The 72089-nt window shown below is 43.2% G+C and overlaps 1 long non-coding RNA gene across 2 annotated transcripts; it reads right to left on the reverse strand.

Annotated features, from left to right (window-relative positions):
* Positions 1–22217: 22217 nt before the first annotated feature.
* LOC137847218 (uncharacterized) lies at positions 22218–39112 on the reverse strand. 2 transcript variants are annotated; one of them, XR_011090871.1, is made up of 5 exons: positions 38974–39109; positions 37469–38160; positions 30572–31624; positions 28134–28302; positions 22218–25762 (listed from the first exon to the last, which is right to left on the reverse strand). It is a non-coding gene; the product is annotated as an uncharacterized lncRNA (long non-coding RNA). The 2 variants fall into 2 exon arrangements; XR_011090870.1 differs by having other exon boundaries at positions 22218–28302; positions 38974–39112.
* Between the last annotated feature and the right edge of the window lie 32977 nt (positions 39113–72089).

Below are 72089 nucleotides of genomic sequence, written 5' to 3' on the forward strand. Positions count from 1 at the left end.
TACACTTTAGCGAAGCACATATGCAGAGGATGTACCATATGTCAAAAGGTATATAAAAAGGTCTTCTGTAACCCATCTAGAGGGGGACGGGAGCCAGGGCTTTGACCTTTCCAAAGTATACAGGTAGACTTTACTGAGTTACTTGTTTGTCCTAATTGACCACGTGACTGGATGGGTGTAAAGCTTTACTGCAAGGGTTAAAGCAGGCCTTAGAGACTGAGTCGGATTTTCACAGCCCCTGGCACCCCTCCTCTTCTGGGAAGGTGGAGCGAATGAACCAGGCATTAAAGAAGCAATTAACTAAACTAGTGTTAGAAACCCAACTTCCTTGGGTAAAATGCTTACTCCTACAGGTTCAAACAGCACCAATAAAGGATATAGGAATTTCACCATATGAGATGCTGTTCGGATTGCCCTATCTGGGCAGAAGGGATGAGATACCATAATTCAAAACAAGAGAGTTTTCTTAAGAACTGTATTCTGGGGTTGTCCTCTTCTTTGTCATCTCTCAGGACCTGTGGGTTGTCGGCTCAAACCCCACCTTTGGAATTCCCCATTCACCACCGTCACCCAGGAAACTGGGTCCTGATTCGGACTTGGAAAGAGTCAACTCCGGCCTGAATGGGAAGGACAATTACTGACCACTGAAACAGCCGTAAGAACTGCGGAAAAAGGTTGGACTCACTATACTCGAGTGAAAGCATCTACCGACCCTAGCGCCTGGGAAGTTGTTCCTATAGAAGACTTGTTGAACGTTAAAATCAAAAAGAAAAATCTCATAATATACTCTGAGCAGGATAAAAGCTTACAGTTGTAAACTAACCCTTTATTTTCACAGTTAACTAAAAAGGACAGACCTATAACAAATTGAAGTGCTCCCAAGAGGAGTTTATTATAGTAGTAGTGTACATCTTACTCTTTGTATTAATAATTATTTGGAAGCCTAAGGTTTAAAAACGATGATAGGGAAAAATCAATTATTAATTTTGTTTCTGGTAATTATAGGCCTCAGAGGAGGCCTTGGTCAAGTGGAAACTTGGAAAAGATTTGACCAGATGATAGCAAAGACAGGGTATCCTGTCAAATTATGGGTGAATGTGACAGAGAGTTATGAACCACAATCTGTCACGTTTGATGCTTGTGAGGTGTTAACTTGTGGAGATTTAAATGCTCAACGACGATTAAGCAAAGAACACAAATATCTCTGCCCTGAACCTAAGACTAGCAGTATGTTTGAAGGACCCCCTTGCCCAGAATGGGCTGATGTATGGTGGACGACCAATCATAAAGGATGGTCATATACACCCATCTCATCTGTCTACTTTATGAGATTAAAGAAACAAATTAACATATTTAAAGGAACGGTTCAGCCCAACTGTCAGCATCTACAATGTAATCCAATAACTATAACAGTTAATCAGGCTGACTACCTTACAAACCGTACTTATGGTCTTGGAGCAGATGTAACTGGGCGAGACCCAACAGCCAGACTGAGGATAGCTGTAAGGGAACGATACTCTCTTGCCATCAGAGAAAGAGAGAAACTCAAGGAGAAACTCAAGGAGAAAGCAGGAGAGAAAACAGGAGAACCTCTTTGAAATATGGCAGTTGTCACATCAGATAGATTGTGAACCTGGATTACCTACTCAGTGGGGAAACAGGGGAGGGTCCTGTCATCAAAAAGCGTATAAACTGTGTTTTGGAACTAGTAGATGTGCTCTCCTGCTTGTGGGGCTTCCGCCATTGCAATCGCGAATAAATTACTACTTCACTGAGATCCTCGCCTGAGCCTAAGTTATTGGCTACAGAGTGTTTCTCACACTGTTAAGTCATGGAACTTAAAGGATTGTTTGTTACCTTTTCTGATTGTACGTACGTATAGGCATACTTGGGTTTAGTATGCAAAGCAATGTTCTATATATTTACAATGTTTGATGTTCGTGTGTGCATGTTGGTGGAGCGTAGACTCCCCACACACCCAGCGCTGTTTACTTGCTTTTTATACCTTTTATAACCTTTTATACCTTTTATAAGTATAAATATTACTAAATTCAGATTGAGTTGAGACTTCATTTATAACCCAATCATCATGTAGAAATCATCATAGGTATCATAAGTTTGCAGTGTACATGCAATAATTTTTATTTTTCCTTTTCACAGCAGACCTAATGATACTGATTAATGATACTGATACTGATTGCAGAAAACCTGAAAGGGCATATTTATTGTATCAGATATAGTAAACCCCATTTGATCCATTAGCATTTATCCATTTTATGCAAATTTAGTGAGAAAATAAATAATGTATATGATTTAATATGCATCACTGATAACTCATAGCATCCTTATAAGAGGAAAGAAGTTAAAAAATTTGAAAACTAGACTAGTGTTCCTACGTGGTTAAACATCATTAAAGCATTTTTCAGTGTTTTGTTTACACTAGTGTTCTTATCATGACAACATAGAGGAGAAAACATTCAACTTAAAATGTCTGCTAACACATATCACTAGATTTGTATGTCATTAAATGGATGAGCATGTATTTGAATACCAACTGTTTAATTAGCACTTTAACTAGCCATACATAGAAAATACTTCATTTACATGCATCATGCTTAGTGATTACGCCAATAAAAAGCTACCAATATTTTGTTTAATATATGTAGCATTCTAGTGTGCCATCATAAGAAAATCAAAATACGTTATTATTTTAAAAACCTTGATATTCAGAAATTTAATTAAAACATGCAAAGTCTTTATATTTCTCTTAGTGATTTATTTTAATTATGCTGTTTAACCTTAAGGTTGCCATAAAAGCTGGATACTAATAATTAAGAACCTCAAAGGGCAACAGAAATCCTCTAACAGTCCTCATTTTAATTAAAAGATATTATTACAAACCTCTTTAACTTACAGTTACAATTACTGACAAATGGTGTGACCTGTAAATGGTGCATTTGAAAGATACTACTCTTATTCTAAAAACTGTTGATAGATAATGCTGAAATAAAAACTCCCCCAGTGAAATAGTATATTCTGAACATAAATGGAACACATTTGTGAAGCATTTTGCTTAGAAATATTAATTAGCTTTGTTCATGCCGCTCAACATTTGCACAGAAAAGAATATCATTGAAGGAAAAAAGTGAATGCCAATTAATGTAAAAGAAATTCAGCCATTTGAGCACATTTTGCTAATAATGTACAGTATAAAGACAAACATGCTTGCTATACACATGATAAACATAAGATACAATATTTAACACATGTTGAATTTGTTACATTTAGTTTATAATATTATTCCACACTGATCTAAGAAAAACTTAGCTTTGGTGTATTTAACTAGTGTTTTTACAAACAATATACACTAAAGTATCCATAGGAATGTGGTCCAACATGACTGCCAAATCAAAAGACATTACTTATGTATAGAGCCCAATCCCGTAAACTCCCAGTTTTTCAGGTAGTCATTATTTACATGAAGTGTTTCCCTGGTTTAAATATGGCTGCTCCTATAAATAAGAACTACTAAAACAAATAGAGGCCTAATTTGGACCTATCATACAGCAAATTAAAATTGCTCATTCATGGATATAAGTTTGTATGCTGCATTTTCAAACTGCTTTTGACATTTTCTTTCTGTATCTTCATCCCTGTGGTTTTGTTACTTCAAATCAAGCCCAAGCCTGTATTTAACTATCCATTAATTGCACAGAATGTTAAAGACCAGACGATATTTGAAGTCTCAGGTGTAATATGACCAGTTCACCTAAAACTGAACAAATATATATCCAATTTTAATGTTCTAATATATTTACAAATGAACAATATCATTTTTTTTTTCCAAAAATGCTTGTATAATTATACACACTAATGATTTTAGGGGAGTTTTTTTAGGGGAGTTTTTTTATTTGTTTAAAAAAAATCTAAAAAATCTAAGATAAAACAGGTTAGTAATATTTTCTGTGAATCAAAATGTAAGATTCATATCATATTTATTGTGACGGGCAAAACAGACTCAGACTAGGGAGATAGTAAGATAGAAATAGATGCTAAGTAATAGCAAGAGACCTAAGGGTGAAAGTGGGCAGAAAATTAGATACAAGGTTAAACATGATTTGTTAAAAAAAGTAGCAGCAATAGTTTGTATGAAGGCACCATACTGGGAATTGATAATCTCTATATGACATTACATGACAATATATACATGACAATACCAAGAATACAGCATGTAGTTCAAAAATCTGTAATGAGTCTAATGGATGAGATTCAAAGGTGTACTGGGTATATGTGGCAAGGTGGTGAAGGGATGTCCTCTGTGGGAAGTGGTCGGGGCTGTCCTGTGCCAAATACAGATGATTCCAGCGGACTTAGCAATGAACCCACCACAAACTAAAGCTGAGACAATTTGATAAAATGTTTTCTAAAGATAAATCTTGATAATTCATTTGCACACTGGTTTTGAGAAACATATATGATAGAGACCTATTGTGATAGTACTTGATGCCCAGGTATCATGATGGAAGTAATAGGAATACAAACATTGGCTTGAAATATAAATTTAAAAGTCAGAAATTAAAATGGTTGGCTCATGATACACAGACTTATGCTGAAGATCCCAAAGTTATAATTATATAAAGGCACACAGGTTCCATTTATTTGACAGAGAGATATCTAATGCCTTTGCCTTTTTCATCATTTCTTGTCAGACAGTAACTGAATTAGACTTTTCTGTAAACAGGTTGTGGTGGGCTCAGGGGTTGAGATAAGGACAGTTATCATCATGGGCAAAACAGACTCGGCAGAGGGAGATTTATATAATTTATTACTTATTACTACCAAGCAAGTGCAGGGAGAAACTCAAAACACCTTCCCCCTCCTCCTCCCTCTTCTACATCCTCCCCCTGAGCAGTGCAGGGAAATGGGGAATGGGGGCTGCAGTAAGTCCATAATGCTCCTTCATGGTTGGACCTGTAGCCAGTGGAGTAGAGACCACACTGGAGCAGGTGACCTGGCAGGAGCTGCTGCCCATGGGGACCCAGCTTGGAGCAGTTTGCTCCTGAGGGATAGACCCTGTGGTACGGACCCATATCTGGAGCAGTTCTGGAAGAGCTGCTGCCTGTAGGTGGATGGGGGGAAGGCGTTTTTGGTGTTTTTCCTTTGTTTCTCACTTCTCTAGCTTGTTAGTAATAGGCAATAAATCTTACTATCTCCCTAGTCTGAGTCTGTTTTGCCCGTCACAATAATTGTTGAGCGATTTCCCCATCCTTATCTCAACCTTGAGCCCTTTTCATCATATTTTCTCCCCCTTTCCCTTTGAGGAGGGGAAGTGAGAGAGCAGCCGTGGTGGAACTCGGCTTCCCACCCTAGTAAAACCACCACATATATTTAAATAATCAGTGTTTAGGATGAGTGAATAAATTACCTTCATCATTACCTTCCAATGTTACATGCCTCAGATTTTCATAAAAGCTCAAGGAAATGAAAAAGATGCACAACAGACAAGAAACCACCTATATCTGGATGAATAACCTCGATCTTGCCCTGAACTCTATGCATCCCATGATTATTTCTACATTAAATATGTTTACCATTCTATTATAAATTATTTTACAAATACCTCTATTTACCTCTGTCTCCCATAACATCCTCATAGGCAAGCTCAGGAAGTGTGAGGTGGATAAACTGACAGTGAGGTGGATTGAGAACTGGTTGCATGGCAGAGCTCAGAGGGTTGTGCTTAGTAGTGTGGAATCTAGTTGGTGGCCTGTAGCTAGCAGTGTCCCCCAGGGGTCAGTACTGGGTCCAGTCTTGTTCAATTTATTCATCAACAATCTGGATGATGGAATGGAGTGCACCCTCAGCAACTTTACAGATGACAGAAAACTGTGAGGAGTGGCTGGTACCCCAGAGGGCTGTGCTGCCATTCAGAAAGACCTCGACAGGCTGGAGGGTTGGGCAGTGAGAAACCTCATGAAACTCAACAAAGGCAAATGCACAGTCTTGCACCTAGGGTGGAATAACCCCATGCACCAGGACAGGTTGGGAGTTGACCTGCTGGAAAGCAGTCCTGTAGAGAAGGACCTGGGAGTCCTGGTGGACAGCAGGCTGACCATGAGTCAGCAATGTGCCCTTGTGTCCAAGAAGGCCAACGGTATCCTGGGGTGCATTTGGAAGAGTGTTGCCAGCAGATCAAGGGAGGTGATCCTGCCCCTCTACTCAGCCTTGGTGAGGCCTCACCTGGAGTACTGTGTCCAGTTCTGGGCTCCCCAGTACAAGAGGGATATGGAGTTCCTGAAGCGAGTTCAGAGGGAGGCTATGAAGATGATTAGGGGGCTGGAGCATCTCTCACATGAGGAGAGGCTGAGAGAGCTGGGCCTGTTTAGCCTGGAGAAGAAAAAACTGAGAGGGGATCTTATCAACGTATACAAATATCTGAAGGGAAGGTGTCAAGAGGATGGGGCTGGATTCTTTTTGGTGGTGCCCGGAGACAGGACAAGAGGCAAGGGGCACAAACTGAAACACGGAAAGTTCCGGCTGCATACGAGGAAACATTACTGTAAGGGTGACAGAGCACTGGAAAATGTTGCCCAGAGAGGTTGTAGAATCTCCTTCTTTGGAGATATTCAAAACATGCCTGGATACAATCCTGTGCAATGCACACTAGGTGACTCTGGTTGGGAGGGGGGTTGGACTAGATGATCTTCAGAGGTCCATTCCAACCTCAACTATTCTGTGATTCTGTGATTAGATGTAGATTTAAAAAGAAAAAAAAAAAAAAAGTTCAAAGGCAAGAGGTTAAAATATAAAATTGAACAACGTTACAAAGTGTTGGGGTAGCAAAAAGTTGCTTTCAAAAATGCTACTTCTTATAAGATGCTGGAAGTCTACTGTTGATGCAGTGAAGGACCAGCAGCATTTACATTGTATCAAATATTGCTGCAGAGTTAATTAAAGTGAAACACTAGCACAGAAAAATTAACCCTCACTATCAGCCTATCACAGAACCCTTAAAAAAGAACAATTCTGAAACCTGTTGGAACTGCTGCTGTTTTTATCTATGAAAGAAAAAACATAGCAGTGTCTTGATCCTGGGGATCAATGATCTTGATCCTTGCTCTGTGCAGGCAAGAAGGCAGGTGGCTGTGTGGCATACAAAGGTGGATTTAGCTCCACCTTAAAGAGTTAATGAGTTAAGATGGTATCATTAGCTGGGCACAGCATGATTTCTCTCTTATCCTTTCTGGAACTTACAAGTTTAAATGTCCATGCATGATGTTATTAACTAGCTTTAGTAAGCACTCGAGACCCTTAAAAAAAAATAATAATAATAATGAAGCAACCTCTAGACACCTTATTTCTACTGAGAGGGACTTGCTCAGTCTTTTTACAACACACTGGTCAGGAAGCAGCTCTCCACAGCCCAGGAGGCTCCCATGAGGTGCGAGAGTGGGAGGAGGGCTCCTAGCCCCCCCACCCACGCAGTGATGATGCAAACTTTTACAAAGGCACACCAGAGCAATTAACAGTCTTTAGTGTCTCCCTTGGCACACTGTTCTCAAGGTCTTCGTGGATGGGTTTTCACTTCATCCACAGAAGGAGTTTTAAACGTGCAAATGACAAGCACTGACATTACTACTGACAAATCAGTAGTAATAATTGCTCAATTACTTTGCAATATGATACCTGATATAAGGGGGCTTGCTGCTTTTATAGGTTGTTCATGTGAGCTGGCAGACACAATGACTACCTCTTAGTAATAGAAGTGCTAATTAATAATCACTTATAATTAATAGTTGTAATTAATGATGCACAGTTTGTAGCCCAACAGATGGAGGAACCTACATGATTAATTGCAAGAGTATATAAAGTATATAAGCTAAATATATATGCATGTAACTATATAGAAGACTATGGCAGGAAGATGTTTTGCAGCCATGGGGGTGTGAGGAAAGCCCCAGCACAACTAATATGGCCCAGCAGCACCTGAGAGGGCCTGGCTGTGACCACAAGTCTCCCAGGAAACGCTAATCAGCACCCTGTCTGTGGGTGGTGCGCCACGCTCCAGCTCCACCAGTAGCGGTCTGCCATCTCAGTAGAGCAGCAGAGCTTGGCAGTGAGAGGTCGTAGGGTTGTCTTTGGTCCTGGGTGAGTGCTTCCCACATGTCTCTTGCCACAGGCAGAGGTGACCAGGGTGACAAGTGAGTTACAGTGATGCAGCTTCAGCTCGTTTCTGGTTTAATTCAGCTGGTAAAGCTGTTAAGGATGAGGTGCCCCATCCCTGGATGGCCTGCAGCCTGGGTAACCCTCAAACTCACTGAGGGTGGCTGGGCCCCATGTGGCCCGCAGATTCCTCATTTTTTAGAAGGGAACTCTCACACATAGACTCTACAGGGCCAAAGCACAGGGCTTTTCCTTCATTAGGATCCCAAAGAAGCTTTCTTGTCTCCTGCTCCATGTGTTTGTCTACTGCGGACAACAGATTGGGGGGACAGGTCTAGAGCCCCTTCCTTGGCAAGCTACACCTTAATAATAGATTTCTCCAATTAAAATTGTCAAATATGACACAAGATCAAGACCCAAATCTATAAAGACTAATTATAGTTATTTTATTGACCTGTTCTCCTTCTGTTCCAAAGATCAAATCACACTGTCTTCAACAGAAACAGGAGTGGACAACCACAAGTCCAAGCTTTCTTTCAGTGGCAGTTCTATGATCAAAAACTGAAAGATTTAGCTCATTAATAGCTTAGTTTTACTCATATCAAATTGGGGGGGGGGGGAATTGCATTAGTTTTAATGACAGACTGACCACCTCACTCCCCTCCCTTTCTCCTACTATATGTACATGCATTTCCATTTATACAACCAGCAATGCAACAGCCCCATTTTCTTTCTACCTGTCATGAATAGAATTTAAATGTGTCCTCATGTCATTCTGCTCTTTGTACTTCAAGCTTGGATTATTCTAATTGCTATTATTGTTCTTAATTTACAAGTTGCTACATAAGAAATTAAGAAAATACATTTTTTCTAACATTAGCTTTTCACAAGACACTCTGAGTGGTCTCTCTGTCAGTATTACAAAATAAAATTACTAATGTGAAATGTTGCACATAACATTCCTCCTTAGAAATATACCAGGTAATGTGGTTGGCACAGATGTATTATTCAACAGAAGAGTACTCTTTTTTTTTTTTTCAGTTTCATGCTAAGAACTGTATGACACTTTACGAAACACTAACAAAATCACAATTAAATTTAAAACAGACATTCTACTAAAATATAAAACTAACTCCTTGTAATGTATTTGGACTGTTTCTTTTTCTTAGTCTGCATTGTGTACACTGCCAATTGATATATGAATGCTAGAGGACTAAATTGAAACGCATTTATAATATAAACTATTATGAAGTTAAAAAGAAAAGGTAATAAAAACTGAGAGAACTGGAAACATTTCTGGTACCTGGGTCTACACTGAGATGTATTATAGATTTCACAAACACCTGGAGAAATATATTTCCCACTTCATTTTGTTTATCGGCTTCAGCCTGATTTCTTCTGAATATTCAAAGAGAGATCTTTCCCTAGGCTCAACACAAAAGCAACCCACATAATATGGAGTATGCTTATTAACGTTTTATCAGTCTCAAGCTAGAGAGTTGTAATAGTTGCAGGATACAAGCTTGCTTACACAGTTTATTTTCTTAATCACGTAAGAAGGTTTGTAACTTGAACTTCTCAGGAAATGATTAGCCAGTTTTATATGCTGAATTCAAGTTCCCATAAGAAAATTAAAATGTTTATCTGACTAAAATAACTTTTAAATGAACTAATTTTTATCTGAATCTTTTATCTGTATTTTGAGCATTGTATACCCTAGCAATGATATTAGTTCTAGTGTGGGAAAATATTATAATTGAGGTCTGGTAAGTTATTTGCAGATTTCAAGTTTTTCTTTACACTGTGCTGACATTTACTACAGCCCCAGTGAGGAAAACAATACTGCCATTCATGGCTCTAGACATAGATTTCAATTGACTTAAGCAGGCACAATGAAACTTGGTCATTCACTGATTACTCATACTGTGTTCTCAAATTTTCTCTCGGCAAAAGTATAATGACTCAGTATCGTATGGTTGCATAGACAAGGGCTCAGAACAAGAGACAATAGTTTTGTCTGATGGTGTGAGAAAGTTGTGAAGGGATCTTTTCTTCCCGATGGTGTTAAATTCAGCTGCCTTTTTAACATTGGCCTTGCACAGCAATCTGCTGCTCCCTTTTCACAAAGAATAAGCCTGGATTCCTACTAGTTAACATGCATGCTCACGCAACCTGCAACTTCACTCCAGCTGTTTTACAATGGAGTGGTATGCTAAATAAACTTGATCTCATCTCTCCCAGTGCTAAAACTAGCCTTCAAAGGACTGTTCAACTGATATTTACACTTCTTTTTACTTAAAGCTATATATTGTTTTATTTTTTTCAAGTTTTAAGGAAACAGCATCTATCTTACAGGTCGATAATTTCATAGAAAATTATTTTTGGTATGTGAGTCTCTTAAAGCATAAACTCGGAGGACATGCTACTACATTTTAACATACTCTCTTTTCCCAAGCCATATGTACAGGACAAAAGGGGGAAGAAATAGGAAATTTTGCTTCTAAGCTATGAAGGAATAATAATAACATAAAATGTATTTCATTGATTGATAGCCATGTAACATCGGTTATTATTATATTATTGATATATTTCTTCGGTGTTTTTCTTAACAAATTTGCATAAAAGACCAAGACACGAGCAAAAGTTTAAGTAAATTGTCTCCATTGAATGCCGAAGTAAACAATAGGTTTCCCCAGAAAACAGCTTATTGCCTTAATTGAAGGTCTTCGAGAAAGAAAACCACAAACTTTGTAATGTAAATGTTAATTGTAGTAAACACTGTCGCTAGGTAAATAGCACTCCTGGACACGCAGTAAATGAAAGGCATGCAGGCACTCAACAATGAAAGACTGGTCGCACGGTGGTTCAAATGTAAATAAATAAGGGTCTTCTCATCGGTCACTACAGTAGTAAAACTTTGGCACGTGTACAGCAGACAAAGTGGAAATTTATGTAAATGCAGTTTGGCTGGGGTACTAGATGAATCTCAGTAAAAAGCCAAAAGTAAAGTAAGCCCTTTAGACTGAAAATTCTGTACAATATTTTGCAACTACGTGGAAGATGAGATGACTTTGGAAGCTAATTCTTTATTTTAAATCAACAACGCTTGTGCTGTTTCTAGGACCTGTTTGCTGGTTCTCTGCTCCCTTCCTCTCAAAGTATGTAACACAAAGGTAAATATTTCCATTATAAACCTCCAAACAATATTTTGTGAGCCGTCCAATTCCGAAGTTAAAATCTAATATTAAAAAAATAAAAATCAGCCTGTACAAGGTTAGCCCCTCAATTTATGAAGAACGCTGAGAACTGTTCCTTTATCTCTGATCTTATTTTAATCTACCTTGGAAATGTTCGATTTCTAAGATAGTATTTCGATTCGATTTCTAAGATAGTATTATACACTAGTGTGCCTCTTAGGTCAAGTCCAAAGGAAAATGTTACCCTTAAAAAGTAATCCTGCTCAATTTCACTGTAAAAGGTGCCTAAACTGCAATCATTATAAACATGGACAACACCTAAAAAAGTGTTTATTAAAAAACGTGAAATGTTTGCAAGGCCAAAACATAATGTCTGCTATTTTTTTTCCATCAGGTAGGAGATGTACAGTCTCTATAGCTGCATCTCCCCTCTGTCTCGCCTCTCCTAAATCATCTGCGAGACTTGAGTCGCGGAAAAAATAAATAAATAAATAAATAAATAAATAAATAAATAAAAGACGAAACTTGCTCCCGGGGAGCTTGCAGAATTAACAGAAAGCGACAGTGTGCAGCCAGAGCAGTTGGTGTTCTCATTTAGGAGATGGCTGTGGGTGGAAAACGCCTCCACTTACGAAGGCAATGAATACGGTTATGGTGTAGTGCACTTGATGTTTTTTTTTTCATCCTCCAGCCCCCAGCAGGACTGTCTGTCATGGGCTGCCGGGGCATGGCATTGCCAATTGCCCCGAGCGTGGGAATGGGAGCGCCCAGCCGTTCACATGTCCTGCAAGCTGTTTAACGGAATCAATTAGGCAAGACAGACCGTCAGCATCCCCACCCCCTTTCCATTTCTGTCAGGTCTATATACGTCCTAATTATTTCAGTTTGGGAAGCCAAAGCTGTTTCCTGGATAGATCTGATCATCCTTAAACAAAAAGAGAGGAGGCGCACACGTGGATTTGGAGTAAATGTCACTTTCATTTCCAATGCTATGTGCAGAGTAAGACAAAACATTGTTAACACCTTGACAAGGGGGGAAGCGATCTCGTCTCCATCACGTCTTTCTGCTTCAATAGCTTCCTCAAGGAAACCTTCTCGGAACGGAGAAGCATCTGTGCTCGCGTTTTCAATAGAAGAATAAAAATTAACCATCATTTTATTTTCATCTTTGTGCAGCTCCACCGAGTTCTCAGTAGATATTAATTGTTAAGCTTGCCTACACTTCAGTGTAAACTTTTTTTTTTGAAATACTATCTTCGTATTGTTTGAAATACCACCAAGCTTTTCTAAGATGAACACAGACTGATTTTTTTTTCAGTTCAGTCCACACTGTATCATCATTACCACCACCATCAACCATCATTTTCATCATAACCAAATAAGAAATTTATTTTTAAGGCCATTTCATTGCAATGAAACATTTTGCAAAATGAAACAGCGTTTCAAAATAGGTTTCCAAAAATCGTCTAAGCCTGGTTACACATTAAGTGATCTGGGTTTCTCTTTATTTATTTAACAGTAATAGTCGCACATGTATCGTTTATCATCAGAACCATTTCCTAATTGCAACATTTAGCTATTCATTCTGTGGTATCTGATAACTTCATATTTTATAATAAGTATGTCATTTAATTCCCTCCACTCCCACCTTTACCTGTAAAAAACTGTAGATTTAATAAGCTTTTTTCTGACCTTTCTCGTTTTTCACTTTCTCTTGTAGCAGTCTTTCATTATCACACGCTGTACGATGATCTTGAAGGAGTTTTTACTTTCGGTTATCTAGCTTTATGAAGACCAAAACACTCATACAGCTAGATAACCAAAGATAACAACTCGCTTCGGTCAAAGCTGTTTCTTTTTTGCTTGCTAGAATCCAGATTTTTCTGATAAACAGACTTGTAGTGTCCTTCAAGAGTATTAGTACTGCTTTAAAATATTCATCCTTTTATGTAATTGTAATCTGATTTGTGTGTGCGCGCACAGCTAATAACATCAAAAAGAGATCTGTTGCCTTCAAAGTTTATTCCGAACTTTTTCTTTCAGCCAGTAATTTCCGGCAGCGATAGCCAACAATTCATCTGTTAATATAAGAAAATAAAATCAGCATTAAGGTGCATCAAGCTGCGATGACTGAAAAGAATCCACCCCTTCACAAGCTTCCATTTGCATTGTAAATTGCTTCATTCTCACGAAAGACTCTTTAGACTACATATTTGTAAAGCCATCGACAATTTCTAGTGTAGTATAAGGAGGGAAAAAAAATATCCATTTCAGCAGAAAGTCACATGATTCGAGGATCCGATTCTTGATTCTTTTAGATTATGCATGGTATAGAGCTTTTTACCAAATGGTGGCAGCTTGACTGCAAATATTTTGCATGTGTGTGTGTTTTAGGGGGAAGATGCTCGATTTCTCAGTGCCGAGAAGAAGCGTTGGTCTGTCTAGCCTGTTGCTGCCTCCGGTCTGAAAGAAGACGAAAAAGGCGATCATTGGAGGGCTTTCAATACCAAAATGTGGACCAGCCCGGCAAGGTCAGAGGTCCTGGACTGCGGGAAGATGATGATGTCATGAGAAATTTCAAGTACGCACGGTTATTAATATGCATGAGCGATCTGCCTCTGCCGCCAGCCCAGGACCAAGCCCAATATTGCTTCCAACATCACTTCCTCTAGCACTCCTGGCTGCAGGAAAATCCCCCCGTCGCCTACCTTCTTGATAGTACAGATGGCTCTAATATCCAAAGACTGGAAGAAATATCTCTCTAAGGATAAATAAAAAGTCTGGGGAATGTCTTTGCCTGCATTTCTCTTTTGGCAGATTGCTCATGCAATGAGATGTGAGACACTTTGCTGTATCTTAAACCCGGGTTTTACTTTCTGAGACTGAGAATCAGGTGCGTGATATGCAGTGAGTCGATGTGCAATTATACTGACAATTTGCTCTGCTGTGATGTTCTTAATGGCTTCGCATCTAGGTCACGTTCAGTGTCTATAGTGATTTACAGGTATTTACACCGGGAGGATTGTGCACTTTCCTATATATGTTTATTCGGAATGCTGCAATCAGCAGGCTCTGGCTTGGCTCCAATGTATTTTATGGCACCTATGCTTTCTCCCCCCCCCCCGTTCCCTCCTTTTTTCCCAGCGTGGGTGGGGTGGAGTTTGTGTGTTAGAATGCAACGTAGGTGAGTAAACACCGCAACAAATGGCTAAATGCTTTAATAAACATATTAATGTATTATTTTTTATTAACTTCGTAGTTACAGTGAAAAAATACATGCTTACATTAATCAAGAAATGGATGAAAGTGAGTCTTTCTAAATTGTTACCATGCATTGTGTACAGTTTTAAGATTTAAGTCTTTCAATTCCCCCTCCCCCACATTATACTATAAATTATTTTAAAACTGATTTGTATAGAATTTTTCTAACTCTGAGGTGTAAACAATAAAGGTCTCTCGACTATATGTGATACAACGAATCTTCAGAGTGAGATATACAATATTTATTGTTGAAATTAATAAATACACTTCAGCAGTTCATACACACTGTGGTTGGTATAAGATGCATATTAAAAAAATCAGCACAGAAATGGACTGCTCTGCACTTCTAAAGGAATTATGACTGAATATATCATGCTTTATGTTCCTATACAGTTATAGGGAATACATCTCACTGCATTTAAATATATTTGTTTGTAAATTTACACTGTTTGCATATAGTAATATTTAAGGGGAAATATTTAAATGTATGGAGTTAAATTGAAATTATTTTTGTTCTATGCTGACTATATAGCCTGCTCCCATAATAAAGCATACGTGTGCTTGTGTGTACATAGGGGAACCATGTATATATGTGTAGGTCTAGAGTTGTGTGTGTAGATATTTGCATTTCATTATATATATGGTTACACTGTAAAATTGCAACTATATAAACCAGTCAATTTTTTATAAGTTACTATTACAAAAGTATAAAACTGTGAAAGTAATATCACTTACTAGAGAAGGCCCAAAATTAATACTGCCACCAAGAAGTACCACAAACATGACCCATGTGCCAAACTCTGAATTCAGTAGTGATATTATTAATGAGGTCAATCATTTGTGCTTTCAGCTTATCAGCCTCTGAAATTGCCATTTTAATTTTTTAATGCATGTTAGATACTTCTGGTATAAGGAAACACTGCAGTTTCCTACCAGTGCTTGGTATATGAGACATACGAGCTACTTGTGCCAGTGCTCTTTGCGGATTATACAGACTCTCATAAAATGGTTAGAATTCTTATAACACTATTATTAGTAACTATACTTCTTCATTACCTCTCAGGATTTTCAAACACAACAGGGATGACAAATGGTCATCTGATACATTTAAATGCACATGACAATTTTAGTATTATGTCAAATTCTACTGACCATCTCTGAACTGGCAGATAGGAAGATTTTTTTTCTTGCAATAACTAGAGGCAGCAGTAGTAGTGGTTAGGCATGTGTTACATACAACAGGACTGTGAGCTTATGCATTACATTCAAAGGCATGAAAATTCAGATATTCCTTGTGTATGTGTGTAGGTCTATAGTTATCTATACAATACAAACACAGACATAGGCATGGGTGTATGCAGGTAAAGCATGTTGTATTAAAGAATTTGTAATTAAAGCAAGGCATTTTATTGTAAATTATTATGTTTCAAAAATCCCAAGTATGCCTTTAAAACATCAAGCTTTGTTTTTAAGACCATCTTACTTACAGACTGGCTTAAGAAGTAACTGCAATACACTTGTCACATTTTGTGGATTAATCATTAGAGCACCAGAAAGTCAAGAGCCAATGTGACAATTATAATCTAGCTGTTCATTAGCCATATTACCAATTTATTTTTACAACTGTCATCTAGTAGGGCCTTGAAACAAGCAGGTATCCAGTAAGACTACACAAATATATTTTCTTATTGTGAATATCACAAAAAAAATATATATATGCATCAGTTGTAATATATATTTCCAGGACTTTAGTGTTGTCTGGCATGTGAAAAGTTAAAACAATGTGTACGGAAAAGATACATAATCCAAACATTTATTCTTTCATCCTAACTCCCTAATGAGTTCATATTAATGGCCTTTAAATTAGTATATGTAGATAATGTAAATTATTAATGTATTAGATAATGTAAATTATCCTCCCTTTAAAAGAGGAATGCTTATGATTGTATAATTACTACAGAGACTTGTTCTAGTACCAGTATCCCTATCTTTTGTATGAAATACACACAGGAACCTTATTTAAACTACTATGAAATGTATAGTATAAAATTATATGAATCCTCTTTTCATACTAAATTAGAATAGAATTTGCATAGATGTAAAACATGTAATGGCAATACAATCCAAGCAAGTATTTCCTGCATAATATCAATTTCTTTACAGCCAGGTAAGTCATTTGATTGGCTTGCCTTATAATAAAGGTGTTATTTCTGTTGTAGCTACAATTTAATTTTAATTTTACAGGCAACTGAAGATTATAGTTCAATGTTGAACATATGGTATACAAAAGGTTATCTAATAGAAATCCAAATTACTAAATAAGTAAAGGCAGACTATTGAGTGTTGAATATCTTGAGGAGGGGAGGGAAAAAAAAGAAAACAGTAATTTCGCATGGAAGCACTGTGTGCTGTTAAAGAAAATATTCTATTATCTGGCTTTTATTATTAAACAAAAGTAAATAAAAAAATTACCATTTCTTGTCATGATTGTAATTTCCCGTGGTATTCTTGCATTGACTGAAGCTGAAAAATAGCCACAAAAAAAGCAAAGCATGATAATTTAAACTTTCACTGTTTTATTTCTGTTACTATGTGAGTATATAAATGTATGTATTCAGAAGCTCCTGTGTATATGGACATTTAAAGTATATTCAATAAATTAATAAAATTATGTATTCCAGGGAAATAACTAGCCTCATTTCTTGCATGTGATCTAATGATATAAACCACATATGAGTGTTATATTCCAGCAGCTGCAGGGTTAAATGTGGTAATTAATACTTACAGAACATAATATGAATACTAAAAAACAAATTCCATAATTACTTCTGGAGATTTATGATAAAAACTAAAAATATTTAAGGATGCTGAATAGAGAGTCAGAAAGCTAGAGGCAGATGTAACGTTTGCATACTATAAACCGCAATTTACCTAATAAAGGATGGAGGCTCTACCTAGTATTCAGTGCAATACTTGTAAAACGTTAAGATAGTATTTGCCCGATAGAATTTCTGAGTCTTTCAAATCACACATGTTCTGAAATTAGGAAGACATGGCCTATATTTACAAAGCTGTTACTATATAAAGAATTGTATGTGAAAATAAATATAATCTACTCACTTTCTTTGCATCACATCGATTATATCAGCATTAGTTAAAAAGCATACTATCTCTTACAAAGTAACTGTGTTCTACTGTATAAGTTATTTCTCCCATTTCACGAATCCTGGGCTAAAGTCTCTCTTGTAGAGAACTACAAGAGTACGCTACTTATTAGGTGGGTGAGTGAGAGAGAAGACTACAATATAAGCATTATTGCATAAATCCCTCGCTTCAATTATGCTTTCTGTCTACCGGCACCCTGGAGGGGCAGGCTCGTGCTAGGGATAGAGATAGCCCCCGCGGCGACCAAGACTATGCCATGCCGCGCCGCAGCGACCCTTTCCGGGTTCCGGAGGCAGCAACACCTAGAGTCGCGGCGTGGCGTAGCCCTCCCCCGCCAATAAATAAATAAATAAATAAATAAATAATAATAATAATAAAACTGCATTTGAGTCGGGCTGAGCCTACGCCAGATACATCGCAACTGCCCCTGCCGCCTCAGCCAAGATGAGAATAATTACAAATTATGAAACGTATAAAACACCCCTACCCAAAGGGATATCTATCTGCATTTTTCACAATCCAAGAAATGATGGTTGTTTGCTTGAAGTGACCCACTAAGCAAAAAGACAGATTTATTAACCGCGGCGTATAAACGTTGTCGATCTCAAAGAGAAAAAAAAAAAAAAAAAAAAGAAAAGAAGAAAAAGCTTGGCTTTTTCCTTTCCTTTCCTTTCCTTTCCTTTCCTTTCCTTTCCTTTCCTTTCCTTTCCTTTCCTTTCCTCGAAAATGTAGAGTCAAGAGGAGTTAGTTTCATATGATAATTTAAAACCAGGTGAAAACCGTTGTTTCTATGTCTATATGGGTACCTAGGCACCGATAAATTTTCCTCTCTGCGTACTTAAACGTTATCACTGCTTTTACGTAATAAATAAATAAATAAATCTGCGTAATTAACAGTTCCCACGCCTAACCACCCGCAAGACTAAGAAGTTTAGCATCAGACATACAAAATCATCTAACAGTATAAGCCGCCGTGTTAAGTCATAAAACCTTGCCTTATCAATCAAATTGCGGTCTCCTGTGGAAGTTCTTGGAACCCTACCAAGACAACCTGTTCTGGCTGACACGGCGAGGCAGCCCCTACTCCTGAATCTGACACAGAGCCTCTAACTGAACTCAGATTCACACGCACCCACTCTCTCAATCAGAAAACACAAACGAGCAATGAAGTTCAGCTCTCTCCTTTTTATAAGGACTTCAGGTTCTGTATATGCTCCTCGAGATACTTACATTTATTCTTTATATAAAGATACATTTGCCCACAAATCTAAATGTTTAGATGAATCTCCAGTAGAAAACAGATTCCCCGACACGGTCAAGCCCCCTTTAAAGCACAGAAAGTGAGTTTTTTCATATCTTCAAAAATTCAAATCTTTTCTTTCGTCATCTCTATTTTAAAGTGCCGCTTAGTTCTATGGTGTAATTATTGTACGATTGGTTTTAAAATAGAAGGAAAGTTTCCACCACCACCCACAAAAGGCGGGGGGGGGGGGGGGGGTTGAAGAGAGACAAAATGGTGCCTTTAAAAAGAAAAAAAACTTTTTCCATATTGCATGCTAAGCCCCAGAGTAGAAAACGAAGTGTTGTATGTGAGGCTTTGCAAGTGTTTTTTTTTTTTTTTTTTTTTTTCTTAAACGGGGTGTTGGTCAAGGTCTAGTCCAACCCTCTCTGCTGAGGAGGACGTGCTCTGAAATTCAACCAATTTTTCCAGTGCTTTTATTGCTGAGGAACTGAAGCTTTATTGTTCATCCATTGCCACGAGCTTTTTCAGTTTCTACTATACAATATGCGTTGCTAGAGATAATGATTTTGCGCCAAAACCTCTTAGTTCCATTTTGACAGACAGAACAAATAGAAATGCCTAGTGTAAAGAGCATTGACTGCATTTTCATAGAGAAGGAAAGCGCTCATTTCTTTGGAAACTTAGAAATGCACCAGGTTGTTGAATTTTTTAAGCTGTTTTCCTTCAGCTAACTTCTGAAGGAGAGTTTCTTCTGATTCCTCCTTTTGGGAGGCACTACCATTTTGTGTACATTTTGTCAAAATTAATCAACCGGTTAACAACATCAATAATAATACTGATAAAAAGAATCTCTTCCAATTTCTGTTATCATGCAGACTCAGCGCGACTTCTCATCAACAGTGATCGCTGGTTTTCTTAAAGCTTGGTAGCGTCCTTCTTTTCCTTATTCAACACTTCAGGTTCAAAAACAGTGGCACAGAAACATTTCATCCATGACGACGCTAGCTCGTTTTATTTAGGGCGCAGGAATCGGGAATAATTTCATGGAGCGTTTGGGTGTGTGCCTGGGCACGGGGGGGAGGTGGTTCACGGCAAGGTAGGGAGGCAGGACGGCTCTTTGATATGTGCCCTTGCCCGAGAGGACGCAGCAGATGGGGGGGATCGCTGTTTGGGGTGGCTGCAGGGAAGCAGCGCCAGCGGATGAGCCCCGGAGGTGGTTCGGTTAGGGGGTCTGCCAGCCATCCTGCCCCTGTCTGGGGCGACTTTGCACGACGTCCGCACATGGTGTTTTCCATAGGGTGCTATGTGGGCAAGTATCAAGGAGTATATGTGTGAAGCGTGTCAGGAGAGAGGGGGGGTTGCGAAGACTGTAAACGGGTGTTATTATACATAATAAAAAAAATGTATATCTATATATGTAATATTTGTATGCCGCATATATATATATATGTCATCTGGATGGCCCGTTCGGAGTACGGATCAAGGGAGAGGGGAAGCAGTCTGCAGTGGCACGGATTGCCCGCCAACGACTACTGGGAACAATGGTCCGGCCACCCCATCCCGGCCGCGGCCCTTCACAGGGCCCCGTCGCAGCGCACAGCGTCCATGGGTCCCCCTGCTAACGCAGCCCTTGACAGACAGAGAGAAGTCTATAAGAATAACAATGTAATCTCTAAACTAACGAAAGTCAGGAAAACCCCGGCTACACAAAACTGCTGAAAGGATTTATAAAAGTCCGGATCAGTTTTTCAAACAGAAATACGCTTGTTTTTCCATTTCCTGGTTTGGCTATTTAAGTTTAGCTAAGATGTTTGACTAGAGAATCAGTGCGCATGTGTAGCTGTAGCTTGCAGCTGGTTTGCTCTAAGAGAGACACGTTCTAGAACGTATCAAAACAGACAAGCACGAGAAAAAAGAAAAACTTACATCCTAATAAAGAATACCCTTCATTTTCAAAATATCGATTGAGTTTAATTCTACAGCCTCACCAGTAAAATCCCCCTAGCGCTAAAAGTTCTCCAAATATAATTATAAACTGAAATGTTTCTAAAGGGAGAAAGGGTACAGGGAAAGATATAAAGGAGACAACTTTAGAAAACTGCTCACATTTACCCTTTTCTACCTCGGTACCAACAATGAAATACATCTTTCCGCAATCACATATCCGAGAACCCTTTAATACTGCTTTACTTTCCAAATGGGAGAAATCAGTACAAAGACAGGAGTGGTTTTGAGCTGCAGATCAGAGCAGCTGGAGGAACGACCAGCTGGGTTTGTAAGGTTTTCGACTACAGCCTAGTGATTTTTCCATTCTCTGCCTTTACTTCCTCAAACCGGCATTTTTTTTCTTCAAACCAGCGAATCCTTTATATCAAACCTCTAACACTGGATCGATAGAGTCATTTGAAATGATGATTTACCTGCATTTGGCGGGAGTGAGTGGACTTTGTTTTGCCGCCCTGAAGGGAGAGAGGGCGGGTGAACAGCGTTAATGTTTATTTTATTGGGCATAAAACAGCCAACACAGGTGTGGACGGTGCCTGCCGGCGGTCTGGCCCAGCTCGGTGCAGAGTGGCTCCGGCGCTGCGCCTCCGTGTCCCCCATCCTCGCTTCACGTTAAAAGTTTAACAACGAGGTCACGTCCATTGACGTCAGCTCGAGGTTTACTGTACGTCCAACTGTATTTACATACATCAAGGAAATGAGGGCATTTAAAAATATGCAAATATTGGAGAAAAGATTGTAAATTCCTGGAACGATCGCCCCTATTATTGAAGATTGTAATTAATGGAACAAATACTCCGGCCTCCCCCCAGCATTAACAATAACAACAACAAAGTAAAAAAAAACAAAAAAAAACAACACACCACGAAATAATAAATATCAGTTAGGCACGGTAAGTCTGCGGCGAACCGGCTCTGCGTCGGCTGTGACGCGGCATGGAAAAGAACCCGACTCAGAGCAGGCTTCCTACGCATAATCAGAGCTTCACCGCTGCGCCATTCTTCTCTATTCCTCCTCTTCCTGTTGGTTCCACCATGTGTTATTTTTAATATTGATGCATATGTAAAGCTATATTTGCGTTTTTAAATTTACTGAAAGTTAGAAGCTATCGCATTTTCTCTGATCTTTCCTTCCTTTACCCCCCCCCCCCCTTTTCTCCCCGCCCCGCCCCTTTTGGCAAGACTATGCTGTATATGTGTTTTGCATAGTTTCCTCATTGCTTCTATTTGTATAAGGTTACCAAATATGCACAGTGCTAATAATACAAATAAAGGTGCACAACATGCTTATTGGTTCTTAAGAGGAGAGGCGTATACATCATTGCCATATTCAGTTCTAATACCAATAAGTTGAAACTAGAAATTTGGTCTCTTAATTACCTTAATTTTAGGAAAAAAATATCGTTTTAAGGTATAAGGCAACATAGGTGATGCGTGTAATAGGGACTGTTCCAAAGGATTTATATTTCATTGCAGAATTACGACCTTACAAATGCACTTATAATTCTATTGACTTCAGGAATCTTTTATTTCATAATATTCTCTCAAAATGCATAGACCCAGGTATGGAGAGCTTTCTTTAAGGAAGACATTTTGTAGGTTCTCTCTTAACTGCTACATTATAAAATGTATTAAATTTCATTTTAAGTTGTAATTTTAAATTGACTACCCAATTCTTTACTGAAAAGGCATTTTAGAGGTTATTTAAAACAATGCCGTTATCAATGCAGTTACTTTATCTAAAAATCCATAGACCTAAATTACATGAAAAGCAATGTTAGCTTATTTCGATTTACCTTAACGGGGAAATTCTTATACAAGAAAGAGTAGTTACAATCTGATTAAAAATAGACGATTATTCACTTTCTATATTCTAGAAATATAATATTTTAAAACTAGTAATGTTATTCCACAAAAACAATACCCACACATACACATTTTTTCTTAAAATGTGGAGAAACGCACAGAGGTGAGTACCTAGACCAGTTTCGGGTGTGTGCGCAAGTTAGCAGACGGCACAGAGGGAGTGATGTATGTGAGTATCGTAGGTGTTGGTGAACAGGGGTATATGAATGTGTTATATAATGCCCCTCTCCCCGCGGCACACCACACGTGTCTGTCTCTCGTGGCAGCGTAGACCTAACCGCACCTCCTGTCCACCGGCCGCCTTCCTGCCCCCGGCTCCCTCGGTGGCGCAGGGCGATGACCCCACGCCCCTCCCCTCCCTGTGCTGCTGCTGCTTACCCCCACCGCTGCCTCGCTGCGCACCGCCGCTATCCCCAACAGCACCGCACCCGGCGGGAGAGCACCCGACGGGACAGGAAGTGCCGCTGCTGGTGCGCTCTGCCCCAGCTGGGCTGCCTCAGGAACAGTTCCTGAGCACCCCCCCAGCTCCCCTCTGCCTCTTCCCCCGCCGCCACAGCCATGCACCTGCCTACTCGCTCTGTATTACCATACGGAGGCCGAGTCCTCGCAAATCACAGCGGCAGCGGGCGGCATTTGAATAAACCTCGCAGCCGGCATTAGCACCGGCTCCTGCAGTGGCAATGCTCTGCTCGGACCGCTTCCGAAGACCGCCCGCCCGCCCGCCCCTCCCCCGCTCTGTGCTGCAAGCAGCGTAGGGACAGTTGTCTTATCTCAATTACTTCAACACTAACTTGCCGAATAGAATATTAACAATAAATACCTCCCCACCTCTCCAAACTCATTACTTAATACTCAGCCTTTTAAAGCTAAAATACAGGCGCGTATATCTCGCTGCACATCTGCACAGCTCACGTGTTTTTAAAATTCCACTGAAGTCACGATTTCACGGATTTTTTTTTTTAAAAAAAAAAAGCAAAACACATTAATAATACTTAGATTCGGGGTAATCGTTACAACCAGGGAAATAAGATAGGGCGTCGGGTTGAAAATAAATACAGGAAATAGATCCCCTCCCTCGTGTATTTTTTTTCCTAACGCTTTTAATAGAATCATCTAAGTATTCAACATGTTACACTTAGATTTTTCCCTCTTTATCTACGATTTAATCAAGCCATAAATAATCAGATCTGCACCGATATTCTCTAGCGTGAACATAAATGTTTTGGCATTACATACTATTTTAGAAGAAGGAAGATTCAGGTACAGAAAAAACGTTTTTTTTTCCCCCCGCAAGACTTAAACCCTTGAACGAAACCATATATTTTTAGGTAGAATAACTGAAACTTGAAATAAGAAATATATATATATATATATATATATATATATTTGTAAGGAAAAGGCTGAATTTAGTGGTTTTTGCCTTCACAAAAATCATATTTTGGACTTCCTTAAACAACAGTTTCCAGTGTAAATACACCTCATAATGCACATTCTTTGAGGAAAAAAAAATCGAAGGCACACCAATCCCTGATTAATAATGTCTACACTGATTCGAGGTATAAATGTAGAAACTTAGAGGAGCATCGGGGGCTAGAATTTTAATATTCAGGAATTTGAAAAATATTTAAAATAATTGCTAAATTATTTCTAGGTAGGAGAACGAGGGGGTAATGCACTCTGATAGAAACGTTTTAGTGAGCATTCAATACATCATATTCAGCATCAGTGTAGTTATCCTACACTAGTAGCCAGTGCCGTTGAGTTTCCATACAAGAGACATTTATGGCTTTTAGCACTGACGGAAATAGCCAAATTATCCCGATGACTTTTCTGCTGTTTTGTTTTCATAAACAAATTGTACCTTAGCATAAAATAACCTATCAGTAAACTGAGGCTTGAAACGAACCGCTATTATGCTGGTTTCCATAATGCTGGCTCACGGGGAGGACTAAATCTGTCGTTTTTTCTGTTTGGATTATTTTTACCCTTTACATTAGCTTGGCTCTCCAGAGCCCACTCCTGATCTCCTGGAGATCAAATGGATCAAATAGAAAAGGTTGGCAGGGCATGGGCGTCCTTTAGCTCCATGACTCCTCGAAAGGGTGTTTCCGACCCAAAGTGCCCCCTTGGTACTGTTCTGTGGCGGCTCCACGGAAGCTTTGCGCGACGGTGAGATCAGGGTAGTGGTGCCGCCGCTCGAGGTCGACAGCCTGCTGTCCAAGCGGCCTGAACCTGGCCAGGGTGCCCCCGACGTCGCAGTGTTCCAACTTCTGCGGTGCTCGCGTCCGGCAGAGAGACAGCGTCACCTACCGGTGTCCCGTATGGTCCCGGCGGGCGATCGGCGGGGCTAGGGCGCGAGGAAGGGCCGCACTGTGCTTCGCTGTCCCGAATTAGCAAAATTCCTCTCAAAACCAAGTGCGATTTTTACTCATTGCAACACACCTTCCGAAATAAGTGGGACTGATGTCCTTGCCACCTCATTGGGACGATAGTCCCCAGCTACAGAGACCGAAATCCTGCTCTCCCCCACCCCGCCAGGTACGCACACGCTCTCGCCTTCAGATCTGGGCTGTATTTCACAAAAATTAGAGACATGACCACAATAATGATAAACGCCTCACTGCGGACAAAGTTTTCCCAAATAAACTGGTGAAGGATACGCTTTGCGCTGAGAGCAAAGAGCAGCACCTGTGCACTTTCTCTGTCGCTGGCGTCTCACCCCAGATTCTCTACCCTTAGCTGTATTGTCTTATACACCAGGAGGCAATATTCCATACACGCATTTCAGCAGGAACAATTGCCTCATCCTCCGCGCTTTGCATTTTAATCGCCGGAATTAAAATACGGGTTCACTTTGTGGATTCCTGATTGAAGAAAAGAATGGTTTACAAATAATGGAAGGGAGGACGACAATAACATCGTAAGCACTAAGTATAATTTTAATATTTGTCCCTACAGAATGGCTCCCTTCTTTATTTAATTTTGTATTGATACTGTGTGGAAAGAACTTTTTCTTCAGAACACTTCCGAGCTGATCTTATTACTCTTTAACTTATCCCTATTCTCCTTTCCTCTTTTTAATTTCTATTTTTATTTATCACTGAAATGAAAGGGCCAGATTTATGTTACAGAAAGGCGGTTTTTAAAAGTACAAATGGCAGCGAATAGAATTAATGTTAAATTTTTAGGAGGAAGACAACCAAATTGGAGGCTTCATTTGATTGGATTAACCACCACTTTCTGTTGTTGTTATTTTAGTAGTTTATTATCCAGGTGTGCTTTGATAATCGATTTCTGAAAATGAATGAGTTCATCACTAATAGCATCACAAGTCCAAGATTCCTTCTTAGAAAATGCACGTCTATTAAAAGAAGACAATATAACATCTGAACAACGATCTCGCTTAGAGTGAAGGAAAAAAAAAGTATTTAAAAATTAAAAATCAGCTTGCATCCTCAAGTACTGAAATGTTCTCTGAAGTACTGGTTAATCACACCTAGTCCAATATCGAGAATAAGACACAGCACTAACATTTTCTGTCTCATTTTCTTTGAAAGGTATTGTTCTTTTGTTTTAGTAACTCCAGGACTTGGTGATGATGATTTTGACATTAAAATAATAGTAATAGGTCTCTCGTTTTTCCCTTGACACGCCGATGTCCTCCCATTCCATCCCACCCCGCCGCATCTCCAAACGCTAGAGATAGCAGTGGGCCGAGCTAGCAGACGCACACCTCCGTGCCGTGCCGGCAGGACATAGGGGCGGCCCTGTAGCTGACTAACACTGCTACTTAGACACGTTCTTACGCTCTAGGAGAATCACTTGAGAGAGAATTGCAGGACCTTCATTAAACCCTTGTCATTTTGTTGAGACCCATGCACATACCTATTTGGCAAAAAGTTTCAGACATCTCCTAATATATTTCTCTCTTGTGTCTGCTAACACAAAGACTACTTATTTAACAAAACACCACAGGGCATTAGACAGCCCAAATGCACAAAATCATTATAGTCCCTTGACCTCCAAAGCCCCCCCCCCCCCCCCCCCCCCGCCGCCCCGTTTTCTTTCCCAGCTTTTCAGTAACAATTAATGAATTAAGAACTAGAGCTACTGATAGATAGAACAGCATATTCAAATAAGAAAGAATCAGAATCAGGACATGCAAACCTATCGTCTTCGATCGTCAAGTTGTGCTGGCTGAAACAGCAGCCCACAGCAGTAGGCATACTGAAGAAATCCTGGGAATGGCTAACAAAGGAGTGCAGTTTGTAGCCAACTAATAGACTCATAGAGTGGGATAAAGGAAGGTCACTTACCTTTCCAGGGCGTGCCCCCAAATTAAACTCAGCAAGAATAGAAAGAAGTACATCTATGGATTTTAAAACCTGCATATTCAATATAAAATACTTTCTGAAGCTAACCTACCCTGCCAACCTAACTAAACAGGTCTTTTATTTATTTCCTTCTACCTGCCTCCCTCACATGGACTGTACTATTTGCCCAATAGCATTTCCATGTTTTCTAACTATGGGACAGAAAAACAATTGTCAGTCTTATACACCCAGAACAATCAACAAAACAAACCCTCATCCTAACCAGCAGCAAGCCCTAATTTATTTTGATTTTTTGTCGAAAGACACACAGCTGGGAACTTGACAATATGCTCGCATCCGATTGCTTGCTCGCTCACTCTCTCACACGCACACAAATGTGATGTGGAGCGAATGTGTGTGTACATATTGCTGTACCAGCTCTGCTTGAATCGACGTGAATACAAATTTCCCTACAGATGTTGCTGCTTCTTGCTCAATGAAGCCCCCGATAGATGTGTGTTTAACAAATCAATAGGTAAATCTCTATCAGATGATCAGGCTTGCAAATCAATAAGTTTTTGTTCGGTTAAATAAAATATGTCATTAACAGTAAAAAAAAAAAAAAAAAGGGGGGGGGGGGCAGGCAGGCCGGCAAAAGCTAGGGGGGGAAATCCCCTTCTTGCTCCGGAGACATGGTCTCGTCAGTTTGCTCTGCTGCCGTTTGAAGTTACTGCGCCCGTCGAAACCTACTCGGCTGAGCACTAAACTTTCGGGAGACTAAAGTGCCGTAAGAAGTCAACGAGGGATCCGAGGAATCATAAGGCAGCAGCCGGATGTAAGAAAGGTGGGAGGGGAGCTGTGCCTGCTGAGCTGCACCGTGGCTTCCCCTTTGCTTTCGTCCTGGCATTTTCCACCTACTTACCTCCTTCCTCCCGCTCAAAATAAGAAAGCCGCAGGGGGGGACATCGACACGTCGGCTTCACGCTGACCGCTGGGGCTCCGGCGGGAGCGCTTCTTCCGCACCGGGGAGCCGGTGCTGCCCCTTGATCTTGCCGCAGCGCCCCGAGGACTTTGCCTGTGAGATGCAGCACCTAGGGGAAAAAAGAGGGAGGAAAGGACTGGAGAGACCTCGAGATCGAGGAATCCGCCCAACTGTGGGTCCCACGCCACACTTCAGGCGTGCAGAGCCCCCTGTTTCGAGGCTACTGCCCAGAACACAAGTAGGCTGCCGGCTCCGATGGACACCGCCTTCCCTCCTTCCTGTCGTTGTTATTCATATAATTATTATTCCTAATGATACTAATAATTAATTTAAAACGTCTTTGCAAATGCAAACTGAAAGTAGGTGCTGAGGAGCAAGAGTAGCAGTTTTAAACAATAGATTAAGACACTAGAAAGTGTCTTCACAGGGAATGGAGACTTTTCACTTCGTCAAAAGTAGGCTTTGCACGACAAAAGCCCGCTCTAATAATTTGGTGGAGCCGCTTAAAAGGCTGTCTGCTTACCAACACAGTGACTCCGTCAGTTCCCGTATAAATACAATAACGCAGGGCCTCATGGTTAATTATGCAGGAAGGTTTATGAATTGTTTTCCCTCCCTCTTTCACAGACATACTTGCAGCACGCCTATGTCTACTTAGTCAGAAGTTTCAATATTGCAGACATATTTGTCTTGCCGATTTCTTTTGTAAAAGATTTATTTGTCGAATTGCATATTTTCCCAAAAGATTCATCGACACAGGAAAACGTGTTTGTATTTATATCTGCCGGAGATGATGCAGCTTAAAAATTCCTGAGTATACATCGTCTGAAATCAAATCCCAGCATTTGTATTTTTTACATATACCACAACTGGTTAGCAATTTGCACACCAGAGATGACATAGTTTTAAGCTTCCTTTCTTATGTAATGTAAATGATGGCAAAATATGATTTGCCATATAACTAGTCGGAGCAGAGTAAAGTAATATCCTAAAAACCAAAATATTTTAATGAGAGACCATGTTAATGGTATTGAAGTAAAATGAATAAGTAAGAATTAAATTATATTTTTAAAATGGATTGCACTAAAATAAACATGTCTTTGATGCTTTAGGATAAACAGCCTCCTCCCCCAAATATATTGTAAAAATCCTGTATTTTGTTTAGAAACATAAAGTTATCTTTAATGTTGTATCAATTTTTGGTGTTATATAAAATGATTAATAAAATAAATAGAAACAGTTGTGTCAAACTAAGTAGACAGTTGTTATTTAAATTATCAAAATAAAATCAATGTTTTCCATTCTACTGGGCATGGAAATATTTCTAATTTATTTATTTTCAAGATGCATTAAAACATGTAACTGATTTCCTTTCAAATCAGAATACTTAATATTAGAGCAATTGTCTGCATAATTCTTCTATAACATGGCATTACCTGAAACACATAAATACAAATACGCAAGTTCTGGAATTTGCATTTTGTTTTCTTATACTGTCTATAAACATTGCTACATGATTACATGTACTCACTTTCTTGTATGGACCATCCATTATGTGGTGTCTACATCTTTCAGAGTGTAATCACACTCAGGTTTGTTCTTCTTTAAAGCAGTTACTAGATATATGATAACAGAATCACAGAATCATCTAGGTTGGAAGAGACCTCAAAGATCACCTATTCCAACCTCTGACCTAACACTAAGTCCTCCACTAAACCATATCACTAAGCTCTACATCTAAACGTCTTTTAAAGACCTCCAGGGATGGTGACTCAACCATACATAATGTCAACATACATATAACTTACACAAAAATTGCTTTCGACTTTCAAAAAACAACTTTGGGCAAGTGAGTTCTAGTGATATTAGGCAGGATTTGCTGTCAAGCTCTAATAATTCAAGCGGGAAAAATGTATTAAAAAGTATGGAATAATCACCAAATTGGTTCTAAAGCCATTGAAATCAGTGGAATTGATTTCCAAGAAGCAGGATTTGGCCCAGTTGATCAGGTTATAAGGGTTTATGGCTATTGGTATAAAAATGTAGTTTTCAAGTCCATCTCTTGTTAAACTTACAGGCTTTATATATAAAGGTGAAGGCAAACTATTCAGTAGAGTTTTCACAGGAATTTAAGGAGAGAAAAATGCTGAATTTAAATTTGTTTACTCCTCAAATTCATTGGACTGTATAGCATCAACCTCTTGGCAATACTTTTTCTTCTGAATATTTTATACAATTTCTACTACTGGAAAAACAAATGGAGATTAAACAAATTAAATACTGTTTAATTATTCTGGCAATGTGTAATGCTTTAATGCCATTTCTATCTTTTCTTTATTGACTTTCTCTCCTTAGAACTCTCCCTGCAAATAATATACCTGAATTTGTGAGCAGAAAGTAGGCCACACTGAAAATAATCTGGCCAAACAGCGAAAGTACCAAACCCAGAATCACAGTCCTCAGTCAGTACATGCCTTGCCACAGGAACAACGTGTCTTCAGGACTCCCTATGGAAGCCACTGGAGAATTCAGCTTAAAGAAAAAAAAAAAAAAAAAGACACAATTTTCCATCTCTTCATAAGACTAAACCACTTGAAGTACTTGAAGCATAAGATATATTGTTTAAGAATTAGTTATTTGAAAAAAATAAGAAAGACTTCAGCCCTGCAATTCATACTCACAAGAAATAGAATAGTCTCAAAAACCAAGATAGAAAGTTTAGCATGTTCTTCGGAGGTGTTTTTTTTTTCTTTTTTCTTAAGTTTGAACGTGACATTATTATTAAAAAGGTATTTAAGTAATAAAATAAGATCTTTTGAGCATGCCTTGACTGTACATGTTTGATTTTCTTAAACTCTACAAAATTAAGTAAGTTAAGATTCGGTTGCCACTGATGTAAAATGCAAAATCCTATTGTTTTCCGTGATAGTAAGAAGGACACTTAAATTGCTTTTGTTTATACACAGACACAATTTGGATATCATCTGCGTATCTCTCCAAGTCACACCTGAAAGCCAGGACTCTGATATGTGTACTGAGTCATGTGGGATCTCCACAGCAGAAAGGATGAAAGGATGTTATCTTTTTTTTTTTTTTTTTGTATGAACGAAGAAGTAATGAGCTTGACTAGCTTCAAAAATTAGCGTGTTTTTCCAACTAAAATTGTATCAAAAAATTGATTCTAATAAAAAATGCAAGAAGAATCAAACGATTATTTCATGAGCTTCATCACTGTCTTATTTTAGCCGAGATTGTTATTCATATAGGAGGAAAACGAACAGTTATATGAAGTTAGTTTTTTTTTTTTTTTCCAGGGTGTACTGGAACATGCCTTTCCAGGCATGTATAAAGGGGATTGTTTTCCCCAAGTGGTGCAGAAACGACAGGATTAATTTTCAAAAGATAGCCTGCTGTTTTCCTACTTTTTTTTTCTTCCCTGTCCTGGTTTCAGTTAGAACAGAATTAATTTTCTTCCTAGTAGCTGGTGGAATGCTGTGTTTTGGCTTAGGATGAGAAGAGTGCTGATAACACCCCGATGTTTTAATTGTTGCAGAGCAGTGCTTATACTAAGCCAAGGACATCTCAGCTTCTTGCTCTGTCCTGCCAATGGGCAGGCTAGGGGTGTAGTAAGAGCTGGGAGGGGACAGACCCGGGACAGGTGACCCAAACTAGCCAAAGGGGTATTCCATACCATCTGACGTCATGCTAAACAATATATAGGGGTGGCTAGCCAGGGGAGGGGGGCCGGACTGCTCGGGGTTAGGCTGGGCATCGGTCAGCGGGTGGTGAGCAATTGCATTGTGCATCACTTCTTTGTACACATTATTATTAGTAGTACTATTATCATCATTGTATTATTATTATTATTGTTATTATTATTGTTATTTTCCTGTCTTATTAAACTGTCTTTATCTCAACTCACGGGCTTCACTTTCCATTTCTCTCCCCCATCCCAGAGAGGGAGGGGGGAGGGTGAGCGAACGGCTGCGTGGTGTTTAGCTGCTGGCCGGGTTAAACCATGGCAGCCTTTTTGGCACCCAACATGGGGCTCGAAAGGTTGAGATAACGGCAGATCTGACCAGAGTGTGTTAAACTAAAATTGGTATAAGTATTAGACCTGCTTAATAGTCACTTGTCATAATGCTGATTGCTTTAATCTCAACTCTGCTGCGCCTGTTTTCCAAATTGAGTATTATAGCACATTATTTTCCGTATGTGCTCTCTGTCATGTTGTTTATCCTCTCCGGGCCCTGGTTTCAGACCATTATGGTACTGTGTGTTGTGACAGTGGCTTATGAGACAATGAAATATCTGGCCATGATTCTAACTTGGTATTTGTATTCAGTAACATCGTTGACTCTATACTTTGGAAACCATATCTTGGAAACTATTAGCAATTATACCTGTTGCCTTTTTTCATTAGGGAGTCAATCTCTGGAGGGGAAAGGGGAAGATATTTTTTCTTACTTGATCACTCTCCCTTTCTCCTTCACCACCCTCTTATCCTCCGAGCTTGTTACAATAGCTCTCCAAGATACTGAATATCCTTGGGATACTCAGACCAGCATAGTCTTGTTGTTCTGCCTCCTGAATGTGCTTCAGGTTTTGCTTAAAGTTAAACAACTACTTAGGAAGTTCATCCAGAGATTTGCCCGGAGGCAGTATAGTTGTGGGTGGCAGGGAGTATGGGAGGATATGGGCAGGCATCTAGAGCAGTTGGCACCCCCAGTGTTTTGGAAATTCACCCCTGAACAACTGCAAAATCCTCAAAAACTGGCAGAATGCTTGAAAAAAAGGTGTCATGATTCTGGCAGTTCCAAAGTGACACAAATCATTGTAACGTGCTTGGGCCTGGCTCATGCCTATCGAGCTGCAATTGATACTGCTATCAACTTAGTGACAGACCCTGCGGCCACTCCAAGTCCTGTGACAGATCCAACGGCCACTGTGACCCCTACGGTGGACTCTGCAGTCGCTCCAGTTCCAGCTCCTGCAGCCGCTCCAGTTCCAGTTCCTGTAGCTGCTCCAGCTCATGCAGCCACTCCAGCTCCTGTGGCTGGGTCAGAGAAACGAGCTGTAGCAGTGCAGGTTGACCCTGCAGAGGGTATTCCAACCCCTGTGGCAGACCCTGTAATGGGGTCAGAGAAATGAGCTGTAGCAGTGCAAGTTGCCCCTGTAGAGAAGGTGAAAAAATGGTATAGAGATTCAGGTCGTTTAGAACACAGAGAGTCTTCTGCCAAATCTAGGTATAGAGACAACGACGATGCTGGGCCATCAGGGATTCAGGAGGAGGAAGATGAGGATGCCGAAAAATCAACAGTAACTACCCGAAACCTATACGAGCGTGAGCTACGAGATGTACGAAAAGATTTTGGTCGTTGTATAGGTGAGCAGCTTGTCACCTGGCTTCTCCGGTGCTGGGACTCTGGAGCCAATTGTGTGGAATTAGACGGCAGGGAAGCCAGGCGGCTGGGATCCCTTGCTAGAGACACAGGCATTGACAAAGCAATTGCAGATGGAGCACAATCTCACAGCCTCTGGAGGCGTCTCCTCTCAGCTGTGAGGGAAAGGTATCCCTTCAAGGAAGAACTTTTATGTCTACCAGGCAAGTGGACCACTATGGAGAAAGGAATCCAGTACCTGAGGGAATTAGCCGTACGGGAAGTGATTTATGAGGATCCAGACCTCGGACAAACATCCAAAGATCCAGATGAAGTCAGGTGTACACGACCCATGTGGCGGAAGTTTGTACGGAGTGCACCATCATCATATGCCAGCTCATTGGCAATAATGGCCTGGAAAGAGGATGAGGAACCCACAGCGGATGAAGTGGCTAAACATTCCGGCAGTACAAAGAAAGTCTCTCCTCTTCCTTACAGGCCTGCATCTCAGCTGTGGAGAAACTTTCTGAAGAGTTCCACCAACTTAAAGAGAATCTATCTTCCTCCCCACCTGAACCAACCAGTGTCCAACAACCAAAAGAGAACACTTGGGAGAAACTTTCTGAAAAGGTTCACCAACTTGAAGAGAGATTTTTCTCCTCCGCACCTGTACAAAGCAGTGTCTCAGCTATCAGGGGTAGGCGTTCATCCACACAAGGAAGACGATATGGTGGGTACTCACCCCGTGCCACCCTGCGATTTTATTTACGAGACCATGGAGAGGACATGAGAAAATGGGATGGAAAATCTACCGCGACCCTAGAGGCACGGGTACGTGAGTTGCAAAAGAAAACAATCGGGAAAAAGGGTTTCTCTGAAAAGTTTGATGCTCCGACTTCCAGCAGACAGTCCTTCAAACACAGAAACGAAGATGATTCTGACCAGGATTAGGGGGGCCCTGCCTCCAGCCAGGGGGAGGAAAGGGACAATTGAGTTTATTGGACTGTGTGGATTCGATGGCCTGGCATGTCAGACACACAGAAGTATAAGGCTTTAGTAGACACCGGTGCACAATGTACTGTAATGCCATCGAGCTATAAAGGGCCAGAGCCCATCTGTATTTGTGGAGTGACAGGGGGATCTCAGCAGTTGACTGTATTGGAGGCTGAAGTGAGTCTGACTGGGAATGAGTGGGAAAAGCACCGCATTGTGACTGGCCTGGATGCTCCATGTATCCTTGGCATAGACTATCTTAGAAGAGGATATTTCAAGGACCCAAAAGGGTTCCGGTGGGCTTTTGGTATAGCTGCCTTAAAGACAGAGGGCATTAAACAATTATCTACCTTGCCTGGTCTCTCAGAGGACCCCTCTGTTGTGGGGTTGCTGAGGGTCAAAGAACAGCAAGTGCCAATCGCTACCACAACTGTGCACCGGCGGCAATATCGCACCAATCGTGACTCCCTGATTCCCATCCATAAGCTAATTCGTCAATGGGAGAGCCAAGGAGTGATCAGCAAGACTCATTCACCTTTCAATAGTCTCATATGGCCAGTGCGAAAGTCTAATGGGGTGACACAGCAGAGGAAGTAGCCCTTGGGCCAGTTCGAACAGGACCAGATGTAAAGAATGTGCTCTACACTGCAGCCGGGGAGAATGGCCCCACCTGGAGCCTCTGGCAGAAAGAACCTGGGGAAACTTGAGGTCAGCCCCTGGGGTTTTGGAGTCGGGGATACAGAGGATCTGAGGCCCGCTATACTCCAACTGAAAAGGAGATATTGGCAGCATATGAAGGAGTTCGATCTGCTTCGGAGGTGGTCGGTACTGAAGCACAGCTCCTTCTAGCACCCCGATTGCCGGTACTAGGCTGGATGTTCAAGGGAAGGGTCCCCTCTACACATCATGCAACTGATGCTACATGGAGCAAGTGGGTTGCACTGATTACTCAGCGGGATCGAATAGGAAACCCCAGTCGCCCAGGAATATTGGAAGTGATTATGGACTGGCCAGAAGGCAAATACTTTGGGATATCATCAGAGGAGGAGGTGGGTCGTGCTGAAGAAGCCCCACTGTACAACCAGCTACCAGAGAATGAGAAGAAATATGCAACCCATCTGGGCTGCTGCATTGTGGCAAGATATTGCTGCTCGGGTAGAGAACCTGGCTGTCAAGGTACGCCACGTAGATGCTCATGTGCCCAAGAATCGGGCTACCGAAGAATATCAAAACAACCAGCAGGTGGATCAGGCTGCTAAGATTGAAGTAGCTCAGGTGGACCTGGATTGGCAGCATAAAGGTGAATTATTTATAGCCTGATGGGCCCATGACACCTCAGGCCATCAAGGTAGAGATGCCACATACAGATGGGGCTCGTGATCGAGGGGTGGACCTGACCATGGATGCTGTAGCACAGGTTATTCATGACTGTGAAACATGTGCTGCAATCAAGCAAGCCAAACGGTCAAAGCCTCTTTGGTATGGAGGACGATGGCTGAAATATAAATATGGAGAGGCCTGGCAGATTGATTACATCACACTCCCTCAAACTCGCAATGGCAAGCGCCATGTACTTACAATGGTGGAAGCAACCACCGGATGGCTGGAAACATATCCTGTGCCTCATGCCACCGCCCGGAACACTATTCTGGGCCTTGAAAAGCAAGTCCTATGGTGACATGGCACTCCAGAAAGAATAGAGTCAGACAATGGGACTCATTTCCGAAATAACCTTATAGACACTTGGGCCAAAGAGCATGGTATTCAGTGGGTGTATCACATCCCCTATCATGCACCAGCCTCCAGGAAAGTTGAACGATACAATGGACTGTTAAAGACTACATTGAATGCAATGGGCACTGGGACATTCAAAAACTGGGATACGCATTTGGCAAAGGCCACCTGGTTAGTCAATACTAGGGGATCTGACAACCGAGCTGTACCTGCCCAATCAAACCTGTTACGTACTGTAGATGGGGATAAAGTCCCTGTAGTGCATGTAAGAAATATGCTGGGTAAAACAGTCTGGGCTACTCCTGCCTCAGGAAAAGGCAAACCCATTCGTGGAATTGCTTTTGCTCAGGGACCTGGATACACTTGGTGGGTGATGCAAAAGAACGGAGAGGTTCGGTGTATACCTCAAGGGAATTTAATACTGGGTGAGAATAGCCCATGAACTGAATTGTACCATGTTAATTACTATATAATATTGTATGTTATCACTACCATGACTACTATAGGTGACTAATTAGAATGTATGGAAAAGAGTGTAACCTGAGCATGACATAAATGGTATGGAATAAGGGGTGGATAGATGTCCTGGTTTCAGTTAGAACAGAGTTAATTTTCTTCCTAGGAGCTGGTAGAATGCTATGTTTTGGCTTAGGATGAGAAGAGTGCTGATAACACCCCGATGTTTTAATTGTTGCAGAGCAGTGCTTATACCAAGCCAAGGACATCTCAGCTTCTTGCTCTGTCCTGCCAATGGGCAGGCTGGGGGTGCAGTAAGAGCTGGGAGGGGACAGACCCAGGACAGGTGACCCAAACTAGCCAAAGGGGTATTCCATCCCATCTGACATCATGCTTAACAATATATAGGGGTGGCTAGCCGGGGGAGGGGGGCCGGACTGCTCGGGGTTAGGCTGGGCATCGGTCAGCGGGTGGTGAGCAATTGCATTGTGCATCACTTCTTTGTACACATTATTATTAGTAGTACTATTATCATCATTGTATTGTTATTGTTATTGTTATTGTTATTATTATTTTCCTGTCTTATTAAACTGTCTTTATCTCAACTCACGGGCTTAACTTTCCATTTCTCTCCCCCGTCCCAGAGAGGGAGGGGGGAGGGTGAGCGAACAGCTGCGTGGTTTTTAGCTGCCGGCCGGGTTAAACCACGACATTCCCCAAATGAACAACTAGACTTAATCTTAAAGAATATTTAAAGCCTTCGGGTGTATTGCACTTGGACCTGAGGGCAATGAGATACCTGGAGGATGCAATCAACAATTTGTTGGGTTTAGCCTGCAAACCCACATTTAGATTTTATATGATGCTGCATGAATTTTGTGTGTCTGTAAATCTACAGATACCCATATAACATGTAATATGCATATAATCTCTGTGATTATATATAATATGTATACGCTATTATAAAAACATGAAAATACGTAATAAAAACAGAGCACCTAGATTATAAAAAGCACAACTGTATTGAGAAAGGACTCAAGACACTTCTGTAAGGAAGTTCCTGCTAAGTAAGCTAACCCGTACATTCTGCACTGTGTGTTTCTCTTGAGATACACTATATCAGAAGTCAGGAGAACTTGCTTATTTTCTCCTGGGCCAAGAAAAGGCCGTTTATCTTGTATACTTGTTCCCAAGAAACTCTGATGGGAAGGATCACAGAACATACTGCTGAAAATGAGGTACATAACTTCCAGGGTTGGTGGTATCATTTGTTTCATTTGGTAAGAGCTAGGAGTGGACTATCCAGGAGACAGCGCCTTCCAGAGCAGACATCTGTGCAAGAGAGTGGCCAGCTCCTTTCATGACTGACTTTCACTTGGATGTGTTGGGTCTACAAGGCATACCTGAAATGAAGAAAACACCATTTAACCAAATTACCCATGCATATATGGTACATACATCTCCATACACACATACTGCAAAGAGCCTCTTATGTGCTATTGTTAAACCGTTTATACCTACATGTTTATACCTCTATCTCATTGCCTCCAAACCTGAGAGGTAGAGGTATCAGTTAGACTTCGCTTTGGAAACTTTAGCAGAGTGAAAGGAATAAGGTTAAAGAAACGGAAAGAAAAAACAACAACAACAACAACAACAAAACACGACTCTCCACGCTCAGTTGTGAATCTGCCCTGTACTGAGCCTCTTTGCTGACCCTGAAGTACGGGCTGTTCCCGAGAAGGAGAAATGTCACGAAATGACCTGACCGGGTGTTTGAAGCGGCACCAGTCCGGGACTGTCATCCCAGGTAGCAGCTTGTTACCGTTTCCTCTACTCACACGGCCCCTACGCACAAGGTAGTCCAGACCAACTTTAAGACGCTTTTTGGACAGCTGGCTGAGGGAGCCCCCCGAGAACAAATGGATCAAACCTCTTCCAAACCCGCAGGAGCTCAAGAATTCCACAAATTCAGGCATATATCCACCGTACCGTACGCAGGCATGCAGAGAACCGTGCTCACTTTCCTTTGCTGTTCCGCCGGCCTGGCCTGTCCCACCGTTGCCCCTGGAGGGTTCTGGGCACCACGCCGAGCCGCGGGGACTCTGCACGGCGCCTGGAAGGCAGGAAGGGTAAGCTCCCCTGCCAGGGCCGGGGCCCGTGCAAATACCCGCACAGTAGCCGTGAGGAGCCATAGGCAAGCCACAACACTGTACCTTGCCCCGGTCGCTCAAGCGCGCGCCTCCCAGTTTACAGGGTATGACGGGCTGTAGACCGTGGAGTCTGCGGATGTATGCACACTGGAACCAACCAAGTTACATAAACCCAAGAACGGTCGCAGTCATGCTAATTTGAGCTAGAGGCGGTGAGCGTGCAGATGGAACGGTAGGGGGCTGCCAGGGAGTGGGGGGGAAGAGGGGTATCGCGGTGCTGCTGTCCCCTGGCGGAGCTTTGCCATGCCGTGCCCGGCTGTGCCGTGCCATGACATGCCATGCAGGACCTGCCCCGCACCCGCAGAGCCCCGCTGTACTGGCTGCAGTCTGTCGACGCGCTGTGCAAGGGGATAAGCAACCTGCAGAGCCCCGCAATGGACAACTCGAGCTGCGCAACCCCCACGGACTAGCGCGCAGGGCCCTCAGCCCACAACACCAGTCAAAGTAATTTCTGCTCTAAGCTGCTGGCCTGAACCCTGCGGTGTGGGGATGGTGCTAAGGGCAGGGGCGGCCTTCAGCCCCCGCCTTCAGACTGGCCCGGGTCAGTCCAGGACGTTCATGTGTCCATGAGGGGGTACGGCTACTCCCGAGTCCTTTGCAGAGGGGAGCTGAGGCCCCCACTTCCTCCCCGTGGGGCCGGGAGACGTCCAGTGGCTGCCAGGGTGTCCTGGGACCTATACAGGACTAGAGAAATGTCTACAAAAAGGAAATCATAAGAGGCTTGTATTAATGGTTCTTTGGACATGTAAGCAAAACGGCATCTTTCTCCTTTTGCCTTTATTCAAGTTGTTTTACAAAGGTAAGTATCAAGCAGCTGTGGGACACAGTCAAAATTCGTAGTTCGTTTAAAGCTAAGCCTACTTACCATCTCTTTCTAAATATTTAACATTGCCCAGATTTGTCTCTGGATTTTTTACAAGTTTTTTCCCCACTGCTTTTGGTGTCGTAGTGAAGGGATGCAAGACACAGACTTCTGATGGCTCTTGAACAGAAGGCCTTTATTGCCATTTTTCACCACTACATGTATTTTCCCCGTAGCCCCATGCGGTGACAATGCACCTAAATCTGTCATACAGTTGGTTAGAGACCTTCAGACACGTGCCTCAAGCCAGCCAGCACTTGGCCACCGCCCAAAGCTCATCTTTAACATGTTAATTTATCTCGACCTTGCTCAAGTTTTTGTTTCTACCACTTATTTCCTCATTATTTCTAATTCAGGGACATGTGAAACAGCGCAAAGCCACCTGCGAATTCCTTTCCCACAATTCCCCCTTTTTTATTTTCAACCAATCAAACGCTTTTTCTTTTTTTCGCTTGATAGATTTTTCTATCGAGCACCGCAGACATTGCAATAAGCAAGGTACAATAAGCAGCAGGGTGAAAATCACAAGTAGAATTACTTGCACCTTAGGCACCGGGGAAGTCAGGGTCATATTAGTTAGCTGGTCAGTGCTTGCGTTACCCTTTGTAAAAGTAGCGTGCCTACTAGAATCTACATCAGTCAACAAGCCACTAAACGCTAGGGATGTTGCTTCTCAGTGATGCTGCTTCTCACTCGCACAGCACAATCACACAATCACGCAAAGTGGCCTCTTGCACTTCTCATTCATACCACAGGAAAATATCACTTTAATTATGTTATAAATGGCTCAGGATTCAAATTAGGATTAAATAAAAATAGGATTTATTAAAAGAATATAAAGGAATAGAGGTAAGCAAACAGCGCTGGGTGCATCGGGAGTCTCCGCTCCACCAGGACGCACACCAGTTACATCAAGCAGCTGATTTTTATGCACCTAGACTAATACATATTCATTACTACTTCTAAAAAAAAATAGATTATTATAATTAGCTTCCGGGGTCCAGTTCCTCCTACTGGAGCATGCACATCAGTCTCCTCTGGGGGTCTCTAGGGGTCTTTCATGCTGAAGGCTCGTAGTCTTCCTCTCACCCTTTGTACTTACTCGGCACTATTCCAAGTTTATGGAACACTCTCTGTACACTCTCCACAGGTCTTGTCTCCCAACCGTCCTTCAGCTTCTTTTTTCTTCCTCTTAATCTCTTGGCCCCCCTGGCCAGATACCAAGGATCTCATAACAGTCACCAGCAGTCACCAGTTATTATCAGTTGTTCTGAAACTCCCAAACAGGTTGACGACTCACGAGCAATTAAAACATTCTTTCCCAGCTATTTACAGTCATCTACATAACATCTATAGCAGTGTTAAATCAATCTCGAAGAAGACAGAAAAAAAAACCTGTAACTGTTAGAACTAGAAGTCAGGAATAACAAAAGCAAACAGGTTCATAAATTTAAGGAGTGTTTTCTGAAGACATGATAAATTGACTGGAATGAGGGGGAGACTGGGGCACACTGCATCTGTGGTTCAAGAACTTAATTGCCAGTGCAGGGCCCAGAGGCAGACAGGATTCAAACAGAATTGTTCTTTATGGACACGAATTTATGGACACGAATTGGAATTGTTAAAACATTTCTCACAATCCCTTATCTTCTTTTTAATATCCCCAATTCGTGTCTCTTCTGTTATTAATAATTGGATTTCATCAGTTTGTTCTTGGAGGGTCCAATTCTTAAGCATCATAATTGACATATTCCCTTCTTTTTTTAATGAAGTTATTACCAATGTACTATTTATCACCCGGTGTATTAATAATGTAAGACAAAGTATCATACAAGGTATAAACAATAACATCTTTACACCACATCACAATAAAAAATAACACTCTTTTAACCCATGGTCCACTAGGCAGCCATGAAAATAAATCCCATTCCATATCCTTCCAGATTTGTGTTTGCTTGCTCACCTCCCCCCCTCTCCTTCTCTGGGATGGGAGAGAGAAATGGGAAAGTGAAGCCTGTGAGTTGAGATAAAAACAAGAAAATAATAATAATAATAACAATAATAATGATGATAATATTACTACTAGTAATAATGTGTACGAAACAAGTGATGCACAATGCAATTGCTCACCACCTGCTGTCCGATGCCCAACCTAACCCTGAGCAGTCCGGCCCTCCTCCGAGCCTGCCTGCTGGCAGGACAGTGAGAAGCTGAATTTGGCTTGGTCCTTAGCTTGGTGTAAGCACTGCTCTGTAACAATTAAAAACAATTAAAACATCAGCATATTATTAACATTCTTCTCATCCTAAACCAGAACATAACATTCTATCAGCTACTAGGAAGAAACACCCTTTTTATCAATCTTTAAACAGCAATTACTAAAGCTAAATTTTCCACAGACTTCTCCTTCTTGTGCTAGTAAATAATCCAAAGCTAGGCAATTTTGATACAAAGCAGTTCTCATCATTTATAACTATTTCTATTACAGCTAATAACCTAATTATTCTATTAAGTATGTATACTGGGGTCCTATAGTCCCAGGATCTGTCTTCTGCCCACGTGTCTGGATTATAATAGGCAAACGCCTTCAGGGTCGATTCAGGCTTGTGTTACCGTTCGGCCTGTCAGGGTGATCCAACTCCTGGAAAACGAATCACAATTTTATATAGGTTAAAAAAAAGGTTCTTATGTTATTTTCTCGGGACAACCTGGACAACCTGATCTTAGTGTGGGAGAAGTCCGGTCGAGGCCCTCTCACTCGGCAGTCAATACCCATAGGGGTTGCCTCCCTCGGTAGACCATACACACCGCAGTGGAGAGTCCTGCCCCGGTCTTGCCTTCTCCCTTTCCTCCCTTCAGGCTTGTCTCCTTTATTTGGCATCCTTAATTCATGCAGAGCCTCGTTGCCAGAATATTAGTTCTTCCTTAGCTTGAGTTTCAGTTTCCTAGGAGCGGGCTCAACCCTCCAAGTTTCAGTAGTTACTTGTCCTTTTATTCTGGATGCATGGGTCCCTTTCTGAGGTTCTCACAGCTGTTTCAGTAGTCAGTAAAACAAGGTACAGTCCCTCACATCGAGGGTTCAGTGATTCTTCCCTCCCGTGGCTGCTTGTTGAAACACTTTCTTTTTTTATCTTCTGACAAGTTAAATAACAGTTATCTAATTTGCTTTGCCGTATGGCCCTTTCCAGGTTCCTGTAGCAGGATTCATCTGATAGCCTTTCAGGTTGATACAGATTTGACTACAGATACCAGGGTTTTGGCATTCATCACTAACTCCACAGTTTCCCAGCTGGACAGTCACATTCATTTATGTTGCATTCCTTCAGGGGCTCATCACCCCAGTCCTTGCAGTCTCTCTGCTGGTTACACACTTTATTGATATCTATGCATTCTCCACTTTTGCTCTTGAATTTTCCAGGTCCAGAGCACTGAATAACATCGTTACAGTTTGCTTCATCAGTGCCATCCAGACAGTCTCTCACACCAGGGCACTGTCTACCCCCATGGACACAGTTCCCATCTTCACATCTGAACTGGTCCAGGAAAGGCAGTTAATTTCATCACTTCCATCCTTGCAATAAGGATCTCTGTCACATCACCACTTCTTGTAGATACATTCACCTGAGCCGCACTGCACCTCACTCACAGAACACTTCACCAGAGGTGCAGGCTGGCAGCCACAGTGCTCCAAAGATTCATCCGAGTGGTCAGAGCAGTCACCTTGACCATTGCAGACAAATCTTTTGGAAATACATTGTCCACTACTGCATGTGGACTCTGCTGCACTACAAGTCACATTGCCACAATTCTCTTCATCTTCTCCACTGTCACAGTCTCTTTCACCATCACATTTCCACGACACTGGGATACACTGGGTTGACTGAGGACCACAGCTGATTTCATTTACCCGGCATGTTCTCATATGACACAGCTCAGCACTCTCGTCAGACCCATCTTCACAGTCCAGATCCCCATCACACTGCCATCTGTTTGGCACACACTGACCACTGTTGCACACAAAGTCAGATTCAGCACACGTCTTCTTCACACAAGCACTCTCATCACTGCCATCTGAGCAGTCTTCACATTTTACTCTAGCACTGTCGGCAGCAGTGCACAGTCAGGTGAGGGCGAGCAGCAGGCAGAGTGCCCTGCACCGTCACCTGTGTCACTTATACTACTCCTGTTACCCATGCTGTTAGTGTCAGTGGCATCCTCCTTTTCTTTCTGCCACTGACCATTCACCACAAATGGATAAGACACATGATTACTAGTTAGGAAAGAGAGTGTAACGTCTGCTGTATGGCTGCAGGCAGTGCCAGCTGCAACCTTAGGTTTGTGAAAGCGCCTGCCGGTGGTCATTCAGCAGTGTAATCTGCGTCTCTGCACTCCTGCCCTGCAATAGAGCTAAGTCGTCATTAGTAATAGTTATAACACCGATCTGGGGACTAATAGTCTTTTTTACATTGCAAGATAAACCTTTTATAAAAAGAATGCTAGAGTGAAACAGCACAGCCGCTGCTGCCGCTGCCTCCATGGTTATGTCAGACAGGCTGCAGGGTCCTGATGTCCGCCCCTCTGCGATGTGCCGACTCGCCACACGGTGAGGGTCAGCTACCGGTGTCCACTGATGCCTCTGGTCTCCCGTAGCAACTCGATCTCGGATGTCCCGCAATTACTTCAATTTCCCCGCGTTTTGCAGCTTCTGTCAGGTCTATTCTGTGTCTCTCAGAGCCATCCGTGGCTCTGAAGCGTCTCAGGGCTCTCTCCATCCAGCGGTAGTCCCTCCGTAGTGTCTCGGGTCTCTCGGCGCCGCTCCGGTCTCTCGGCCTGTTCAGGTCTCAGCAAGTCCAGGTCTCGGCCTGTGCAGGCCTCATATGTTGCAGGAAGCATGTCATATCATGCTCCTGCCTTTTTCTTGTCACAGTCAAAACATTTAAGAGCAGAAATAGGATACACAAGATACACAAGATACACCGGGCCCATATATTAGGCACCACCACTCAAAACTTGGATAAAACAGCACTTCTTTTCAGTCTGTCAAGCACTTCGTTCGTCTCTGCCCACTCCCCTTGCGGAGAGTACGGAACAACGGATCGGAACTCTGCACTCGCTTTGCAGCAACGCTGCGTCTCACTCACACAGCACAATCGCACACGGAGGCCTCCAGCACATCTCATTCATACCACAGGAATATAATTTAGAATGATAACCAACCAAACAAGTATTGTCTCTGACTGTGTTCTTCGTGAAGTGACTTGTAACACTTTGTTTCAAACCCTTACATTTACACAAATACTTTCAACACAAAATACATACATAAAAACACATACAATTATTAACACTCCAGTTAGTATCCCTCCAGCAGCCGAAAACATACTGTTTGTCTGCAGTTTCAGGAGATCCTTGCTCCTGCGGTGAGCAGCTGAGAGTGGAGTCCCCTCCAAGCAAAAACACTCAGGGTGCACCTAGGGGCGTCCACGCTGCAGCCGATCCCGCAGCCGAGCAGAGTGTCTCCTGCCTGGCTCACAGAAAGCTGACTCCACAATCAGTAAGATTGTAAAGTAGGTATGTTTACTCAGTTCCGTGCAGCACGGGGCGGGTAGTCCCACCAAAGTCGTGCACGCCTAACGTGACAAATTGCTTTAGTAAAAAGTTACATATACATGAACATTCCTATACATATGCATAACCTGTCCCTTTGTGAACACTCCTCCTTATCTTAGACCCCTTGGTTAAAGTCTGAACCATGAGGTTGTTTTTGATCTGATTCTCAGGGCCCGAGAGGCTCCTGTTATCTGGAAGTATAAGCGCAGCACAGCACAGTAGCACATATTCATTCTTAATCAATTGCTCTCTAATTTCTAATTCCAATGTTTCAGCTTGCTCTTTTCCAGATCCACGGGTATTCTACTATTAATGTTCAAAGCCTGACAGACCCCGTCCTCCGTGGATCAAAATACATGGGGTCTTAAGGGTTCTTTTGGTCATTCTATCAAATAATACTGGATCATTTTCAATTTACTCTTTAATTTTCTGGGGCCCCTATTGTTCCAATTTCTAATCATTATTCATAATGGACTTTTTGGTCATATATCTGGTAATTTGCTCCCTTTCTGGTCCTTGGTCTTTGATTTTATCTGACCCATCTGGGAATTTTACTAGTGGCAATTCCCACAGCCCTTGGTTGCCCAGTGAGAGTGTCTTGCAGGGGGTTTAGGACCTATCACCCACCCACGTATCCCTCTCTTCACTGGCCCAGCCCCCCCGACAGGAGATTAGAACCAGTGAGAAAACAAAAAGACCTCCACGCTGACTTTAGAAGTCTCAGTTACACTCTCACACACAAAAACTGGCAACCGCACCTTTACCCAACCGGACGGTATCTTACGAATCAGTCGTCTTCGTCCAGAATCCAATCGGACGGTATCCACCAGCGTCTCTGCTGTCTTCGTCTGGGATCGAACCAGACGGTATCCAAATGACTGTCGTCTTCATCCGGTTTGATCCCGGACACCGGAATCCAACCAGACGGTATCCAAACGACCCTGTCGTCTTCGTCCGGATCTTCGCGCGCAGAATTACGGGCAAAAAACAGCCGGCAAGGGAGCTCACAAAAAAAATCAAATTCTTTGCTTATCTTTATACAGGTTCAGGATGGCATTAGTCCCGATCTGACTCAAACAGGAGCCACCAAATGGTGGGGCGCCTCTCCTAGATTAAATCAGAATTCAGGAACTATAGCCATCCCGGACGAGCCCCCAAATTGTTATAAATGGCTCAGGATTCAAATTAGGATTAAATAAAAATAGGATTTATTAAAAGAATATAAAGGAATAGAGGTAAGCAAACAGCGCTGGGTGCATCGGGAGTCTCCGCTCCACCAGGACGCACACCAGTTACATCAAGCAGCTGATTTTTATGCACCTAGACTAATACATATTCATTACTACTTCTAAAAAAAAATAGATTATTATAATTAGCTTCCGGGGTCCAGTTCCTCCTACTGGAGCATGCACATCAGTCTCCTCTGGGGGTCTCTAGGGGTCTTTCATGCTGAAGGCTCGTAGTCTTCCTCTCACCCTTTGTACTTACTCGGCACTATTCCAAGTTTATGGAACACTCTCTGTACACTCTCCACAGGTCTTGTCTCCCAACCGTCCTTCAGCTTCTTTTTTCTTCCTCTTAATCTCTTGGCCCCCCTGGCCAGATACCAAGGATCTCATAACAGTCACCAGCAGTCACCAGTTATTATCAGTTGTTCTGAAACTCCCAAACAGGTTGACGACTCACGAGCAATTAAAACATTCTTTCCCAGCTATTTACAGTCATCTACATAACATCTATAGCAGTGTTAAATCAATCTCGAAGAAGACAGAAAAAAAAACCTGTAACTGTTAGAACTAGAAGTCAGGAATAACAAAAGCAAACAGGTTCATAAATTTAAGGAGTGTTTTCTGAAGACATGATAAATTGACTGGAATGAGGGGGAGACTGGGGCACACTGCATCTGTGGTTCAAGAACTAAATTGCCAGTGCAGGGCCCAGAGGCAGACAGGATTCAAACAGAATTGTTCTTTATGGACACGAATTTATGGACACGAATTGGAATTGTTAAAACATTCCTCACAATTAATTTGTTGGCTGCTTCAGGAGGTCCTTGTCTACTCCTGCAGTGAGCGGTTGAGAGTGGAGACCCCTCTGAGGAAAATGCTTGGGGTACACCTAGGGGTGTCTGCTCCACAGTCGATCCCACAGCCGAGCAGAGCGGCTCCTGGCGCAAGGAATGATGCTATTATAGTTTTGTATAATGACACCAAAGAGATGCATTGTGATAAGGAGAAAGTGTGGTGTTGACCATTTGTTTCATGGTTTGGTTTTTGCCCGAGCAATTGAACCTTACACATGCTGTTGCTGTTACACTTCCCAGGATATATAATTCCTGTGGCTCTAGGGGTGCTTGCAGCAAGTAGACAGTCCAGTCTTTGTTATCTGCCGGGTTCCCCACCAGACATATCATTAATGGGTTGTTAGCACTAGCCAGGGACAGCCACATCGCTTCTTGTCCTGTCATGTTGGCGAGGGTGACGCATATGTTGCAATGTGGTTGGATGGAGACCCAGGGTTGGCAATAAATGACGACAGAGGCGATGTCGGTGAGGAGGAGGCCAACCATGGCCTTACCCCCTATGCTGGTACCCATCTTGGTCTGTGACCTATGGAGACACAAGCATACCCTCGACCCCAAGTTATTAGAGGCTAAGGTCCCTCCCAAAGACCTGTATTTAATTTTTTTAATATTACTATGGCCTGCTCTGATTGTGGCACCCGTGACAGCGTGGAATTCATACTTTCATAATGTTTTATTATGGGCGGTATCTCTTTGTGAGGAAAGGGTAATGATAGGTGATTCATTACGTGAAGTGCCTTTCCCAACCTTTTCTGTGGTGTTTCCTGGGTGTCTCCCCATTTTTGTTTATTTAGCAGTGCTTTCAAGGTATGATGTGTGTGCTCAACAATGGCTTGACCCTTGGGGGAATGAGGAATTCCTGTGATGTGTCAGATACCCCAAGTTTGAAAAAAGGTTTGAAGGGAGTGACTACCATAGGTGGGGCCATTGTCAGTTTTTATTTCCTTTGGGATGCCTAGAGCTGCGAAAGTGACACAGAAGTGAACCTGGACATGGTGACTGGTTTCACCCACTGTAGCTGTCGCCCAAATAGCATGAGAGAAAGTATCTACCGATACGTGAACATATTGGTAAAGCGACCAAATTCCGGAATATGCGTTATGTCGGTCTGCCATAACTGCAAGGACCGTAGACCTCTAGGGTTTACCGTTAAAGACAGGGCCGAAACATTCTGTTGACAGTCAGGACATGTTTAGAAATCAATTTGGCGTCAGTGATTGATATAGTGAATTGTTTTGCCAAGACTTTGGCGTACTGATGGAAAAAGGCATGGGATAACCATGCTTGCTCCAGCACCTTAGGCACCGGGGAAGTCAGGGTCATATTAGTTAGCTGGTCAGTGCTTGCATTACCCTCTGTAAAAATACCGGGTAACATGATGTGGCTTCGCATGTGAATAATACAATATGGGTACACTCGCTGCTCTACCAAAAATAACAGCTCTTTAAATTTTAGAAACAAGTTTTCCTTTGGGATATGTCTTAAATGTGCCCTCTCAATTTGCTGAGTGACACCTACAGCATATTGCGAGTCTGATACAATATTCAAAGGTACTGTTCTTTTTGTGTTTTCTTTTTTCCTTTTTTTTTCTCTTTTTTTTTTTTTTTTTTGGGTAGGAGGTTTGAAGAAACCAATCTTCTGGCAGTATCGGACAATAAATGGTACAGAAACTATAGTAATGCTGAGTCGTACTGGAGCAAACAATTTGTGAATAGCATATGCCAACACAAATGTGCCTGTATCAGCAGCCCTTTTAGACTGCAGCGATGATTCACTGAAACCAAATTTGAAGAGAACTGCAGTCATATCCACACTACTTGACAAAGCCAGGTAGGAGATTCCTAGAGATACTGATGAAATTCCAGTGTGGAATGAAAACCCCTACAGCACCACGTTATTTGAAAACTTTTTTCAGCTGCTGGGATTTATTGAGTTTCTTGTTTTCACTGCTGAGATCTGTGGCTGCCTTTTCAGGGGATCCACCCACATCCTTGGCCGAGCTGCCGGCGGTGGCCCGCAGCGCCAGCTGAGGGGCCAGCTGGCAGAGGGCAGGCCGGCCCGGGGGTGGGGGGTATGGCGGGGGGGCAGCAGCGGCGGCGGCGGGTGGCGGGCCCGGGCGCAGCAGGAGGCGAAACATGGCAGCGCCCGATGTGTGCATGCAGGCGCTCAAACTGGAGAAACGCAGCAGCTGACGGCGGGGCGGGCAGGTGCCTGGAGCTGACAGCGGGGTGGGCGGCGGCGCTGGCAGCGCTGATGGCCACAATGGTATCGAGAGCAGAGTGGCCGCCAGAACGGAGAAAAGTGCAGGTTTCTTATTCCTTTTTTGTCCTTTGTTTGTTGAATTTTATTTTCTGTTCAATGCAAGCAGTTTCCATCAATTGGAGCAGAGATTTACCATGCACCTATGCCCCAGGAAGTTTCACGGAGGTCCAGGGTGATATCGCGGACTTTCTGCGGGACAGAGCAAGGCGAGGGAACTGCCAACCGATGCTCTTACAGCTCCTGTCGTGCGCTGCGGCACACAGCTCCCCGGGCTCCCATACCTATAGGTTCTGAACAATATCTGCTGCATTTCCTCTGCATCTGTGTTGTGGTTTAACCCGGCCGGCAGCTAAACACCACACAGCCGTTCGCTCACCCTCCCCCCTCCCTCTCTGGGATGGGGGAGAGAAATGGGAAAGTGAAGCCTGTGAGTTGAGATAAAGACAGTTTATTAAGACAGGAAAATAATAATAACAATAACAATAACAATAATAATAATGATGATGATAATAGTACTACTACTAATAATGTGTACGAAACAAGTGATGCACAATGCAATTGCTCACCACCCGCTGACCGATGCTCAGCCTATCCCCGAGCAGCCTGCTCCCCCACCCCAGCTAGCCACCCCTATATATTGTTTAGCATGACGTCAGATGGTATGGAATACCCCTTTGGCTAGTTTGGGTCAGCTGTCCTGGGTCTGTCCTCTCCCAGCTCTTGCACCCCCAGCCTACCTGTTGGCAGGACAGAGTGAGAAGCTGAAACGTCCTTGGCTTGGTGTAAGCACTGCTCTGCAACAATTAAAACATCGGGGTGTTATCAGCACTCTTCTCATCCTAAGCCAAAATATAGCACCCTATCAGCTCCTAGGAGGAAAATTAACTCTGTCCTAACTGAAACCAGGACAAGCTGTCGGTCTTCAGTAGATAAAACAAACTTGCACTGAACTACAGGAAGCAAAGAAGGGGACGGTCTCTCTGCCCGGGGCAGGGCGCGGAAGGCCGCGGAGCTGGGCGGCGCGCGGAGGGCGGCTGGGTCTGCCTGCCTGCCTGTCTTCCTGTGGGTGTACTATTGCGGCGCAACTTGTTTTTATTTCCCCTCCCACAGGACAAATAATATTAGGATATCGGGAACTGTTGGCACAGGAGTTTATGTGCGCGCTGATTCAGAGAAGTGAGACCGGCAGCTTTTAACGCGGACACGGGCAATGACCCGCAGAACAACAGGGCCCTGAGGTCAGGGCTCCCCGGGTCCTATTGCCGGTCTGGGCAGCTGTGTTGGGTCTGTCTGAGCTGGAGTCACCTTTTCCCTGCAGCAGCCCGCACAGTGCTGTGCTCTGCACTCGTAGCTGGAACAGCACTGATATCACTCCAGTGTTGTGTCTATTGCTGCATAGTACTGGCACAGCATCAGGACTCCTAAGCCCCCAAGAGCCAGCAGGCTGGGGGTGGGCAAGTGATGGGGAGGGGACATTGCCGGGGCAGCTGACCTAAACCAACCAAAGGGATATTCCATAACACCTGATGTCACACTCAGCAATAAAAGGGGGGGCTCTCGTGGGGGAGGGGGCTGTTCCTCCTGAACAACCACTACGCGTTTGAGGCCCTGCTTCCCAGGACGTGGCCGAACACCGCTCGCTGATGGGAAGTAGAGAATAATTTTTCTCTCTCTCTGTGCTTCCGCGCGGACTGATTGTTTCTTTTGTATCTGTTTTTCCTTCCCATTCCCTTTCCCTTTAATTAAACCTTTCTCATCTCAAACCTCAAGTTCTCTGTGTTGTATTTTCTCCCCCTTCCTTCTGAGGAGAGGGGGAGTGAGAGAGCGGTTGTGGTGGAGCTTGGCTGCCCACCTGAGTAAAACCACCACAGTCCTTTTTGGCACCCAACGCAGGGCTCGAGGGTTGAGATTACAATAGCATTGATTGAAGTATTTACAACTAACATATTGATAGTCATAATGCTCGGTTTTCTGGCAATACTTTTCTGTAAGTGGATATGTTGCATGTAGCCTACTCTCTGTTTTCTTTTTTCCTTTACATCCGATCGGAGAAAGTGTTGAAGTCTGTGCTTGTTTTTTTTTTTATCGTGTCATGCTGTAACATACTGGCCTTCAGTTTTGTTTGGTATTCAGGCCCGGCATGGTTATCCTCCTGGTCTCCTGGAGATTATCTTATTGAAAATATTAAGAATTACAGCGCCTTCTTTTTTGCCCCTAGCAGTCAATCAGTGAATAATATCGGGTGTGGTGCCTTCTACTTTTCTCCCTGTGGGCTAATTACAGCAGCCTTTCAGTATCTTGGATACCCTTGGTCAGATATTATCCTCCTATTACTAGGTCTTGTGTTTGTCTTCTTCCCCAAGGTAAAGCAATTTATTAAGAATATTATCCAAGGACCTGTCCCCAGACAAAGTTGTGGGTGGCAAGGTGTGTGTGGGGATTTGGGCAGGTACCTATCACGGTTTTCTCCTCCAATGGTTCTAAATTTCACCCCTGAACAAGTACAAAATCCAAGAAAACTGGTACAATGTTTGAAAGACGTATGCCCTGACCCTGGCAATACTAGAGAACTCCACCAGATTGCTGCACTCTGCTGGGGTCTGGCTTACGCCTATCAGATGTCAATTAACATTGCCCAGCACCCTCAAGGGGATAGGGAGGTTCTTGAATTTGATTATGAGACAGCACACACTGTGACCACCCCAGAGGACCGACCATCTATGGTATCAGTCGCCCCTGTAGTAAAGACGAAACAGTGAAAACGGAGATCAGGTCGTTTAGTACAGGAAGAAGCTCCTCCTACAGATGAGGGAGAAGAAGAAAAGGCAAGCAGCTCTAAAGCAGCGTTATCACGGCAACATCACAAAGAAGAGACTGAAATCATAGATGAATCAGAAACTACTCGGTCTCTATCCTTGAGTGAGCTGCGAGAACTACGAAAAGACTTCAGTCGCCATCCAGGTGAGCACATCCTCACCTGGCTGCTTCGATGCTGGGATAGTGGGGCCAATACCCAACAGCTAGAAGGCAATGAAGCCAAGCAGCTGGGATCCCTTTCCAGAGAATGGCTCATTGATAGAGTAATTGGAAGAGAGGCACAAGTTATCAGCCTCTGGAGGCGAATCCTAACAGCTGTGAAAGAAAGGTATCCCCATAAAGAGGATATTGTCTACCAAGTAAACAAATGGACCACTATGGATCAGGGCCTCCAGCAGCTGCGGGAATTAGCTGTGCTGGAGATGCTTTATAGTGATTTAAACAACGCCCAGGTACCTAAAGACCCCGATGAAGTTCAATGCACAACATCCATGTGGCGGAAGTTTGTACGGGCGGCACCCCTAACACATGCCAGCACACTGGCAGTAATGGGTTGGGAGGAGGGGATGGGGCCAACTGTGGACACCGTGTCCAATCAACTTCATAAATATGAAGAAAATCTCTCTGCCCCAGTACGGGGCTGCATTTCAGCTGTGGAGAGACTGTCCTAACGGCTAGATGAACACATAGCTTCGTCCTCACCTAAACGAAAAAATCTTTCGGCCATCAAGCGCCAGCAGTCCCCGGCTCAAACAAGGGAGAATCCGGGACGCACACCGCGAGGTACCTTGTGGTTTTATTTACGTGACCATGGGGAAGATATGAGGAAGTGGGATGGTGAACCGACCTCGGCCCTAGCTGCTCGGGTACGTGAGCTACGGAAAGATACAGCAGCAACAAAGAGGGCCCCTAAGAGGATTGCTGCTCCAGTTTCTGTTGAACAGTCCCCTAGAGGCAGTAGAAGGAATAGTATTACTCCTGACCCTGACAAAGAGACTTCTGCTTCACATTTGGAAGAATTAATTGATAGATACTCCGACCAAGACTAGTGGGGCCCTGCCTCTGGCCAGGTAGAGGAGAGGGACAACCGGATTTACTGGACTGTGTGGATTTGATGGCCTGGCACACCGGAACCGCAAAAATATAAAGCTTTAGTGGACACAGGCGCACAGTGTACCCTAATGCCATCAGGCCACCAAGGGGCAGAACCCATCCCTATCTCTGGAGTGACAGGGGGATCCCAAGAGCTAACCATATTGGAAGCTGAAGTGAGTCTAACTGGGAAGGAGTGGCAAAAGCACCCCATCGTGACTGGCCCAGAGGCTCCGTGCATCCTCGGCATAGACTACCTCAGGAAAGGGTACTTCAAGGATCCAAAAGGGTACCGGTGGGCTTTTGGCATAGCTGCCTTGAGCACAGAGAAGATTAAGCAGCTGTCTACCCTGCCTGGTCTCTCACAAGACCCTTCTGCTGTAGGACTGCTGAGGATTGAAGAACAGCAAGTGCCAATTGCGACTACAACTGTGCACCGGCGGCAATATCACACCAACCGAGACTCCCTGATTCCTATCCATGAGTTAGTTCACCATCTGGAGAGCCAAGGAGTGATCAGCAAGACTCATTCACCTTTTAACAGTCCTATATGGCCAGTGCGAAAGTCCAATGGCGAGTGGAGGCTAACAGTGGACTATCAGGGCCTGAATGAAGTCACACCACCACTAAGTGCAGCAGTGCCAGACATGCTAGAACTCCAGTACAAACTAGAGTCAAAGGCAGCCAAGTGGTATGCTACAATCGATATTGCTAATGCATTTTTCTCTATCCCTCTAGCAGCAGCATGCAGGCCACAATTTGCTTTCACTTGGAGGGGCATTCAGTATACTTGGAATCGACTGCCCCAGGGGTGGAAACACAGCCCTACCATTTGCCATGGACTGATCCAGATGACACTGGAACAGGGGAACGCTCCTGAACACCTGCAGTACATCGATGATATCATTGTATGGGGTAATACAGCAGAAGAAGTTTTTGAGAAAGGGAAGAAAATAATTCAAATTCTCTTGAAAGCTGGCTTTGCCATTAAACAGAATAAGGTCAAAGGACCTGCACAGGAAATCCAGTTCTTGGGGGTAAAATGGCAGGATGGACGTCGCCACATACCGACAGATGTGATCAACAAAATAACAGTTATGTCTCCGCCAACTAGCAAAAAAGAAACACAAGCTTTCCTAGGTCTTGTGGGATTTTGGAGAATGCATGTGCCCGGCTATAGTCAGTTTGTGAGTCCTCTATATCGAGTGACTCAGAAGAGGAACTCGTTCGAGTGGGGCCCTGAGCAACAACAGGCCTTTGAACATCTCAAACAAGAAATAGCTCGTGCAGTAGCCCTTGGGCCTGTCCGTACTGGACCAGCTGTGCAAAACATACTGTACACTGCAGCTGGGGAGCATGGGCTCACCTGGAGCCTCTGGCAGAAGACCCCAGGAGAAACTCGAGGCCGACCTTTGGGGTTCTGGATCCGGGGCTATCGAGGATCAGAAGCCAATTACACCCCAACTGAAAAGGAAATATTAACAGCATATGAGGGGATTCGAGCCGCTTCAGAAGTTGTTGGTACAGAAGCACAACTTCTCTTGGCCCCACGGCTACCTGTGTTACATTGGATGTTCAAAGGGAAAATCCCCACTACACATCATGCAACCGATTATACGTGGAGTAAATGGGTAGCGTTAATTACACAGCGGGCTCGAATGGGAAAACCCAACCGCCCGGGAATCCTGGAAGAGATTATGGACTGGCCAGAGGGCAGGGATTTCGGAGCACCAACAGAAGAAGTAACTCGTGCTGAAGAGGCACCACCATACAATGAGTTGCCAGAAGACAGAAAGCAGTATGTGTTGTTTACTGACGGATCCTGCCGTGTGGTAGGGAGCCATCAGAAGTGGAAAGCTGCTGTGTGGAGTCCCACACGACAAGTTGTGGAGGCCATGGAAGGGGAAGGTGAGTCGAGTCAGTATGCAGAAGTGAAAGCTATACAACTGGCCCTAGAAATTGCTGAAAGAGAAAAGTGGCCGGTACTGTATCTCTATACTGACTCATGGATGGTGGCAAATGTGCTGTGGGGGTGGCTGCAACAATGGAAACAGAACAACTGGCAGCGCAGAGGTAAACCTATCTGGGCTGCTACCCTGTGGCAAGATATTGCTGCCCGGGTAGAAAACCTGGCTGTAAAGGTAGATGTAGATGTAGATGCCCATATGCCTAAGAATCGTGCTACCGAAGAACATCAGAACAATGAAGAAGTAGACAGAGCTTCAAAAATTGAAATAGCTCAGGTGGACCTGGACTGGGGACGTAAGGGTGAGCTGTTTGTAGCTCGATGGGCCCATGAAACATCAGGACATCTGGGGAGGGATGCCACTTACAGATGGGCTCGTGATCGAGGGGTGGACCTTACCATTGAGGCCATCACACAGGTTACCCATGAGTGTGCACATACCTGTGCTGCAATCAAGAAAGCCATGAGGGTAAAGTCTCCCTGGAATAGGGAGAGATGGCTTGGATTTCGTTATGGTGAGGCCTGGCAGATTGACTACATCGGACCACTTCCACAAACCCGCCAAGGTAAACGTTACATACTCACCATGGTAGAAGCAACTACTGGGTGGCTGGAAACATATCCAGTAAACCATGCCACGGCCCGAAACACTATCTTGGGCCTGGAAAGACAAGTGCTGTGGCGACATGGTACACCAGAAAGAATTGAGTCCGACAATGGGAGTCACTTCCGAAATAATTTGATCACTTCCTGGGCCAAGAGACATGGCATTGAATGGGTGTACCACATCCCCTATCACCCACAAGCCTCTGGGAAGGTTGAGAGGTACAATGGACTGTTAAAAACTATGCTGCGAGCATTGGGTGCTGGGACATGGAAACATTGGGATATAAATCTACCAGAGGCCACTTGGCTAGTTAACAACAGGGGGTCTGAAAGCCGTCCTGGTCCTGCTAAAACAAAACCCCTACACACTGTGGGAGAAGCTAAAGTCCCTGTAGTGCATGTGGGGAAGTGGATGGGGAAGGCAGTGTGGGTTGCCCCTGCCATGGGAAAAGGCAAACCCACTCGTGGGATTGTCTTTGCCCAAGGACCGGGATGCACCTGGTGGGAGATGCAAAAGAATGGGGATATCAAGTGTGTGCCACAAGGAGATTTAACACTGGGAGAAAATTAATCTGTTATCCAAGTTATGTGTTGTAGGAGGACACTGCAGAACCAATGACAGGTCAACTTTGCAAGGAACCGGGCAAGTGCAACAGTGATGTGACCTAAGCTGGTGCTGGTGTCAAGAAAACCAACTTCGCCTGCCCTGAGTGACCACTTTGACAGATGAAGCTGAAACCATCAACAGTTTTTATGAGCATTTTGGGAAAAGACCTATAGAATAAAGAGAAGTACAGACATAAAATGCTTCAATGGACAGAAAACAATGGTGATGAGAACATCTATATACTAAACTGTACCTGATTGTGACACAAATGTTATGGAATAAGGGGTGGAAGTTGTGTTGGGTCTGTCTGAGCTGGAGTCACCTTTTCCCTGCAGCATCCCGCACAGTGCTGTGCTCTGCACTCGTAGCTGGAACAGCACTGATATCACTCCAGTGTTGTGTCTATTGCTGCATAGTGCTGGCACAGCATCAGGACTCCTAAGCCCCCAAGAGCCAGCAGGCTGGGGGTGGGCAAGTGATGGGGAGGGGACATTGCCGGGGCAGCTGACCTAAACCAACCAAAGGGATATTCCATAACACCTGATGTCACACTCAGCAATAAAAGGGGGGGCTCTCGTGGGGGAGGGGGCTGTTCCTCCTGAACAACCACTACGCGTTTGAGGCCCTGCTTCCCAGGACGTGGCCGAACACTGCTTGCTGATGGGAAGTAGAGAATAATTTTTCTCTCTCTCTGTGCTTCCACGCGGACTGATTGTTTCTTTTGTATCTGTTTTTCCTTCCCATTCCCTTTCCCTTTAATTAAACCTTTCTCATCTCAAACCTCAAGTTCTCTGTGTTGTATTTTCTCCCCCTTCCTTCTGAGGAGAGGGGGAGTGAGAGAGCGGTTGTGGTGGAGCTTGGCTGCCCACCTGAGTAAAACCACCACAGCAGCAGGCACTGCCGGAGCCTTGCCTGCCAGAAAGGCTGTGCGGGATCAAATAACCCTACACTTAGAGGGCAGCTGTGCTAGGATTGAATTTTAACGTGGACAAGGACTGGAATTTATATTTTCCTCAAGCATTTGCTTGATTTGTTGCAATGGCAGTGCACATTTTGTTGAAATTTTTGTGGAAAAAAATGAGGTTAAGAAACTAATTGAATGTAGCTCTCAAAAATTTGTACAGCAATTTGAAAAAGTGGGACTCAAAAGAAAAGTTGAATGCCTTGACTAGGAAGATCTTCAAATGTAATTGCTAACAACTCAAAATGTCAATTTAATCTAGTCCATGTAATTACTAACAACTCAAAATGTCAATTTAATCCAGTCTGCTCTATAATCCCATAAATTCTGTAGCACCCCTGTGGTGTAATTGCCTGAAGTAACTACGAAAATAAAACTAGCATTCACATTTTTAAGGAAAAGGTACAGCACTGAAGAGGCTTTCAGGGTAGGGCATAACTGCATTACCTGAGCATTCCCTAGGCTTCCAACCTTAGATGCTATCGCGCTGGGGAAACTTGATGTGCTAGCTCTAAGGAACAGCACGGAGCATAGAGTGGAGTGGAGACACCATGGCTAGGCTCTGTAACCAGGTGGGGACTCGATTGTTCTTGTGCACAAAGCTGCACTTTTTGCCACCCTGAGCCAAAGACCTGTCATGTTTTGACAAATGCTGTACCCTAGTGTACTTTTTGCTCATTATAATATCATTATAATACCAAAACACACCTCCATCCCAAAAGCTACCCGCCTCCAAGGTGCAACCACCCCTCACTGAGCATGCGCCCTGAATTTCTCGGAGCCTATTACTTTAAATAGAGACGGGAGAACTTTTCACCAATCATAACTAAGATATGCTTGACTAGAATCACTCAAGGTCCACCTAAAAGATAGAAAATAATATAAGTTGGCCCAAGAAAGAGGGGATGTTAGGGAAGATACCACCGTCAGGGGAGATACCATCCCGAGGAAATACAACATCCGTAGGACCTCCTGACTCCTGGGACCAGTTGACGGGCTGAGCCTCTCTTCCCCCCCCCCATTGGGACGCCTTTGGGTGAGATCTGAATACTTGCTTATAAATCTCTATAGAGTCTTTGATCCTTTTAACGGGTTTATTTCTAGGCTGCACACCTGTAACACCTGTAACATCTGTAACACCTGTAACACCTATAACACCTGTGTATTTCATGCATACTAGCTTGCTTTTGCAGACAGTCACTATCGCTGGCAATCCAAAAGAACCTGATTATCTGTTGCTGTAATAAACCATACTTGATTGCATTGTGATAGCTCTCATTAAGTGCAACTAGGGTAAGGGTGGTTATCCGTGATAGTTCAGTGTTCTGAATCCAACCAGACCCCCAGATGGTTAACGCGTTTTTGGTGAATGTCCAACTGGTTCAGTACCCTGAATCCGATGGGGCCCGTAACGGTTAATCAGCTACACCCCTTAACGCGACAACCCCATACAACTTCCAAGCACAAGGCTTTATTGCAACCTTAATTTATGAAGCAATACTCCACACCCAATTTTTCACCCATTTGAGGTAGGGAGGACCAAGGTTTGGAAAAACAATGCCAGGAGATACTTCACAATAAAAAATTGCTACTTAAATCCCTAGACCCAGTGCTCTCCAAACAGAGAGGTGAGACTTTGAAGATTCAGCTCTCAATATATTAGAGAGGTATAGTTTTTAATCTTTGGTCATTGATTTTCCAGAATGTAGCTCTTTAAACAAAACTTCCTGGGTAAATTCCTTTCACCCATTGCTTTTGTCACTGGCCACCTACTCCTAATTTGATCAGAAAACACAAGGAAAACTAATAATTTCCCTTTATGTGAAATCCATATATACTAATGGGCTGAGTTTAACTATACAAAACATAGCAGGCCCCTCAGTGACAGTTTTACTTCTATTGAGAATAAACCAGTTTGTGATATTAGCAAAAAGCAGCAGCTATTTCAGATGGCATATGAAGTTGTTCTTCATTATTATTGTGATTATGTATCAGGGATCTTGTTTCTGCTACCAGGTCCCTGCCTCCCACACCACCATTCTACCTCTTTCCTTGTGATTACTAATTCCAAAAGATGGGATTTTTTTTTTCTTCATAAATATATATATTCTTTTTTTTTTTTTCTACATTTTCAGTAGAAATGACTTTTCTTCATAACTTTAAACTATGAAAAACATTTTCTCTTGTATTTAGCAACTGAAATTGAGAAGACAAAATAAAAAGGAAGCTCTAAATTACTGAAAAACAAATCTTTCATTTGCTGAAGTATTGCTGCAATCAAGATCATTTTCTCAACTAAACTCTTCTTCCTCCACACGTATGGGTACATGTTGTAGTTTAACCTGGTAGGCAGCTAAGCACCATGCAGCCATTTGCTCACTCCCCCTTGCAGTGGGATGGGACAGAGAATAGAAAAAGGAGGACAGTTTAATAAGAAAGAAAGAAGCAAACAAACAAACAAGCAAAAAAATATGAAACAAACAAGTGATGCACAATGCAATTGCTCACCATCAGCTAATCAGTGCCCAACCAGTCCCTGAGCAGCCAGGTAGCCCCCCTGGCTACCTCCCTCCAGTTTTATGAGTGAGCATGATGTCATATGGTACAGAATATTCCTTTGGCCACTTTGGGTCACCTGTTCTGGTTGTGTCCTCTCCCAGCTTCTTGTGTGCCCTCAGCCTCCTTGCTGGCAGGGCAGTATGAGAAGCAGAAAAAGTCCTTGACTTAGTGCAAGTACTGCTCAGCAGTGTGTTATCATCATTATTCTTATCCTGAATCAAAAACACAGCACCATGCCAGCTACTAGGAAGAAATTAACTCTATCCCATCCGAAAACAGGACCATTTGTTCTCAGACCTTTCTTACTGAGATCCAGAAAGAACCCTGAACCTTCTCTTTCTCTCTCTCTCTCTCCCCCCCTTCCCCATCCCAGTGCAGTGCAGTTATCAACCCTGTTTGAGCCACAAATCCAAAACACAGCAACATATGGGCTGCTATGAAGAAATGTAACTCCATCCCAGCCAGACCCAGTAGAGTTGTACATAAAAGCAAAATGGTCTTCCTGTACACATTGACTAATTCCTTCTAGAAAAGTTTAGTCTTTTTTCATCAGTCTCAAGATGAGACAATGTTGAGTTGCTTGTACATTTTGAACCTCTACAGGATTAGTGCTTTCCAAAATAACCACCATTTCATATGTATGGTGTACAATATTTGTCCCTAGATGCATGAATTTGCATTTAACTTGCACATACTATGAAATATTTTGACTGACCCAAATTAGCTACAAATCTAGGATATGCTGTATGACTGCTATATAGCCATCATTATTTCTCTTACGTCCAAAGTTTATATCATGAGAAAATAATACCAGTTGTGATTTTATATTTACTTTTAGGTAGTTAATAAAATGTTGAAAAAAAGTCATTAATTAGTCAATAAGAATCCTGTTAGAAATGCACTTATATGATAATTGATACCTATTTTTTGAGGTTTACCAGTCAGCCAGTTCTTAACCCATAATAATGTGTACTTTACTGATATCCTGATAATCTATAGTCTGAATGTCATGCATTGCTAAATCAAACAGCACATTGTAGTACTATGCAGTTACTCTTATCAATCCAGTTATCTCATAAAAATGAATATTTGCTTGATTAAAACCATTTTCCATAAAACTATGTGAAATGGCACTAACTGCAACACTGTCCTTCAATTTCTTATTGGTTAATCATACAGAAGTTTCTTCATTATACTGTCTCAGACTGATATAAAATTTGTTAGCTAAGTTGTCCTGAATAATATCACATTCTAAAAAACTTAGGATTACACAGAAAAATAGAAACTTCAGAACTATTATTGGTACTTTGATTAGTACAAAGAAGGTTGTTAGTGGAAGTAATGTATGCCTTTCTAGAAATGAAAATTAATTCTGGTTCTACAAAAAATCAAGATCTTGGTGAAAAAGTCCTGACTAGCTTCAATCACACACCTGATATACATTCAGAAAAACAAATGATCACAGGAAGAACGCTGAACTTTCTAATGGCCACTGTTCTGCTATTAGTAGTTAGCATCAACCTTGTTCTGAAGCTGGAAAGACCAGAAAGATCATATATAAAATCAAATAGTTTCCACAGCAAAGCATCAATTTTTGGTCACGGAAAGCATGATGCTTTCATAGGAAATTACTCATTTCAAAATGTGAGAAACAAAGTTGTGTTTTTGCAATAGAAGGTGTTTGTGCAGTGGAAAATTCCACTAACCCTGCCTATTCAAAAGTGATTGTGTGGCATAGCAGTGGGGAGTATGTTAAGCAGATAAGGGGAAGGTCCCACAGTCCCAAAATAAGGATAGTTAAGAAAAACAGGATGAGCACTAGGAAATTAGTAAAAACAAAAATCACGGGCTCTCTAGTCACGAGAGGAGAAGGAAAAGAAAAAGGATCCTCTGTATCACTGAATCCAAAACCCAAGGGGTCATCCTTGAGTTTCCCAGTGCTCTTTCTGCCAGAGGCTCCAGGTGGGGCCATTCTCCCCAACTGCGGCGTAGAGCACATTCTTTACATCTGGTCCTGCTTGGACAGGCCCAAGGGCTACTGCATGAACTATCTTCCATTTAATTTGTTCAAAGGCTAGTCGTTGCTAGGGGCTCCATTTGAAATCATTCTTTTTACGGGTTACTTGATTAAGTGGGTTTACAATCAGACTGTAATTTGGAATGTTCATTCTCCTAAACCACACGACACCTAGGAAAGATTGTGTTTATTTTTGCTAGTTGGTGGAGAAATCCATTGGGATTTGATGATGTCCATCTTGCCATTTTATTCCTAAAAACTGGATCCCTTGTGAAGGTCCTTAGACTTGATGATGTTTTATGGCAAAAACAGACTTCAGAAGGATTTGGACTATTTTCTTCCCTTTCTCAAAAACTTGCTCTGCTGTGTCACCCCACACAATAATGTCATCAATGTACTGCAGGTGTTCAGGAGCTTCCCCCCAGGGAAGTGGTGACTTCCAGGTCAACTGCATGAAGTTCAACAAGGTCAGGTGCCGGGTCCTGCACCTGGGGCGCAATAACCCCAAGCAGAGCTACAGGCTGGGAGATGAGTGGTTGGAGAGCTGCCAGGCAGAGAAGGACCTGGGAGTGATGGTGGACAGTCAGCTGAATATGAGCCAGCAGTGTGCTCAGGTGGCCAAGAAGGCCAACAGCATCCTGGCTTGCATAAGAAACAGTGTAGCCAGCAGGGCTAGGGAGGTGATCGTCCCCCTGTACTCGGCTCTGGTGAGGCCGCACCTCGAGTACTGTGTTCAGTTTTGGGCCCCTCGCTACAAGAAGGACATGGAGGTGCTTGAGCGAGTCCACAGAAGGGCGACGAAACTGGTGAGGGGTCTGGAGAACAAGTCCTACGAGGAGCGTCTGGGGGAGCTGGGCTTGTTCAGCCTGGAGAAGAGGAGGCTCAGGGGCGACCTTATCGCTCTTTATAAGTACATTAAAGGAGGCTGTAGTGAGGTGGGTGTTGGTTTGTTGTCCCATGTGCCTGGTGACAGGATGAGGTGGAATGGGCTAAAGTTGCACGAGGGGTGTTTTAGGTTGGATGTTAGAAAAAACTTCTTTACCGAAAGGGTTGTTAGACATTGGAACAGGCTGCCCAGGGAAGTGGTGGAGTCACCATCCCTGGAGGTCTTTAAAAGATGTTTAGATGTAGAGCTTAGGGATATGGTTTAGAGGGGACTGTTAGCGTTAGGTCAGAGGTTGGACTCGATGATCTTGAGGTCTCTTCCAACCTAGAAATTCAGTGATTCTGTGATTCTGTGAAGTAGGAAAAAAAAGAAAGAAGGGGGGTATATTAATCCCCACCAGAAGAATCCTTATTAGTTTGTTCAATTTATTTGGGCAAGTTCTAGAACTTGCATTAGCGATATCAATTGTGGTGTACCACTTGGCTGCCTTTGATTCTGGTTTGTACTGGAGTTCTATCATGTCCGGCACTGCAACATTCAGCAGTGGTGTGACTTCATTCAGGCCATGATAGTCCACTGTTAGTGTCCACTCACCATGAGACTTTTGCACTGGCCGTTTGGGAATATTAAAGGGTGAGTGGCGCAATATTGCTGCCACTGCACAGTTGTGGAAGTGATTGGTACTCCTCTTGGGAGCTGGGATTGGTACTCCTCTTGGGAGTCATCATGCCTCTTGGGAGTCATCATGCGGCGCTTGAAGGGCAAGCAGGCAATCACGCCCAGTCAGCATGGGTTTATGAAAGGCAGGTCCTGCTTGACGAACTTGATCTCCTTCTATGACAAAGTGACGCGCTGGGTGGACGAGGGAAAGGCTGTGGATGTGGTCTACCTTGACTTCAGCAAGGCTTTTGACACCATCTCCCACAGCATTCTCCTCAAGAAACTGGCTGCTCTTGGCTTGGACTGGCGCACGCTTCGTTGGGTTAGAAACTGGCTGGATAGCCGGGCCCAAAGAGTCGTGGTAAATGGAGTCAAGTCCAGCTGGAGGCCAGTCACTAGTGGCATCCCCCAGGGCTCGGTGCTGGGGCCGGTCCTCTTTAATATCTTCATCAATGATCTGGACGAGGGCAATGAGTTCACCCTCAGTAAGTTCACAGATGACACCAAGTTAGGTGCGTGTGTCGATCTGCTCGAGGGTAGGAAAGCTCTGCAGGAGGATCTGGATAGGCTGGACCGATGGGCTGAGGTCAACTGCATGAAGTTCAACAAGGTCAGGTGCCGGGTCTTGCACCTGGGGCGCAATAACCCCAAGCAGAGCTACAGGCTGGGAGATGAGTGGTTGGAGAGCTGCCAGGCAGAGAAGGACCTGGGAGTGATGGTGGACAGTCGGCTGAATATGAGCCAGCAGTGTGCTCAGGTGGCCAAGAAGGCCAACAGCATCCTGGCTTGCATAAGAAACAGTGTAGCCAGCAGGGCTAGGGAGGTGATCGTCCCCCTGTACTCGGCTCTGGTGAGGCCGCACCTCGAGTACTGTGTTCGGTTTTGGGCCCCTCGCTACAAGAAGGACATGGAGGTGCTTGAGCGAGTCCACAGAAGGGCAACGAAGCTGGTGAGGGGTCTGGAGAACAAGTCCTACGAGGAGTGGCTGAAGGAGCTGGGCTTGTTCAGCCTGGAGAAGAGGAGGCTCAGGGGCGACCTTATTGCTCTCTACAGATACCTTAAAGGAGGCTGTAGTGAGGTGGGGGATGGCCTGTTCTCCCACGTGCCTGGTGACAGGATGAGGTGGAATGGGCTAAAGTTGCACGAGGGGTGTTTTAGGTTGGATGTTAGGAAGAACTTCTTTACTGAAAGGGTTGTTAGGCACTGGAACAGGCTGCCCAGGGAGGTGGTGGAGTCACCATCCCTGGAGGTCTTCAAAAGACGTTTAGATGTAGAGCTTAGGGATATGGTTTAGAGGGGACTGTTAGTGTTAGGTCAGAGGTTGGACTCGATGATCTTGAGGTCTCTTCCAACCTAGAAATTCTGTGATTCTGTGATTCTGTGATACTTGCTGTTCTTCGACCCTCAGCAACCCCTCAACAGAAGCGTCCTCCGAGAGACTGGGCAAAGTAGACAACTGTTTAATGTCCTCTGTCTCTAAGGCAGCTATACTGAAAGCCCACCGGTACCTTTTTCAGTCCTTTGAAGATCCTCTCCTGAGACAGTCTATGCCAAGGATGCACGGAGCATCCAGGCCAGTCACAATACAAATACAGATGGGTTCTGTCCCTTTATAGATTGATGGCAGTCCAGTACACTGTGCACCGGTGTCTACTAAAGCCTTATACTTCTGTCTGTCTGACGTACCTGGCCATCAAATCCACACAGTCCAATAAACCCGCTTTTCTCTTTTCTCCCCCTGGCTGGAGGCAGGGCCCCTGGTCATAATATTCATGTCTGTGTCTGGAGGAATGCCTGCTGGAAGTTGGAGCAGCAAGCTTCTTAGAGAACCCCCGTTTTGTGACTGTTTTTCCTTGCAACTCATGCACCCATGCCTCTAGGGTCGAGGTAGATTTTCCATCCCATTTTCTCACGTCCTCTCCATGGTCATGTCAGTAAAACCACAGGGTGGCACGGGGTGTGGACTGCTATATCTTCTTTCGTGCATGGAAGGATGCTTACTCCTGACAGCTGAGGCACTGGTTTGTACAGGTGGGGAGGGAGATAAACTCTCTTTAAGTTAGTGGACCTCTTCAGAAAGTTTCTCTAAAGTATTCTCTTTTAGTTGGTGGAACTCTTGAGAATGTTTTTCAGCTTCTCACTCTTTCCTTCAAGCAGGAAGGCTAGGGAGCTGGGAGGGACAGACCCAGGACAGCTGACCCAAACTGGCCAAAGGGGTATTCCATACCATCTGACGTCATGCTGAACAATTAATATGGGCAGGCTGGCCAGGGTGGGTGGGCTGGCTGCTTGGGGATAGGCTGGTCATTGGTCAGCGGGTGGTGAGCAATTGCATTGTGCATCATTTGTACACATTATTATTAGTAGTACTATTATCATTGATATTATTTTCCTTTCATTTCTGTCCTAACTGTCTTTATCTCAACCCACAGGTTTTCCACAGCCCTTTTTTTTTTTTTTTTTGATTCTCTCCCCCATCCCAGAGGGACTAGCAGAACAATCAGTGTCAATCTTGAGTATATTATTCACTGGAGAAGAATGCTTAGGAGGGGAATGATTTGGCAGGCAGCTATGCAAGAATGATGAAGAACTAACCCTCCAGAACAAGAGTAATTCCGATAGAGCAAAAATATCCACTTATTCAACTGGGATAATAACAACCCACAACACAGAAATCATATGAGAGACTCAGGGCCAGAATAGAAAGTACTTGGGGATGAATCCTGAGGACACGGTAGCCCAAGGGCTCTTGAAAGTTCATTTTGTGATTAAAGCCTGGCCAGATATGCAGAAAAAGCTCCAGAAGGTGGGAGGATGGAGTGAACAGTGTAGGTAGTATAAAGGTGTATGCTAGGAGGGGAGATGAGAAGGAAAAGCAGAGAGCGAAACAAATGGTATTCACAGCGTACTGGGTAGTGAGGCAGAGGGTTGGAGATAGAGGGACTTTTGGGAGGGGTCAGACCCAGGATGGGAAGGAGAGGAAGAGTGATGAAGGAATGGCAGGCAAGGAAAGCTAATTGTGTTGTAGTCTAAATCCTAGCAGGGACAGGCTATGAGAAGATAAGTGTGGCCAGGCTGGCTTAATAGGAGTATCCGGAGTGGAAGAAAGAGGAGAGATTGCAATTGAGATGACTCGATTGTAAATATGTGAACTTAGGGATTTCTTACTTTCAATCCTTTCAAGTTTTTTATAAATACAAATATTGAGACCCTGCCAGAGACAGTAAGACAGCATAACTAAATAAATTACTAAGTCACACAGAATCACAGAATCACAGAATCACTGAATTGTAGGGGTTGGAAGGGACCTCAAGAGATCATCGGGTCCAACCCCCCTGCCAAAGCAGGTTCCCTAGAGCAGGCTGCCCAGGTAGGCGTCCAGACGGGCCTTGAACATCTCCAGAGAAGGAGACTCCACAACCTCCCTGGGCAGCCTGTTCCAGTGCTCCGTCACCCGCACCGTGAAGAAGTTCTTTCGCATGTCGGTGCGGAACTTCCTGTGCTCAGTTTTTTGACCGTTGCCCCTTGTCCTGTCCCCGCAAACCACAGAAAAGAGGCTGGCCAAATCCCACTGTCTCCCACACTTAAGATATTTGTAAACATTGATAGGATCCCCTCTCAGTCTTCTTTTCTCCAGGCTGAACAGACCCAGGTCTCTCAGCCTTTCTTCATAGGGAAGATGCTCCAGGCCCCGTATCATCTTTGTGGCCCTCCACTGGACTCTTTCCAGGAGATCCCTGTCTTTTTTGTACTGGGGAGCCCCGAACTGGACACAGTACTCCAGGTGAGGCCTGACCAGGGCAGAGTAGAGGGGGAGGATCACCTCCCTTGACCTGCTGGCCACGCTCCTTTTAATGCACACCAGGATCCCATTGGCCTTCTTGGCCACCAGGGCGCACTGCTGGCTCGTGGTCAACCTGTCGTCCACCAGGACCCGCAGGTCCTTCTCCGCAGGGCTCTTCTCCAGCAGGTCATCCCCCAGCCTGTACTGATACATGCGGTTGTTCCTTCCCAGGTGCAGGACTCTACACTTGCTCTTGTTAAACTTCATTTGGTTTCTTCCCGCCCAGCTCTCCAGCCCGCCCAGGTCTTGCTGAATGGCAGCACAGCCTTCTGGCATGTCGGCCACTCCTCCCAGCTTTGTATCATCAGCTTACTTGCTGAGGGTGGACATTATTCCCTCGTCAAGGTCGTCGATGAAGATGTTGAAAAAGACCAGATCAGCACTGACCCCTGGGGAATACCGCTAGTCACAGGCCTCCATCCGGACTCTGCACCGCCAGTCACCACCCTCTGAGCTCAGCCAGTCAGCCAGTTCTCAACCCACCTTACTTTTGTGAGAAACTAATTTGTGTCTTTGCAGTAGAAAACTAACCTTCTGTATTCAAAGGAAGTTCTGTAGTCATAACAAGGAGAAATGCTAAGTAGATAAGTGGACAATAGAAGGCCTCAATGATCCTAAATAAGGTAGAAGACTGAGAAAAACAGGATGAGCAGTGTGGGAACTGTTAGCTCAAACTCCACCCTTGAAAGCCCTGATCCACCCGTTCCGAGCAGGAGATTGGGATCTGCTGCGGACATGGAGAGAATCAAAGCTGCAACCTGAGTGGGATGGACTGTTCTAAACGGGCATTCGAATAGTAATTTGTTAGACTGGAATAATGGTGTTATTAATGGAGTGCTCTCAGACCCTGGGAACAAAGACATATTTGCCTTTGAGTGGAAAGACCCTGAAATGGGGCGGAAGCAGCAATACAGATGGACAATTTTACTTCAGGGTTTTACAGGGCCACCAATTTATTTGGGCAAGTTCTAGAACAAATTTTGGAGCAATTCCAACCTCCAAAGGAGGTATTACTGTTACAATATGTGGATGATGATCTTTTATTGTCAGGACAGGAGAAAACAGTTGTGAAGGAAGCCACTAACACGCTATTCGACTTTCTGGGAAAACAGGGCTTGAAAGTATCGGAAAATAAATTACATTACGTAGAACGAGAAGTCAAATATTTAGGCCACCTAGTGTCTGAGGGGGAACGAAGAATAAATCCGGAGGGGATTCAGGGAATTGTTGAGCTACCCCTACCCAAAACTAAAAAGAAGTAAAAAGTTTTAAGAGAAAGAGGTTTTTAAGGAATTAGGAGTCACAAAGTCCAAAGGAAAATACATACTCCCTGATGGAAGGAAAATGCTGAATAAAGTGCTAATGAGGGAAATATTAACTGGTTTGCATCAAGAGGGTCACTGGGGAATTCAAGCAATGTGTAACGCTGTGCTATGGAAATATGTATGTGTAGGAATATATATATACTCTAACCGAACAAGTATGCAGGAGTTGTGTAGTATGTCAAAAGGTAAATAGGAAAATTATCCGCGGTCAGCCCAAAGGGGGGTGAGAACCAGGAATTCAATGCTTCCAAAATGTACAGGGAGATTTTACAGAACTCCTTAGAGTAGATAGATTTACATACTTATTAGTCTTGGTCGATCATTTGTCAGGGTGGGTGGAAGCTTTCCCTTCAGTATCTGCAAATGTGGTAGCTAAGGTAATTCTAGAACAAATAACTCACAGGTATGGAATTGTTGAAAATATTGACTCTGATCAAGGAAATAACTTTATGTCAGACATATTGCAAGGGCTAATGTGTCTCTAGGAATCAAGTGGAAATTTCACACTCCTTGGCATCCTTCCTCTTCTGGAAGGGATCAGACAATAAAGAAGTTCTGGAAACTCGGCTCCCCTGAACAAAGTGCTTAGCTTTGGCACTTCTCCAAATTCAAACTGCATAAAGAAAGGATGTGGGAGTTTCACCATAAAAAAATATTTGGATTGCTGTACCTGGACAAAGGGAATTAATTACCTCAATTTGAGACAAAAGATGCTTTTCTTAAGAACTATATATACTGGGGCTGTTGTCCTCTTTGTCATCTCTCAGGGCCCGTGGACTGTTAGCTCAAACTCCACCCTTGAAAGCCCTGATCCATCCATTCCGAGCAGGAGATTGGGATCTGCTGCGGACATGGAGAGAATCAAAGCTGCAACCTGAGTGGGGCGGACTGTTATAAGTGCTCCTGATTACTGAGATGACAGTGAGAACGGCTTAGAAAGGGTGGACACAGACCTGGGTAAAAGCATCAGTTAACCCTGATACCTGAGAGACTGCATTAACAAAGACTTTTAAGGTTAAAACAGTTGAAACTATCTACTGTAAACCTTTAACTTCTCCTTAGAAGAATTCTTAATGAATTAATGAGTAAAAGGGATTGAATTACACCGAATCGGAGTGTTTCCAGGGAACACTCCCTGGAAGTGGGAAAAAAAAAGAAAGAAGGGGGGTATATTAATCCCCACCAGAAGAATCCTTATTAGTTTGTGATTTTTATTGTTTGTTTTTTTTTTTCTTTCTTAATTATTATTTATTAATTATTATAGAGGTGTATATATATTTAGAAATTATGTATTTTGAGTTTATTTTAGTAATATCTGTTCTCAATGGATGGAAGGAAAAATCAGCATTTCCAATTAATCCAGAACATTTCTTGAGTTCTCTCTCGAAATAATTGTTGGATTTGCACCCAGATGCCTAGAAAGACTGAAAAGGCCTTGTCCCTGATTGCTATTTCCAGCAGCAACTGAGTCTGGATTCTCTAGATTTCTAAAAATGACAGATCATATTCAGTCCCAGGAAGGAATAGATTTTGAAGTTGAGCTCCCTACACGTAGTCCTGGCTACAATATACTGTGTTATCAAAGGTGCCTTTTAAACAACAATGATAGAAAACTCAGGGGGCAATAGTACTGACCCTGGGTGTGGAAATATTATCCATGAAGTAGGGAATAATCCATACTGTACTGAATATGGTAGCTACAGGAATGCTAATATACATAACGCACACCAGATACAACAGGAGAATCCTGTAACCGGATGGCCTGTCCCAAATGGCAAGGGGTGGTACTGGCTGTGTGGCCATGTGGTGGTTTTACTCAGGTGGGCAGCCGAGCTCCACCACAACCGCTCTCTCACTCCCCCTCTCCTCAAAGAGGAAGGGGAAGAAAATACAACACAGAGAACTCGAGGTTTGAGATGAGAAAGGTTTAATTAAAGGGAAAGGGAATGGGGAGGAAAAAAAAGAAACAAAAGAAACAATGAGTCCACGCGGAAGCACAGAGAGAGGGAAAAAAAATTATTCTCTACTTCCCATCAACGAGCGATGTTCGGCCACGTCCTGGGAAGCAGGGCCTCAAAACGCGTAGTGGTTGTTCAGGAGGAACAGCCCCCTCCCCCACGAGAGCCCCCCTTTTTATTGCTGAGTGTGACATCAGATGTTATGGAATATCCCTTTGGTTGGTTTAGGTCAGCTGCCCCAGCAATGTCCCCTCCCCATCACTTGCCTGCTGGCTCTTGGGGGCTTGGAAGAGGTCCTGATGCTGTGCCAGCACTACGCAGCAATAGACACAACACTGGAGTGATATCAGTGCTGTTCCAGCTACGAGTGCAGAGCACAGCACTGTGCGGGCTGCTGCAGGGAAAAGGTGACTCCAGCTCAGACAGACCCAACACAGGCCATCAAGCCAGGAAGGTGTTGCCCCTAGGATGGAAGGGAGCTTGCACCCTGAGGGCAATAATTCCAAATGTAACTATTATTGAAGACCCACAAAGCCAAAGCCCCCTTGAGACCACACGCAGAATTAAGCAGGATTCCAGATAATCCTCTAGGAAAATTCTCTAGCATTTCACAGGTGGTTTAGGGGTGAGTGAATTAGAAAAAAGCTATTGTAAATATCTCAACTGTTTCTAGAAGATCTAGAAAGTAACGGTCTGGATGCAAGAAAAAGGAGATAAGTTGGCAAAAATAGTACTCTAGAATTGAATGGTATTAGATTTATTAATAACCTCATAAGGAGGAATGTGCACTGTAATTATACTAGTTGCTCTATGTATGTAGATCAAATGGGACGAATTTGACTGATCTCAAAAATATATGGGGGAAAACAAAAACAAGATCCTACATAGAGTAGCTCAAGATGCCACTTCCTGGGGATTTAGAAACATTTCTGAGAAAGTAACTTTGTGGTGACCTGAATAGAATTGGCTCAAACCACTATTTGTTGGTATTGTAATAATAATGGCAT

The sequence above is a fragment of the Anas acuta genome, chromosome W (genome assembly GCF_963932015.1).
Source record: "Anas acuta chromosome W, bAnaAcu1.1, whole genome shotgun sequence".
NCBI lineage: Eukaryota > Metazoa > Chordata > Aves > Anseriformes > Anatidae > Anas > Anas acuta.